Below are 59,679 nucleotides of genomic sequence, written 5' to 3'. Positions count from 1 at the left end.
AGCAGCACGTTAAACACGTGCTCATATATCCATGCATATTGATCTATTCCACCGTAGCTTAACAGCTAAGCAGCACGTTTGGCACGTGCTCCTTTATCCAGCCACAGCTGTCACGAAGCTTATCCCTTACCCGCGAATAGCGGAACGGCTCCAACCAAGATAGAGGCAAATAACGGCCTTCCCCTACGATACAGGGACTATCTTGGCAGTTGAGTCTATTGGGCCGGTTATCCCGGCCCAATAGACCAACCTTTGGCCCAGCGCTGGGGGCACTATATAAGCTCTCCTAGACAGGAGAGCCAGGTATTCTGAATCATTCTGCATTCTACTTTCTCTCTCTTCTCTTGTATCTCTCTTGTTCTCTTTGCTGACTTAGGCATCGGAGCACCTGCAGGTACAAACCCCCCCTTCGGTGTGGAAGCTTGCTCAACGGACCGGCCTCAACCTTTCTGATCATCAGGTTAGATCAGTGGCGCCGTCTGTGGGGACTGAGTTCCTCCCCTTCTTTTGTCTTCATTCAAGACTCTAAAGATCAAAACCGATTCCGTTTTTCAACAAACTTCATCATGGCTAGTTCATCGCAACAACTCAACACCGATACCGGCGACGAGAACGTGCTCAACGTTCCACCCTCTCCGCCGCCGCAGCATAACACCGTTCTGTCACCGGTGCGTGACGATACCACCGTACCACGCGGTCCAGAAACTGATCCCCGCGACGGACGGGAAACCTCACTCTCATCCGATGAAGAAGACGTCGAGGTCCTAACCGATCGTCGAATGGGCAAACGCCCGCAGTTCAAGCAAGAAACTCCGGCAAACAACGCTGGACAGCCCGCCATCTTGGCCAATTCCGAGATCACGGCCTTGATCGCTGCTCTGAAACAAACAACGGAGGCCATGCAGGCTCAAGGCCGTCGACTAGACGAACAAAGTGAAAGAATCACCGCGCTGGAAAGGAGTCGGCGCCGTAGAAAGACCAACTCTCCCCCGCGGAGACACCAGGCTACTCCTTCCCCTCCCCGTCCGGCGGCCGTCAAACATCGACGCCCCGACCTAGAGAGGGTCGAAGTTACTCCTCGGAAGAGGGATCGTACTCCTCCACATCGCGAGGGCAGACTCTCCCCGGGCAAGAAAGGGAAACACGAAGCTCCGCGCCGCCATTCACCTCAAGGGTTGGCGATGATGGCCAAGCATGGCGCGTCGGGCAGCTACCGTCCTCGCAAATCTCGCAGTCCAACGCCCATGCCTGGTGATTATTCTCCCCGGTCTTCCGAGGACCATTCTCCCAACGGGAGTGACGAGGGTGATCCCCGATGCCCCCTGTCCACAAACATTCTGAGGAAGCGTATTCCGAAGGGCTTCGAAAGACCTCCTACGCTCCCCGCGTACGATGGTTTGACCGACCCCGACGATCACATAGCTAATGTCAACGCTAACCTGGACTTCAGGAATATTAGCGGTGCCATCAGGTGCAGACTTTTCCCTACCACGCTGAGGAAGGGAGCGATGGCATGGTACCAAAGCCTGCCCCCTCAATCTATAGACTCGTGGAAGGACCTTACATACCAGTTCTGTAGACACTTCACTGCTTCCCGCAAGCACCCCAAAACTGTGCACGCCTTGGAGGCCATATACCAAGCCGAGGAAGAAACTCTCCGCAATTTCGTCGAGAGGTTCAATAAAGAGGCTGTGCAAGTCGAGACGACCGACGATATGAAGAAGTATCTGCTGCAGAGGGGCCTTCGCCCGGGCAGCGATTTTGCCAAGGCTGTTGGCATAGAAAAACCACCTACCTGGGACGACCTCCTCCTAAAAGCTCAAAAATACATTGAGTACGAGGAAGTCCAGGCAGCTGATGTCGCCCGCCTTGCCCGACCAGGAAGCAGCCACCCTGCCCGCGAGTCCTCCCATAGGAACGATGATAGGGGGCGACAGAGGAAACGACAGAGGCCACGGCGACAGGGGTGGCGAAAGGGGCAGAGACAGAAGAAGGGGCGAAAGACGAGAGTCTCGTGGCCCCCCAAGCGCATTCAGTACCTACACCCCCCTCATCAAATCTCGGGGAGAAATATTTGCTGCAGTTCACATCTCCGAGTTCAACAGAGCAGGTGTGAAGCAACCAAAGCCAACCCCTCTGAAGCCTGGCCAGGACAAAAATAGGTATTGCAGATACCACAAAAGTTATGGTCACAGGACCGACGACTGCATCCAGCTGAAGGATGCTAGTGAAATAATGATAAGGAGCGGACACCTGAGAGAGTTTGTCCAACGAAACAATGACCCTCGACCAGAGGCCGCGGAGACACGCGCGGTCGAGGAGGTACCTCAACAACCAGCCGGGCAGAACAACGCCAAACAGATAGCTATGAGCGTATCCCGGCCAGAAGATTTTGCTATCCCCAGCGGTTTTGGGAACACCTATACTGGTCCTACGCTTAGCACGTGGGACTATTTCACAGACTCATTCGTCATATCCGGTGGTAGTATGGACAAGCACACCGTCGGATCAATAAAAAGAAAATTCGAGGAGCTTATCAACACGTCCTCAAATATGAACGCAACACTGGACAAGGCGAAGGGGCGATCAATGCCTTTAGCCTTCTATCGCGAAGAGCTGCCCGGTGGGACAGCCAATTTCCAAATTCCCCTTCTCGTTCGGGCAGACATGGCTAACATGGACGTTCGTCGGGTCCTCATCGATCCGGGGAGCTCCTGCGACATTATGTACGCCAGTTTGTTCAGGACCTTGCAGCTGGACGAGACACACCTCACCCCGTACTTGGGCTCAGATCTCACAGGATTCAACGGGGCAACCACTAGGCCTTGGGGCTATGTCGACCTCATAGTCACTTTTGGCTCCGAGGAAACTGCCAAGTCGATCAGGGTCAAATTCTTGGTCGTAGACTGCCCCTGCCTCTACCAGTGCATCATCGGCAGGACGGCCATAGCAGACCTGATCGCTGTCCCCTCCACCGCCCACCTGAAGATGAAGTATTACACTCATAAGGGGCAGGTTGCTACTTTACACGGGGACATTGAAGCCGCGAGGAGGTGCTTTGACGCAGCATCCAAAGGCAACAATTTTATTGGCAAAGCTCCCGAGCCGAAGAAGCCAAAGCCTTCCTCGGAAACACCACCAAAGCCGTCCCCGGAAGCACCATCAAGTATGCCCGGACCTAATGTGAGCTCTGTTGATCTTGACAGCCGCACCTCCAAGAAAGAGCACAAGGAGGAGAAAAAGTTGAGGAAGGAGGAGAAGGAAGACGACGAGGCGAGCAAAGAGCATTATCGCCCCATTCCAGATGGAGACTTTGAGATAGTCCAGTTTGGCGAGGATCCAGAAAAAGGAGTCAAGATTGGGACGGGGCTCCCCGAGTTGGCGAGGAAGTAGCTGAAAGTCTGCCTTAGAGAAAATGCTGATTTGTTCGCATGGCACGCTGCCGACATGCCCGGGCTGGATCCAAACATCGCTTGTCATCAACTTACTGTCGACCCACTTGCTAGTGCCGTAGTGCAACGTAGGCGTAGGCAGTCTCTCGAAAAAGCGGAGGCTGCTGAAAAAGCTGTAAAAGACCTCCTAGAGGCAAATTTTATTTCTGAAGCCAGATATACTACATGGTTGTCAAACGTTGTACTAGTTAAAAAATCTAATGGAAAATGGAGAATGTGTGTTGACTATACCGATCTCAATAGGACCTGCCCTAAAGATTCTTATCCTTTACCTTGCATTGATAAACTAGTCGATAATTCTTCTGGATTTAAATTATTGTCTTTTATGGATGCATATTCAGGATACAATCAGATCCCAATGGTTGTGGCCGACAGGGGAAAAACAGCTTTCATGACCGAGTCGGGCAACTATTACTACAACGTAATGCCCTTCGGTCTAAAAAACGCTGGCGCTACATACCAGCGGATGATGAACAGAGTATTCCGGGGAGAAATAGGCGACATGCTCAAAGTCTACATGGACGACATGATCGTAAAATCCCATGAGGAAATCGACCATACCGCCCACTTACGCAAGGTCTTCGAGCAGGCCAGAAGACACAACATGCGATTCAACCCAGAAAAATGCACCTTCGGGGTACGGGCAGGAAAGTTCCTCGGTTTCTACCTAACAGAACGAGGAATCGAAGCCAACCCCGACAAATGTCGTGCCTTTACGGAGCTCCCAACTCCGAGCAACAAGAAATCTATACAAACCCTGAACGGAATGCTAACCTCATTGTCCCGCTTTGTAGCAAAATCTGCTCAACACGCATTACCGCTTTTCAAACTACTAAGGAAAGAAGCTGTGTTCGAATGGACGGACGAGTGCGAGCAGGCCCTCCAACATCTAAAGAAGGCCCTGTCCGAACCCCCAGTCCTCTCGCGCCCAGATGTCGAGGAAGTGTTATACATCTAGCTCTCCGTCGCATCTGAAGCCGTCAGCGCAACCCTTGTCCGTGAAACAACGGAAGGACAAAAACCAGTGTACTTTACAAGCAAGGCTCTCCAGGGGCCCGAACTCAGATATACACAAATCGAGAAGGTGGCCCTTGCCTTGATCAACGCAGCAAGAAGACTACGTCACTACTTCCTAGCACACACAATCGTAGTCCGAACCGACCAACCAATCAAGTCATTGCTTGGTCGGCCAGATATGGCGGGCAGGATGCTCAAATGGTCCCTCGAGCTTTCCGAATTCGACATTCGTTACGAAAGCAGAAAAGCACTAAAATCACAAGTCTTAGCAGACTTCGTGGCCGAAATGACAAGTCCATCCTCCACGACAAGCGAGGCAGACAAATGGACAATATTCGTCGACGGAGCATCAAGTGCCACGGGAGCAGGAGCAGGAATTATCCTGGAAAACGAGAACGGGATCATCATCGAGGTATCCCTAGCGCTATCCTTCCCGACATCGAACAACCAGGCAGAATACGAAGCCTTCCTAGCAGGACTACGGTTGGCCGAGGACATGGAGGCAAAAGAAATTAAAATCTTCACAGATTCACAACTTGTTGCCTCACATGTATTAGGAGAGTATCAAGCCAAAAATGATAACCTCTCCGAGTATTTAGCATTAGTGAAGGAAAAAATCACTAAGTTCGAGTCCGTGGAAGTGCAGCACGTTCCACGTGAGCATAACAAACGGGCAGACATCCTGTCCAAACTGGCAAGCACAAAAAAGAAAGGCAGAAACAAATCCGTCATTCAAGAAATACTCCCTCGACCAAGCATCGAGAAGACGACCAACGTCCTCGACATAAATGTCATTGGCGACAAAAATTGCTGGATGACCCCCGTCTACAACTTCCTCGCCAATGGAACCCTCCCCGACGATCAAAAAGAAGCTGCGATAATAAGACGTCGAGCATGCGCATATGTCATCCTCGACGGAAAATTATACAGACGAGGGTTCTCAATCCCACTCCTAAAATGCGTCGACGAGGAAACAGTCGACTACATCCTGCGCGAGGTACATGAGGGGATCAACGCCCAGCACCTGGGAGGAAGATCGCTGGCCAGGAAAGCTCTTCGAGCAGGATACTACTGGCCCACCATGCAGCAAGACGCTAAGGACCATGTGAAAAAATGCGACAAATGTCAACGACATGGGGACATGCACCTGGCTCCTCCCCACGAACTCAAATCTTTGTCGTCGCCATGGCCCTTCGCTTGGTGGGGCATGGACATACTTGGCCCCTTCACAAAGGGACTTCACCAAAATAAATTTCTAATAGTCGTCGTGGACTACTTCACCAAGTGGGTAGAGGCAGAACCCCTCTCCGACATAACGTCGTTCAGGATACTCCGTTTCTTCAAACGCGATGTACTCTGCCGATTTGGGATACCACAAGCCGTCGTCACGGACAACGGGACACAATTCACGGACAAAGGATTCCAAGACTTCCTCGCTGCCCTGGGGACCAAGCAACACTTCACTTCCGTGGAACATCCCCAAACTAACGGGCAAGCCGAGGCCGCCAACAGAGTAATCCTCCGCGGCCTACGACGAAGATTGGACCAAAACAAAAAGAAATGGGTCGAGGAGCTCGAAAGCGTCCTTTGGGCCTATCGCACAACACCACACTCCACAACCGGGGAGACTCCATTTAGAATGGTATATGGAACAGAAGCAGTCATCTCCGTGGAGGTGGGCGAGCCATCTCGCCGAACCGAGCAGCCGCTCGAAGAGGAAATGAACGACGAAGCTCTCCGTGAAGAGCTTGATCTCGTCGAAGAGATCCGCACGGGGGCATCCCTTCGGGAAGCCACCCTTAAACAAAAAATAGTTGCCCGACATGACGTCAAAGTCATCAAAAGAGAATTTGAAGTGGGCAGCCTCGTCTTAAGACGAAATGCTAAGGACTCCCAGGATGGTAAACTGGCGGCCAACTGGGAAGGATCATATCGCGTCATTGACAAAACAGAAAATGGCGCGTATTATCTCGAGGATCTTCGAGGAAAAAAACTTCCTCGACCTTGGAACGCCCAAAAATTAAAACAATATTATAGCTAAGTTATTGCCAAAATAAAAAACACTTCTAAAAGGCTGCTCGGATCCTCTAGCAACGAGCCCGACACCTCGACAACGGAAAGCACGCGGGCACACGTGCTCGATCCAATAATTGAAAAGGAACTCTAGCTCAGGAAGGGCAGAGCGTCTCCCCGACGAGGATGACCTTTGAGACAAGCTCCTCGTCTTCGTGCCAAGGCTTAACGCCCAGCTCGCGATGGGAAGTTCAAGCCGCGGGGGCGGGCACAACAACGTATCGGCGTCCGTATTAGCCTCAGCAACAACTCTAGGCGCTTAGACAGTTCCCTAAACTGTCTAAGTTAAATCCGAGGACGACCTCCTCGACGACACGCGCTCGAAAGAAAAAACTTGCAAATAAAGAAAAAGGTTTTGTCGAGCAGGCATACAACAATGTCGAGCAAATACACAAACACCAAAACCAAAAATTTGTTAAGTTAAAAACGAGCAAGCATAAAGACATGCGTATTACGAACAGGCATAACTTAGCAAAAACAAAGAGCAATAACTTAAACATACACACGAGGAGAACGAAATAAACGAGCAGGATTAACAAAACGGACACTGTTATAAAATACCGGGCATAAAAACCTACTTGTTCGGATATTACAAAACCGGGCACACAGGCCCCCAAATATTGTTCAAAATAAAAGAAAATTACAAGTTAACGGCGCGCAGGCCCAAATAAAAGAGTCGAGGAGGATCAGGCGCTCTCATCATGACCCTCTGGGTTATCCTCTGGTGCCTTGTCCTCCCCGACGGCTTCCTCCTCAGCGTCCTCCTCCTCCTCATTATCATCACCACCATCCTCATCATACTTCTCCTCCTCAAGCTCCATCTGCTTGTAATCTTCAGGAATAACAATCTGCCCATTCTCAACCCGTTTGAGCTTGTGAATGCCATCAGTTATCAATCCATGCTCGGCATTCACAACCTTGAGCTGGGCGATCGCATTCTTCCACCCATGAACCATGCTCGCCAACATCAGGCCCCCGAGCCTCTTGATTTCCCTCACCAGGTCTCCTCGAGTTGCAAACTTGAGAGTCTCCTCCTTCTCATCCTCAAGAGGGGCACACTTGGCTTGCAACATAGCCACTTCTTCCAACAGCTTACTCCTCTGCTCGGCACTGCTGACTTTCAGGTCCTCGAGCACCTTATTTGTCTTCTCCAGCTGCTCAGCGGTAAGTCGGGCCTCCTCCATATTCTTGAAATAATTTTCTTGCTTGCTCCTAAGGTCGAGCAGATCATTTTCCAGCAAAGCAATCTCAGCCTCCAGCTTCCTGTTTTTAGTGGCCAGCTTCTCAGCCTCGTGATTAGGCCCCCCCTCGTTCAAAACCAAGGCTGTCTCCGCCAGCCGGATGACTGCAGCAATGTCTTGGGTGAGCTGATTTTGTCGAGCAGCTGCGGAAACTCCCAGAACATAGTCCCTCTCCGAGACGGGCACCTGAGGAGGGTTGTTATTAAAAAAATCCTTGTTGCTCAAACAAGCAGGGAGAACAAATCCCCCATCACCCTCAGATAAGTCGACAATGGTCTTCATCGGCTCCTCCCTCTGCCTCTTTACCCGGCCAGACCCAGTCCCCGCTGAGCTCCCCACCGGTGAAGACTGGCTAATGCTCCCCGAAGCAGCTTGTTCAGCAATCAAAACATTAGGTTTGGATTTCCTCGCCTTTTTCTTTGATTTCTCTCCCTTATGCTCAGCAGCTATCCTCATCAGCTCGGAAGCAAGATCAGCCATTCTACCTGCAAAGTCAGAAACGTGGTCAGAAACACGGGGAGAAACTCAAACAAGTAAAATATGGGCAGGAATCAAAGTAAAATACCCAGCAAAGTATTCTCGGTTGCCGTTAGGTACTCGTCGGTTCGCAGTAAAAAATGCTCCGACGACCAAGACAGCGGAAAACGAAGGCCCCACTCCGTTACCGGCTCCCCTCCTTCGTCCAACTGAGGAGACCCATCCTCGAGGAGTACAGGCCTGTCCTTATACAAGGAGTTCAAAGCAAACTCCGTCACCGGCTTCACCACGTAGTATCTCTCCTTGAAACCCCGAGCAGACTCCACGAACATCTTAAATATTTTGCTCGACTGATGCTTCAAGGAAATCCAACCCTGCCGGTCCCCGACTTTCTGCCGTTGGATTTGGAAGATGTAGAAAAATAAGGTTCAAGTTAATAAGCGACCGCTTAGGATCGTCTTGAAAACAGGTAAAAGAGGAACTTGACCCTAACCGCGACCTGCCGGTAGAACCAAAATTATCAAGATATAGAGGAACTTGACCCTAACCGCGACCTGCCGGTAGAACCAAAGTTATCAAGATATAGAGGAACTTGACCCTAACTGCGACCTGCCGGTAGAACCAAAGTTATCAAAGAAAGTGCGACCCTAACCGCAACCTGCCGGTAGAACCAACACTATAAAGTTCTTATCTCAAGAACAAAGGAAAAGTTCTCACAAGAGAAACTCTCAAATTAGATTATATTCCAAGTTCTGCTTTGAGAAGTACATGATAGTCCTATTTATAGCATATCCTTACATAGTAGGATTTATTGTCCACTATCATTCATTCATTATAGACCTTAGAAAATTCCCACTAACTTGCTTATAAATTCCCACTAGCCTCTATAATGATTTAGTGCACCACTAGGAAGCATCTAAAGAGCCTAGTGAGCAATTAAAGGTCATCTAAAAACCCTCCTAATACCAAAAACGAAAATTACAATAAAAATAAAGAAAATTGGACTTAATTGTTTTCTATTTAGTCCAATATTATTAGACCATAAATCAGCCCAAAAATGTTTCTTATCATGTGAAATGGGCTTCAAGTTGGGCTCAAGTATCTCCATCCAAATATTTTTTTGTGCATTTTTTTATAAGTTTCCTTCCACATGTTTAGGGAACTCGTGATCGTATCATTCTCTCCCTCTTCAAGAGGATTTGTCCTCAAATCCAAACCTGCATAAATAACTAAAAGATTAGTAAAAAAAATTCTCTCTTTTGGATATTCCCTTTCTTTTTGCAAGTTGAATTTTTCTTCTTCAATCTTCTCAAAGTTGACATCTTTTTCAACCTCCTCATTTATTTTTCTCTCATAAATTTCCTTCGCTTCACATTCATTTTTCTTTTCTTCTTTTCTCTCAATATTTTCTTTCTCCTCCACTTCTATAACATCATTATATTTTCTCTCACAATTTTCCATCTTCTCTACTTCCTTTTCTTTACTTTTCTCAAAAGTAAGATTTCTATCTTCTTCACTAACTTCTCTTTGAGATAAAGACTCTAGAGTACAAGAAGTAAAATAAACAATATTAAAAGGAATGATGACATTTTCGGTAGCCACAAAAACGCTATCAATTTCTTTTTCGATAATCTCTTCTTTTGCTTTCTCACTCTTAGGAATGGTGACATTTTCGATAGCCACAAAAATGTTCTCAATTTCTTTTTCAATAATTTCTTCTCCCTTCACTTCACTTTCAAATTTCTCCTTGCTCTCTTGTTTTCTTTTCTCTCTACCAATCTCTTTATTTTGGAAGTTACCCCAAAATACATCAAAATTTGCAATATGTTTTTTTGTTTGTCCCTCACTTTTCATTCTTCTATCTTCTATCTCCTTTTCTCCGTCTCTTTTTTGATAATTTTTTCTATAATTCCTCTCTATGCGATCAAACTTTTCATGAAGCTTTTGAAATTCTTGAAATAATAATTTCTCCAAATGTTTCATGGAGACATGCTTTTCTTCCTCCATATTTTTTTTTCAACTCTTTTTTTTTAACAAGATAAAAAAATGATAGATCAAACCTGATTTCAAGAGCCGAAGCTCTGATACCAACTGATAAGCGACCGCTTAGGATCGTCTTGAAAACAGGTAAAAGAGGAACTTGACCCTAACCGCGACCTGCCGGTAGAACCAAAATTATCAAGATATAGAGGAACTTGACCCTAACCGCGACCTGCCGGTAGAACCAAAGTTATCAAGATATAGAGGAACTTGACCCTAACCGCGACCTGCCGGTAGAACCAAAGTTATCAAAGAAAGTGCGACCCTAACCGCGACCTGCCGGTAGAACCAACACTATAAAGTTCTTATCTCAAGAACAAAGGAAAAGTTCTCACAAGAGAAACTCTCAAATTAGATTATATTCCAAGTTCTGCTTTGAGAAGTACATGATAGTCCTATTTATAGCATATCCTTACATAGTAGGATTTATTGTCCACTATCATTCATTCATTATAGACCTTAGAAAATTCCCACTAACTTGCTTATAAATTCCCACTAGCCTCTATCATGACTTAGTGCACCACTAGGAAGCATCTAAAGAGCCTAGTGAGCAACTAAAGGTCATCTAAAAACCCCTCCTAATACCAAAAACGAAAATTACAATAAAAATAAAGAAAATTGGACTTAATTGTTTTCTATTTAGTCCAATATTATTAGACCATAAATCAGCCCAAAAATGTTTCTTATCATGTGAAATGGGCTTCAAGTTGGGCTCAAGTATCTCCATCCAAATATTTTTTTGTGCATTTTTTTATAAGTTTCCTTCCACGTGTTTAGGGAACTCGTGATCGTATCAATTTTGCTCGACTGATGCTTCAAGGAAATCCAACCCTGCCGGTCCCCGACTTTCTGCCGTTGGATTTGGAAGATGTAGAAAAATAAGGAAACGGTGGCTTCCACCTCCAGATACCGACAAAGGATCTGGTATGCCCGGATGAACGCCAACGAGTTTGGATGAAGCTGGGAGGGAGCCACCTTTAACTGACCAAAAATCTCGGCTTCGAGGTTGTTGAAGGGCAATCGATATCCCATCTCCTTGAACGCCATTTCGTACATGGTAAATCCACCTTCAGTGTACGGCGAACAAATCCTCTCCCCTTCAGCAGGCATATGGACCTCCCAGTTGATCGCGCCAGCCTCCCCGACGATAGTATAAAGCCGCGGATCGTTAGCAGTAATCGTCGAAGCAATGCCCCGAGGCTCGGGCGCAACCCAGGCCAGCTCTGGATCCGTTATGGTGTCGACCAACTTATGCTTGGAAGCCGCTTGGCTCCCCGTAATCTCCTCTGTGTCTGACATTTCGAACACCTGAAAAGCAGCGAAAATAAAGTGAATTCGACAGTTATCAAATCCACTCTTTCACCGCAATTCAAGTGAAAGGGCGTGAAATAGGGCGAGGACGCTGTCCCCGACCAAAAGCCCTTATCAAATTGGCAAAACAAATACAACAGATGAAACGAGGGGAACCATTCAACAAAGCCTAAAAACGGGGAGAAGGTCCCCGACACAAGCTCAAAACATTGCCCGACACTTAGAAGCAAATTCTAGTTTGCGTAATATCTAAAGTTAAAAACGGGGAGAAGGTCCCCGACACAGAGTTTTTACAAACCCATTTTCTCAACGAAAAAACGGGGAGAAGGTCCCCGACATTCATACAATTCATAAAGACACTTAACGTATTCGCGAAGGCGAAAACGGGGAGAAGTTCCCCGACATAAGGGTCAACTAACCTAGCTTTTTGCTACAATAAACGGGGAAAGGAAACAACATTCTCCTCCCCGACAAAAAACATAGAATTCCAGAAATCTATGAAATCTATGAATGTTGTTCATCATCTTCATGGTGTTCATCACCATTTTCCAGAAACGCATCAATATCCATCATTTTTCCAGAAAATTCAACATCATTCAAACAACACTCATGGTGTTCCTCGCAGAACCCAGAGTTTCAAACGCTAAAATGCACAAAACGCCATATAACAGTGATTTCACCTAAATCAAACACTAAATCTCACTAAAAACAGTGACACCAACTACGAGCACGAGAAAGGGATGGATAATCAAACAACCCAAAAAGCACATAAACACAGTGGAAATGGGTACAAAACAGACCCAAAACAACAAACAAAATGGGTATAACGCAGAATCTAGCATAAACACAAATGTATCTCGAAGCGAATGGGTAAGTAGAGAAATTACCTTGAGATTAAAAGAAACTGGGAGCTTTAAGCAAAGATGGGTGCAAAAACCTTGAGTTCGATAGCCTTGAACTTGGGAAAATAAGAATAGCAGTAGCAGCAACAAACGCAGGAAAATAGGAGAATGCAAAGAGGAAAAGTTACAAATGATCCCTCCATCTCCTATTTATAGATCTCCCAAGAGTCGCGCCTGCATCACAAGACGATGCACTCCACTCCATCACCGCCGTTGATCAATATCCAACGGTCCGGATTAAACCCATCAAACGACTCTGATGTAATCTCTCAGAAAACCAAAGGACGCGTTGATCCAACGGTCCACGTGCCTCCTCGAAAAACGACGCAATAAAGAGCCGTTTCCCTAGGCAATTATTACGTCTCTTCATAGCCCACACACGTGGCTTGAAAAGACGAAACGCTTGTCTTTTCAGGTCACTTCAAACTGACGATGCGTTCCTCGAGGAACTCATCGCTATCACCAACGTAATTATCTCCCCGACTTTGCGGACAAGCGCGAATTACGGGCAAGCAAAACAAACGTAAATAAACGTGCCCGCCAAAACAGACAGCATCAGCTAGATGCAACATACGCAATACTTCCTCGACAATTAGTCGAGGAATTAAAAAAAGCCAACGACTTTCAAAGGCAAATCCCTTCCCCGTAATTTCCTCCACGAACATCCTGGCACGCGTCACGAGCAAAAGGAAGCCTCCTCCTGGGATAATTCTCCCCGTCGTGCCAAGGAGGAATTTACGAGCAACATACAAATGCGCTCCTCGCGCAAACGAGCAACAATCATGATCAACGAATTATGAACTCCTCCTAGGATTGACGGGGAAAACAACTCCTCGACATGCGGGCCTAGACCTTAAGTCATTACTCCTATACCTAGGAGCAACGACTTGGGGGGCTCCTGTTCTGGACTGGGCCAAGAGCTGGCCCAATCCCTTCTTCCCGACATTTGGGGCACAGCCCACTAAGGGGAGACTTCCTCGACACGTCAACCAATGACGTGCCCTGCTCGACATAATGGGTAAGCAGCACGTTAAACACGTGCTCATATATCCATGCATATTGATCTATTCCACCGTAGCTTAACAGCTAAGCAGCACGTTTGGCACGTGCTCCTTTATCCAGCCACAGCTGTCACGGAGCTTATCCCTTACCCGCGAATAGCGGAACGGCTCCAACCAAGATAGAGGCAAATAACGGCCTTCCCCTACGATACAGGGACTATCTTGGCAGTTGAGTCTATTGGGCCGGTTATCCCGGCCCAATAGACCAACCTTTGGCCCAGCGCTGGGGGCACTATATAAGCTCTCCTAGACAGGAGAGCCAGGTATTCTGAATCATTCTGCATTCTACTTTCTCTCTCTTCTCTTGTATCTCTCTTGTTCTCTTTGCTGACTTAGGCATCGGAGCACCTGCAGGTACAAACCCCCCCTTCGGTGTGGAAGCTTGCTCAACGGACCGGCCTCAACCTTTCTGATCATCAGGTTAGATCAATTCTTATGTGATGCGTCTATAATTCTTTACAGATATATTGATGAGTATATAGTTGTTGGTTTTATTAGTTATTCAAATACATGACTATAGTCATATTTTGATTCATGAGAATGAGATAAAATCGACTGAGTGTGAATTAACTAATATTCAAAATTGATTTTTTTAATTTAAAATTAATAATATATTGATTTTTCATATTTTCTTTAATTAATATTCATAACACTGCATTTTTTTAATTAAAATTCTTAATTTCATATTATCAAAAAAATCTTAATTTTAGATTAATTAAGTTTGAAATAATTATCGAACGTTTGTTCTCTGACACTCAGCAAGTTTTTTGTTAAAGTTATACCATAATGCACAAACAAAACAATTATATTGATATGATTACCAGAGACATCACTATTTTAGTTGGTCAAGAGCAAAAAAAAAAAAAAAAACCTCAAGGCCTTATCTAAGGATTAATATTTAGATTATAAGCTAATGGTCCAAATTTGGTATACATTTTAATTTATAATAAGTTAAATTAAACATCTTCTTCCTCCTCAATTAAGGTGTGCCCATGAAGAGAGCTACCAGAGCTATTGAGTTAATGCATCTTATTTTTCAATTAAAGGATATGCAAAGTGAGTTTCTTTTACTTCAATCATGCATTTGTATTGCCAAACTTTTTGTCGGTATAAGGACGTGTCAACCAATTCACATTGAGGAAGCATCCATTTTGTTTGATGAAGAGTTGCGAGGGTCGGTTGAAGACATTGTGGTTGTCGATGTCCTTTCTTTGGGGACCTTCAATGGAGATTAACTTATTTACCTATTAATTTTTGGGGACCTTCAATTGAGTCATAGGGCTCAATCCTAGATGTTACAAGATCATATATTGATAGATAATTGGGTATGCGATATGAACTATGATTTTGGTAGTGTTTTGGATGGTCTTATTGAAACAATTCATGTTTTTTACATGAGCAGTTTCACAAAGTCCAAGACCTATTTTAAAATGTCTTACAAAAATAGTCACTAGAATTGAACTTATAATGTGTGCAAAAATTTTAGTCTTTAATTACCACCTTATTTACAATATTATGGATGCAAAGTTTCTATAACCATTAACGACAACTAATCTCAATTGAAAATCATTTGAACATATAAAATGAGATCTTCATTTCAATCAAATTTTTGATACAAATAGAACAAAAATTCCAACTTTTAATCATCTTTTTGGCTTTGTTTGGCAAAAATAACGGATAGCTGATAAACTAGCTTATAGTTTATAGATGATGAGTGATGACTGATGACTGATAAGCTAATTGAAGTGTTTGGTAAAATTAACGGTCCAACTGCCTGATAAATGTAAAATGACAATTTCTTCTTTTTATACTTTAATGAGATTTTATTATTGATTTAGAATGCCTTTTTTTTGTCATTTTAAGTACTAATTAAGGCTCTGTTTGGATTGATGGTACAAAACAGAATGGAGCGGAATGAAGTAAAGATATCATTCCATTGTTTGGATATATTTTATAACTATTCATTCCATTGGATACACTCTAATTTGGAGGGGAAAGAAAATTAGAAGATTGGATGAGACCAGATGAAATGGGTTTCATTGTATTACATTCCACTCCATTCATTTTTTGCAAATCCAAACAATAAAATTTAGTTAGTTACCCCTCCATTCTATTCCATTCCATCCTTTACCACCAATCTAAACATAGCATAAAAGTTAAAACAATACCTTCTTATAATAAAAAAAAGGGTGAGCACTCCGGTACACATCTTATGTGGATGTGTATCGGTACACCGTTGAGGTGTATAATTTTAATTAGTCCACGTGTAATGACAATTTAACATGTCATTTAAAGACTTATTTAAATAAAAGTTTGGTAAATTACTCTTTAAATTTACAAAAATTTCCAAATGGAGATTATTGTAATTTAGAAACCTTAAAAAGGAAAGTAAAATATCGTCCATCTCTCTCCTTCAATCTTGGATTCTCATTTATATAGGGTTTTAACTTTTAATATGTGTATTTTTTTCTTCTTCATCAATTTCTATTATTTTCTGTAATTATAGCACCCCTTGAATTCATTTTGATCCCTTTCTTTCAATTCCTCCTAAAGTTTATATTTTTATTTGATATCTGCAATTTCGTGGTTTTTCAATGTTTGGGCATTGGGTGTTTTTTTTTTAGGTTTATTAATTATTAAGAGTCATAGAAAATTGCCCTTATTTTTGTTTTTGCTAGTGGGGTTAAGGTGAAACACGAAACTAAAGATTTTTGGAACTGAAAATTAAAGAGAATATAAATCTCATGATAAATTTGAACTGGCTTAGTTTTAAGACAAAAATTTGAGAACAGAAACCATATATTTGTCATGATACCATGATTATATTTTGAATGGTCGTATTTCTGAAAATCAAAGTTGAAAGATGTTAATTTTTGTTTAGAAAAATAGTACTTTTGAAGAAAACTAAAGTTGAAAGGTGTTGTTAATTTTTGTTTAGAAAAATAGTATTTTTGAAGAAAATTAAAGTTGAAAGGTGTTGTTAATTTTTATTTAGAAGGGTAGTATTTCTGAAGAAAATCAAAGTTAAAAGATGCTGTTGATTTTTGTTTAGAATAGTTGTATTTCTCGAAAGAAAAAAATCAAAGTTAAAACATATTGTTGATTTAGTAATAGCTTATGCTCTCTTTTTTTTTATATATAAAATAAAACATTAATGTAATAAAATAACAAACAAATTTAATTAACAAAATGATCATTTGTCTTGTTGATAAGTTGTATGTTTTGTTCATTTATGCTCATGGGTTCTAATCCCCCATGGGCCAATCTTTATTTTACTTTTTTTTTAATAAATTTTTAATAACTTATTTTTGAGGTTATAAAAAATAACTTCTACAAATAAATAGTAGTTAAATCTAAAGAATCTCTCATGGTCCAAAATTTATTTTGATTCTTAATTTTAGCTTATAAAAAATATTTTATACAAATAAATAAACTTTTATATTAGAAAAGAGTTGTGCTATATGTCCCGAAATAAGCTTATTTAACAAGCTTCATAAGCTTTTTTTCATAAATACTTTGACAAGCTTATGAATAATACATAAAAACTTATTTATTTGCATAGGCTAAAAAACAAGTCAATCCAACAAGCCCTAAGTTTTTTCCTTATTAAATCATATTTAACCCTACTAACCCACTAATTTTTCAAAAATCCTAACTCAACTGCTAGCGCAGATGTTAAATCGTATTTCAATTAGATTGTTCAATATCACTTAATTGGAATGATAGATAGGAGATACTTAGAAATTCTAATTTTGATAATCTAATGGTTAAATCACAACTAACCGAACTATCAGTTACTTAAGAATTGCACTGGGCAAATTTCCCACCGACTAGTGGGCTACGACGCGCCCTAACCATTGGGCCAAGCCTGTCCAAAAGTTGGGAGGGCAACATGGGTCTCAGGGACGAAAAGCTCGTATTCTTAGGGAATGTACATTGACCACAGAAACCCTCGGGATACGAGGGGACATGGTGTTGGGATAACGCCTCTACCCGATAATAATCAGGCCACAAGGCAGCTGCACTGCCGGCTATCTCGGAACTCGCCACTCCCTCATTCCCGAGTCTTTTTTCGCTATGTCAGGTATCTATTGGGCCTATAAAAAGGGGCGATGGAACCACACTTTTTACACACATAATCTCATCTTCAAAAGCTTAGACATAGAGCAAATTATGGCTAAGTGTCACCATCACATTTTTTGTAGGAATAAGAATATTAATTCCTATGAAAGGACAATTAAATCTCAACTAATTATGCCGACCGTGATTTGTCAAGAAAATTAATCCTACGACTGTAACTAAGGAAAACAAATTTTCTTTCAAACAATTCAATACCACCTAATTGGAATGACACACATAGGATTCAAACTTTTGGCAATATAATGGTTCGATATCAACTAGTTGGATTACTTGTGGCTCAAAAAACCTAGTTATCAGGAAAAGATTATTAAGTCTCTACCAATTCTACCAAATCTAACATTTCAACGTAGTTAGATTAACTACGAATCAAGAAAACTTAGTCAATATGAAATGACTGTTAAGTCTCAACTAATTTTCTCAACTATGGCTAACGGAATCAATTCATCTCAGACAATTTATTCAAGTTGACCTAATTGAAATGATAAACACTTAAGAAGTTGAATTTCAACAATCTAACAGTCCAATTTCATATTGTTGGACTAACTATTACACTAGAAACCTAGTTATCATGAAAGGGTTGTCAAATCAAACCCAACTAGAATGAAAGGGAATAAGGAGACCAAACCCTAACTAATTATAGATCAAAACCTTAAACTTAAAACATCATATGCAAAACCTAACTAGTTATACATGTTTTCATCAAGAAATTCAATTTTTCTTAATCAAGTTGTTCAATATCACCTAATTAAACTAACAAATACTTATGAATTTACTTTTCAACAATCAAGCATCTCTTGATTGATATAAAAAGTCCATTTACAAAACTTTAGTGTTTTTTTAAACGAGATGAATTAAATATGAATTTTCTAAATAAAAAAAAAAAAGATAAAAGTAACGAATATTTTGACCTAAAAATCAAATTTTGAGCTCCTATATTTTTTGACAAAATTTTTATAATACTCTATTCATATTTTGCAAAATCATCATAAATACACATCTCGACTTCACAACATGATTAAAATTACATGCATAAATATTTTGTGGGAAAGAAAACATGACATTTTTTATGAGGATGAAATATTACGAATCACTAAAAATTAATAATATTACAATAAAATATATACACTTTTTTTTTGTACAAAAAAAATGTATTTTAATAATTATATGTATTAATGGTTAAACGGTAAATAAATATTAATATTATATACTAATAATATTAAAAAAATTGAAAGGTAAATGATATTGGAATATTAAAATCATACGTTTTTTTTCTTTAGAAAATACAAAAATCATATTATTTTATAGGATATTAAAATAATATTAATTTTTTTTTTGAATAAATATTAATTTTTTTGAATCTAGTTAAAAAAAAAGGTGAAAATTTAGGTTGAATGATTTGATTTGATGCATATTTTGATTTGTTGTAGAATATGATTGATGATTATATTTATGTGAAAGATACATTTGCAAATATTAAAAAATAGTGTTTAAAATAAAAATTTAATAAAGAAACAAAATTTGCATTAAATATTTTTCATTTGTTAACCACATCAACAATGTATCGGTACACATCCACATAATATGTCTACCGAATAATTTACCTTAGGCTTAAATGCACTTTTGGTCCCCCTATTTTCAAAAAAATGAAGTTTTGGTCCCCCTATTTTAAAAACCAACTTTTTAGTCCCCCTATTTTCATTTTTTTCAGTTTTGATCCCCCATCCTATTTTGGGGTTAATTTTGTTGATGTGGCCTTGTAACTAATGATGTGGCAACATTCATGTGGACAAATTTAATATCCATGTCATTATTATATATTTTTAAATTCAATAAAATTTTATTTATAAAATATTTTAATTGTTAGAATTATATATTCAACTGAAATAATAATTGTTAAATCTTATAAAATATGAAATTTGAAACCCTAATTATCAAACCTTCAACTACTAGAATTTTATTCACCGTCGGAGAGAATCCTTCCTTATGGATTTCACTAATCCTATGGTTTCCGTTCAAACTCAACAATTTTTGGATTTTTAAAAACGAAAAGAAATTATAGATGATTTTGTGTTTCAATAGAAATTATTCATACTCTTTAAACTATCTATGACTTTGGATGAGTTTGAATGAAAACCCAAAAATTGTTTTAAGTTTGAAGTTTAATTCTAGATTGGTTTTATATAAAGTTGGATGATGATGAAAGTTGAAGGTTCTTAAAACACAAAACTTGCTTTCAATATGCAATTGTTTGATATGAATCAAAGAGGATCATGTCCATGTTGTGATTGTTTGTTTTTTCTTAGGTTTAATAAATTAGAGGTGGATTTTTTATTTTAATGAACTTTTTTAGGTTTAATTAAATTATTTTATAAAATAAGTTTTATTGAATTAAAAACAAATAATGACATGGATATTAAATTTTTCCACGTGGACGTTGATATGCATTAGTGACAATGTCACATCAACAAAATTAGCCTTAAAATGGAATAGGGGATCAAAACTCAAAAAAAATTAAAATTGGGGGACTAAAAAGTTGGTTTTTAAAATAGGGGACCAAAATTTCATTTTTTTAAAAATAGGGGATCAAAAATTAATTTAAGCCTTTAGTTTATAAAATTCCTATTCTTACATGTGTTTTTAATTAGACTTGGCCTAGTAAAAGTTGTCTGAATTAATTAACACAGAACAAGAAAGAAAATAAAGTTCCACCGCTTCGCCGTATAACACTGTTATTGAACTTTTTTTTTCTCCATTCTTATCTCCTTACAACTTCTTCTTGAATCAAAACTTGATGATAAAAAATTAGCAACGGATTAAGACGTTTTTTGAATTTGGTTGGGGATTGAATTGAACTGGAGTGAGTGAATTGAATAGAATAGAATAGAATAGAATAGAGTAGAAGAGGAATGAGATGGAGATGTGGATTTTGAACTTCTCAATAGTATTGAAGAAAAATAAAGCAAACAAACTCCTGGTTGTCGGAAGGTGGCGGATTAACGACGGTGCCGGAACGGCGGCGATGAGGTCGGTAGGTCGAAGGCGGTTGCGTTCGTGTTTTGTGTGCGTCACTTTGTTTTGATTTTCTGGTGGTACGAAGGATTGCTGACGTAGCTTAAGAGTGGGACACGTGGCTAAATCCGGTGCACACGATTGGTCAGATGGATGAAATTGGCCCAAAGTTACCAAGAACCATCACTGTACTTTCTTCATCTCAAGTCTTAACATTTGATTTTAATTTCTATAATTTATTTTTTTTATCATTTTTCTGCAAAACTTTTGCAATTCACTGTTCTTTTATTAGTTACTTAATATAACAAATCTACAAAAATCCCAGTAATTCACAACATGATCAACTAACTAGAGGATAAATTTTGCAGCTTAATCAATAATATTATAAACTCTTGATTACCTCAAACAAAAACTCTTTTCATTATTTAATGATTAACTTCAACAATTTTTATACACAAGTGTAAACATAAATAAAATGTGAGGCAATGTGTTTTTCTTAATATTTAATGCATGTTAATGAAATTGAGGGACTATTTAACTATTTCAAAAAATTTGAAAACCCAATTGTTACACACGGAACAATTTACCGTAACACTATCTTTATAAGATCACTTGTGAATGCTCGCAAGTGATCTTATAAAAAATAGTGTAATGTGACATATATATTAAAGGGTTGGTTCCCTCTTTTTCATAAATCTGATTCAAATTAAACTGGTCATCATTTCCTTTTGAAAGGACTGTACTTAAAGTAAACGTGTAGTCCCTTTGAAGAACCGACCATTGAATGTGAAATGTGTACCAAAAAGTAGTGGTGGGGATGAAAGGAACTTGACTAGATGTTAGTGGGAAATTTCAAGGATGTTACATAGAATGTTGGTGGAAGATGGTAACAATGACCCTCAAAATGATTCAACTAACAATACTGCAACAATTATTTAAGGCCATTTGATTGTTAGTTGTTTCAATATACCAAGTGAGACTATTCTTTCCACTTAAATCTTAACGACTTACAATTATATCTAATTTTTCCTTTCAGTTTCACAGCAACACTGCAAAATACATCTTCATCAATGGCTAGTAGTAACAACCAAAGTGTCTCTTCATCTAGGAAGATGACATGGAAATATGATGTGTTTGTGAGCTTCAGAGGTGACACACGCAACAATTTCACTGATCACCTTTTTGGTGCTTTTCATAGAAAAGGCATTTTTGCCTTCAAGGATGATATAAAGCTCAAGAAAGGGGAAGATATATCATCTGACCTTCTAAAAGCCATTGAAGGATCTCAAATTTTGATTGTTATTTTCTCAAGAAACTATGCTTCTTCCACATGGTGTTTGCGGGAACTAGAAAAAATTGCTGAATGCAAAGTATTAGGACAACCTGTGCTACCTATTTTCTATGATGTGAGTCCATCTGAGGTACGAAAGCAAAGCGGAGATTTTGAAAAAGCCTTTATGGAGCATGAAGATAGGTTCAAAGGAAACTTAGAGGAAGTGCGAAGATGGAGGAGAGCTGTAACACAAGTAGCCAACCTCTCTGGTTATGATGTAAAGGATAAGTAAGTAATATTTTCTAGGCTTTAATCCACTTTTGATCCTCCTATTTTGAAAAATCTGAATTTTTGATCCCCTATTTTAAAAGCCAACTTTTTGATCCCTGTATTTTGAAAAATCTGAACTTTTGATCCCCTATTTTAAAAGCCAACTTTTTGATCCCCTATTTTGAAAAACTCAAAGTTTTGATCCCCCAATTTTAGATTTTTTGAATTTTAGTCCTCAAACTCAATTTGGTCAAATTTTTGATGATGTGTCAAACTTATTATTGACGTAGCAGTACCATGATGACAAAATGTTTCTATGTCTTTAATTTTTTTACATCAAATATTTTAAAAGTATTAAACAATGAATTAATTAATTAATAATAATTTAAAAAATCAGTAAAATTAACCTCTATACATATATATATATATATATATATATAATTAAAAAAATCAGTAAATTACCCAAAAAAAGTTAACGATTGAGAACAAAGTCAATGAACGATTGAGAGGGAGCGAACAAAGTCAATGTAAAGAGGTTTATTTTATTGTTTTATAATTATCATTAATTATTTTATTATTTTAATACTTTTAAAATATTTGATTTAAAAAAAATATTAATGACATGAAAATGTTTTGTCAACATGAAAACTGCCAAGTCATTAATGAGCTTGACACATCGGCAAAAGTCTTACCAAATTGAGTTGGGGGACTAAAATTCAGAAAAATCTAAAATAGGGGAATTAAAACTTCAAGTTTTTCAAAATAGGGATCAAAAAGTTGACTTTTAAAATAGGAGATCAAAAGTTCAGATTTTTCAAAATAGGGGGATCAAAAGTGCATTAAAGCCTATTTTCTAAATTTGTAACAAGCTGATCAACACTTTTTAAGTTTATTAACAAAACTTTACCTTGTTTCATTGAACTAATTCATTATATTTGATTTTTTTTTGTTATAATTTTTGGTTCTTGAATTATTTTATCAATTAAGCTTTGTGGTTTCTATTTGGGGTTGTCATGTGATGATTTGGAATTTCTATCTCCTGGTCATTTAGGCCACAATATGCAGAGATTGAAAAAATTATTAAAGTGGTAACAAGCTTATTGGGTCACAAATTTTCAACATTACCTGACGATATAGTTGGGATGCACTCACAAGTGGAAGAATTAGAAAACCTTATGAAGTTGGACTCCGATGATGATGTTCGAGTTGTAGGGATTTGTGGAATGAGTGGAATAGGGAAGACAACTCTTGGTAAAGCTTTGTATGGAAGAATCTCTAATCAATTTGAAGCTTGCTGCTATATTGATGATGTAAGTAAAACTTATGGAGGTGATGGCCCAGTAGGAGTGCAAAAGCAACTTCTTTGTCAAACTCTAGAAGAAGAAAATCTTCAGATATGCAATCATTATATGGCATCTAATTTGATTCGAACTAGGCTATGTGAAATAAAATCCCTTGTAATCCTTGATAATGTTGATCAAGTTGAACAACTGGATAAATTAGCCATGAAACGTGAGTGGCTAGGCACTGGGAGCAGACTTGTCGTAATTTCTAGAGATTGTCATATCTTGAGACAGCATGGAGTAGATGAAGTTTATCAAGTTGAACTCTTGGATCGTAGTAATGCCCTTCAATTGTTTTGTAGGAAAGCTTTCAAAAGTGATGATATCATGACCGGTTACACAGACTTGACAAATGATGTACTAAGATATGCCAATCGCCTTCCATTAGCAATTAAAGTGTTGGGCTCATTTTTGTATGGTCGAAATGTGTTAGGACTCAAACTCCAAATGATGACTCAGCTACCCAATCATTAGCTAATGATTATTCTGTGGGACCCAGAGAATGGTTAGTCTATTCTAGAAGAAGGAAAGCTGTCAAGAGTTAGTTACAAGTGAGGTGACGTGGGGAGAGAGAAGTACAAGGATAGAGTCATTCCTTCCACGATATAAGGAGCTAGATAGAGAGTTGAGAATTATCTTTTGATTATAGCTAAGTTGTTAGAATGGAAAGGCAAGTCTAACCTTGCTTTCACTGAGCTTAGCTCTGGTCAGATATTGTTAGGATCACAATCTCCTCATTATCTGTATTATTCTCCATCTTTTATTCATCAATAAAACTCTATTTCCTTGTTCTGTTTCATCATCATTTCACTATTTCCATTTATAATTTCTGGGTTCGTAACAATTTGGTCCGACCTACCGGATACGAATCGTGGATCAGTGAATGCCTAAGAATACATCGCAGATTCAATTGATTCGAGGAATGGATGAGAAGGTTGCTTCGTTGGAAGCAGAGATCAGTGGCATGAAGACGTCAATGGCGGCGATGGAACGTAACCAAGAGAAACTCATTGCTCTTTTTGAAAAGAGTTTGGGTAAGAAGGTTACCACAGAGGATGAACGAGTCGTTGACGAAGGAATCAAGAACGCCGGAGAAGCATCGGTGCACAGCAACACCCAATCGAGTAATAACCATCTCGAGGGAGAGGCGTTGGCTGAGTTTCGTCGTTCAGTAAAGAAGGTAGAGCTCCCTACTTTCGACGGTGAGGATCCGGCCGGTTGGATCTCACGCGCTGAAGTTTATTTCAGGGTCCAGAACACGCGATCGGAGGTGAAAGTGAATTTAGCACAACTGTGTATGGAGGGACCAACGATTCATTTTTTCAACTCATTAATCAATGAGAATGAGAATCTGAGTTGGGATCAATTGAAACAGGCCCTATTGGAGAGATATGGAGGTCATGGGGAGGGCGATGTGTATGAACAATTGACGGAGCTCCGACAGCGAGGAGATGTGGACGATTACATCAATGATTTTGAGTATCTCACTGCTCAAATACCTAGATTGCCTGATAAGCAATTTCTGGGTTACTTTTTACATGGATTGAAGGAGGAGATACGGGGGAAGGTGCGAAGTCTTTCGGTGATGGGTGATTTGTCGCGTTCGAAGGTGTTACAGGTGACGAGGGCAGTAGAAAGGGAGACGAAGAAAGACTATGGACCGGGTTTAAATAGATCTAATAAACCGGGTCACGGTTCAAACCGAACCGGAAGTTATGGGTCTCAGAGAGATAAGGCCGATTGGGTCTTTGTGAAATCTGGATCTGGTGATGGGTCCAAAGATAGTGGAAATGGGCTTAGGAAAGATAAGCCCAATCAGAATGACACAAGGAGAAATAATAACACAAGGGATCGGGGATACTCCTCATTATCTTATAATGAGATTATGGAGAGAAAGAAGAAGGGATTATGTTTTAGGTGTGGAGGAGCAAATCATCTGAAACATCAATGCCCTGAAAGACATCTTAAGGTATTGGTGGTGGATGATGATGAAGAAGGAGACACAGAAGGAAGGTTGTTGGCAGTAGAGGTGGAGGATGAAGAGGAAGTGACTCAAGGAGTGATGAGTATGATGAATCTGCATCAACTCGATCGCCATGGTCAGTCCAAACCCCAGGTAATTAAGCTAAAAGGCACCATTCATGAAGTTCCAGTAGTGATTTTAATTGACAGTGGAGCTTCACACAACTTTATCTCACAAGGGTTGGTGCGTAAAATGGGTTGGGATATTGAAGACAGTTGCCCTATGAGTATCAAATTGGGAGATGGATCTTGTTCCAACACCAAGGGTACCTGCAGAGGGTTAGAAATTAATGTGGAGGGTATGAAGGTGGAGGTGGATGTGCAGTTGCTTGAATTGGGATGTGTGGATGTTGTCTTGGGTATTGAATGGCTTCGTACGTTGGGAGACATGATTGTTAATTGGCAGAAACACACGATGAGTTTCTGGTATAACAAACAATGGGTGACCATGAGAGGTATTGAAGGTCATTTGAATCTGATGGATACACTATACAGTGTAATTTGCAAACCCAAGAGACATAGAGCGAACAGGAGGAAGGAGGAAGAGGAGAAGACAAGTTGTGGAGTCTTTCAAACCTTAAAGGTGGATCAATCTGAGGCCTTGGAACACTTGTTGAGTTTGTGTGCAGATGTTTTCCAAGACCCTGTGGGATTACCACCTAAGAGGAAGAAAGAACATGCTATTGTCTTGAAAGAGGGAGCTGAAGCTGTCAATGTCAGGCCATATAGATACCCTCATCACCACAAGGATGAGATTGAAAAGCAAGTCAAAGAAATGCTTTCTGCTGGAGTGATCCGTCCTAGCACTAGTGCATTTTCAAGTCCTGTGATTCTAGTTAAGAAGAAAGACAGTACTTGGAGAATGTGCATCGATTACAGGGCTTTGAACAAAGCTACAGTGCCTGACAAGTTTCCCATTCCTGTGATTGAGGAGCTATTAGATGAACTTCATGGAGCTTGCTACTTTTCCAAGCTAGACTTGAAATCTGGATATCACCAGGTGAGAGTCAAGGAGGAAGACATACACAAGACAGCATTTCGCACTCATGAAGGGCATTATGAGTTCCTTGTCATGCCGTTTGGGTTGATGAACGCTCCTTCTACCTTCCAGAGCTTAATGAATGAGGTATTCAGACATTTGCTAAGAAAATATGTTCTAGTTTTCTTTGATGACATACTAGTATATAGTAGAACTTGGTCTGATCATATTAAGCATTTAGAGGAAGTATTAAAAATTCTACAGTCGCAAGGGCTAGTAGCTAACAAGAAAAAGTGTAGTTTTGGTCAAATGTCTGTTGAATATTTGGGTCACCTAATTACTGGACAAGGGGTAGCTGTAGACCCTAGTAAAGTAATAAGTGTGACTAATTGGCCAGTCCCCAAGAATGTAAAAGGTGTGAGGGGCTTTCTAGGACTCACTGGTTACTACAGAAAGTTTATAAAGGACTATGGGAAAATAGCTAGACCCTTGACAGAGTTAACCAAGAAAGATGCTTTTATCTGGAGTGAGAAAGCACATGCTGCTTTTGATATGTTGAAAAAAGCTCTTACCACTGCTCCTGTACTTGCTTTGCCTGATTTCAATAAAAATTTCATTATTGAATGTGATGCCTCAGGGTGTGGTCTTGGTGCCATTCTTATGCAAGAAAGAAGACCTATTGCTTACTTTAGTAAGGCTTTAGGGGTCAGAAATTTAACTAAATCTGCATATGAAAAAGAATTGATGGCTGTGGTTTTGGCAATACAACACTGGAGACCCTATCTCATAGGAAGAAAATTCATAGTCTCTACTGACCAGAAAAGTTTGAAACAATTGCTGCAACAAAGGATGGTAACTGCTGAACAACAAAACTGGGCAGCTAAGTTACTTGGCTATGATTTTGAGATTATCTATAAGCCAGGGAAACTGAATAGAGGGGCAGATGCTCTCTCTAGAGTAGAAGAAAGTGGTGAATTGTGTCAAGTAATTACTAGTGTGCAATGGAATGATGAAGAGATAGTGAGAGCAGAAATTCAAGAAGATTCAAAACTGCAACAAATAATTAAGGATCTGCAGAAGGATGTGAACTCCAGACCTGGTTATGTGTACAGGCAGGGGGTGTTGTTGTATGAAGGGAGACTAGTGCTATCTGACAAATCCTCTTTAATTGATCAGTTATTGACAGAATTCCATGCTACTCCTCAGGGTGGTCATTCTGGTTTTTACAGGACATATAGAAGAATAGCTGCAAATGTGTACTGGATAGGGATGAAAAATACAATCCAGGAATTTGTACGAGCATGTGACATATGTCAACGACAGAAATACTTGACCAGCTCACCTGGAGGCTTACTACAACCTCTCCCAATACCAGATCGTGTTTGGGAAGATCTTTCCATGGATTTCATAACTGGATTACCAAAATCCAAGGGTTATGAGGCCATTCTGGTAGTAGTAGACAGACTTTCAAAGTATGTTCATTTTGTACCTTTGAAGCACCCTTATACAGCAAAGGTCATTGCAGAAACCTTTGTAAGGGAAGTAGTAAGGTTACATGGAATCCCTCTGTCCATAGTGAGTGACAGGGATCCCATTTTCATGAGCAATTTTTGGAAAGAGTTGTTTAAGTTACAGGGCACCCAGCTGAAGATGAGTACAGCCTATCATCCAGAGACTGATGGCCAAACTGAAGTGGTGAATCGTTGTTTAGAAACCTATTTGAGGTGTTTTGTCACTGATCAACCAAAAACATGGTCAAATTGGATCTCTTGGGCTGAATATTGGTTCAATACCAGTTATCACAATTCTTCTGGCAAGACTCCTTATGAAGTGTTATATGGCAGAGTTCCACCAGTCATTACACGCTGGGTAAAGGGTGAAACTAGGGTGGAAGCAGTACAGAAAGAGCTTGAAGACAGGGATGAGGCTCTTAGACAACTCAGAGAGCAGCTACAAAAAGCCCAAGATAGGATGGCACAGTTGGCAAATAAGAAAAGATGTGACAGAAAGTTTGAGGTAGGAGAGTGGGTTTTTGTTAAGCTTAGAGCTCACAGGCAACACTCTGTAGTCTGTAGGATCAATGCTAAGCTTGCTGCAAGATACTATGGTCCATATCCTGTCCTTGCACGTGTTGGAGCAGTGGCCTATAAGCTGAAATTGCCAGCTGGATCACGTGTACACCCAATTTTTCATGTGTCCTTATTGAAAAAGGCTGTGGGGACCTACCAAGATGAGGAGGAGCTTCCTGAATTGGAGGGTGAACAGGGTACATTGATTGAACCAGAAGATATTCTTGCAAGGAGATCTGTGCAAGTGCAGAATGAATGGGTTGATCAAGTTCTCATACATTGGAAAGGACAGAAATTAGAGGAAGCTACTTGGGAGGACACTGTCATGTTGAGAAGCCAATTTCCTCAATTCTGCCTTGAGGACAAGGGTGTGATTTCTGGAGGGAGTATTGTTAGGACTCAAACTCCAAATGATGACTCAGCTACCCAATCATTAGCTAATGATTATTCTGTGGGACCCAGAGAATGGTTAGTCTATTCTAGAAGAAGGAAAGCTGTCAAGAGTTAGTTACAAGTGAGGTGACGTGGGGAGAGAGAAGTACAAGGATAGAGTCATTCCTTCCACGATATAAGGAGCTAGATAGAGAGTTGAGAATTATCTTTTGATTATAGCTAAGTTGTTAGAATGGAAAGGCAAGTCTAACCTTGCTTTCACTGAGCTTAGCTCTGGTCAGATATTGTTAGGATCACAATCTCCTCATTATCTGTATTATTCTCCATCTTTTATTCATCAATAAAACTCTATTTCCTTGTTCTGTTTCATCATCATTTCACTATTTCCATTTATAATTTCTGGGTTCGTAACAAAATGTCTCTGAATGGAGAAGTGCATTGGAAAGATTAAGAGAGAAACCAATGGCAGGTATTACAGATGTACTCCGAATTAGTTTTGATGGGCTAGAGGATACAGAAAAGGATATATTTCTTGATATTGCTTGTTTTTTTAATCGAGAAATTGAGACATATGTGAAGAAACTGTTAGATATTCGTGGATTTCATCCTGAAATTGGTTTAGGAGTTCTCCATGATAAGTCATTCATTACTTGTGAGCGTGGGTTTATTTTTATGCATGGTTTATTCAAAGAACTTGGCAAGAGTATCGTTAGAGAAAAATCACCAAAAGAACCAAGAAAGTGGAATAGATTGTGGGACTACAAGGATGTCCACAAAGTTATGTCAGAAAACATGGTAAAATAGTTATTGAAATTAAATTATTGCTTGCAATTTTTCTATAATCTATTACAGTAATAACTTCAAAAGTATTTATCATTTTTAATGTCATCGCAATACTGTAGGAAACAAAAAACCTTGAAGCCATAGTTCTGCAGCCTGATGCTGATAACATTGATGAAATACAAGCAATGTCAACATTGAGGGCAGAAAGTTTAGCACAAATGAATCGCCTTAAATTGCTCATGCTGTGGAATTTGAATTTCTCAGGAAGTCTCAATTTTCTTTCAAGTGAATTGGGGTATCTATATTGGGATAAATATCCTTTCACTTGTTTGCCATCGAGTTTTGAGCCGGATAAACTTGTTGAACTGTTCCTGCCTCATAGCAACATCAGGCAACTATGGGAGGGCACAAAGGTACAATAAACACCGTATTTCCTATTTACTAGTGTTTTGTTAAAGAAACAAATTAAAGTTTAAATGTGATTATTAATCTGTTTCTTTTTACTGACGATTATCTGCAGCCTCTTCATAATTTGACACGTCTTGATCTCTCTCACTCGAAAAATCTTATTATGATGCCAAGTTTTTTGGAGATTCCAAATCTCGAGTTGCTAGATCTTGAAGGATGCATAAAACTTGTGCAGATTGATCCATCCATTGGCATCTTAAGAAGGCTTTCCGAATTAAATTTGAAAAATTGTACAAATCTTGTTAGTATTCCTAACAAAATTTTTGGTCTGAGTTCCCTTAAATATCTAAATATCTCAGGCTGCCCAAATTTTTCGTTAGAGGGACAAAGAAAAATAGAACATTTGGAGATGCTTGAAAACAACAAAATTACTACCGAATACCAACCAATATCCTTCATCTACAAAGTTTTAATGCCGCCCTTCCGATTTTTAAATTTCCAAAAAAGTAGAGATCCAATTGGTTTATTGTTACCTTTGGTGTCTCTTTTGTCATGTTTACAACATCTAGACCTAAGTTTCTGCAATCTTGTTCAAATCCCTAATACTATTCGGTGGTTACACTGCTTAGAAACACTAAATTTGAGGGGTAACAATTTTGTTACATTACCTAGCTTCAAAGAACTTTTTAAACTTAGAGAATTGAACTTGGAGCACTGTAAGCAGCTTAAATATTTACCTGAACTCCCATCAAAAACTGTCTTGCCAGCAAGAGAAACATATTATATTGTTGTATTAAATATTTTTGGTTGCCCCAGTTTAACTGACATAGAATGTTGTTATAGAATGGTTTTATCTTGGATTATACAACTCCTTCAGGTGCTTACTCCATTCTTTTTCCTTTTGGTTCTTTTATTATTTGATTTAACTAATACATAACTAATTATTTATATGGTACCAGGTGCACATGAAATCCGATCTCCCAATTAATCGGATTGAGATTGTCATTCCTAGAATTGAAATTCCAATGTGGTTTAATAAACAAAATGTGGGCAGTTCAATAAGCATGGAACCATTACCCAATATGGATGACCAGAATTTCATAGGCGTTGCTGTTGCTTGCTGCATAACACGTGTAGCACATGATGATCCAACTAGTTTAGGTTATGAAATGCCACCTAGGATTCGGTTTGATATTAAAGTTAAAGGAGGGTGGTGGTGTTGTTCCCATATTAACATACCTCAGGGAAAAGATCTCGTTACAGTTGATTTACAACACCTGTGTCTAATTTTTATCACTAGGGAATATCTTATTCGGTTTGATATTACTGAATTGGAAGTTGCTGTTCGCCATCCCTGTGATTCGCATGGTTTCCATTTGGAGGTAAAAAATTGTGGTTATCGTTGGATATTTCAGGAGGATCTGGAGAAATGAAACTCACAAATGTATTTAACATATGATTAGCCATGTTATAGAATTGGTTGATGAAAAATCCAGAAACTCAATAGAATCATTAATAAATATACTGCTTTTGTATTTTAAAGATGGAGAAATTCTCTTAAAGATGATAATGTGTTGATTGTTTGCCAGTTCTCTTTTTATGCTAGAAGCTAGAGTGGTTTGTGTCTAAAAATTGTGTTTATATATCATTTGTGTAATGTAAATTGTTACAGTGATAATGAACATGTTAAGTCGTTGATTGTCTGTGATGATTTACTATTGCTAAATGCCAAAGTCTCGGATATACATGTGTGAGTTTAAGAAGCAAATGATGTGAGTTTCAAATGTCATGTCCTATTTCTTAGGCATGCAATTTGTGGCAACAAAAAGTGGAATATAATTTCATCAAAGAAAGTATGACACTGATGTAATCATGAAATATATGGCCGGTTTGTTTTAGCTTTTTTTAAAAATGGATTTTATAATGTTTGTAAATTTTGGATTCTTCATCCAATTGCAAAAACTTATGTTTCGTAATTTTAGAATAAGTTCCAATTCTAATCTAACTTGAATACAAATTACGATAATGTATATTATTCCTCAAATCATTCGTTGAGAGGTATAAAGGATTTAAATCCTTTGCGTAAGAGAAAAAGTTTTTTATCGTGATATGAATCATGCAAGAGACCCCTTAAATATTAAGGGGTCTATAGTACGAATCGTACTTTTACCACTAAATTATACCAGCATGGTGCACCACCTGCGAATAATACTATAGCTAATACAATTAACACTCGTTAAGATTAATAGTTTATGTTTTTTCATTTAATACCGTTAATCTGGAATATTATCAAAGGAAAATGAATTCTAATTCTGCATATTATCAATCAGGCATGGACACCAGACATGACACTGATACGTAGACACCGCTAATAACTTAATAAAATGGAAGTAATTGAACATGTGTCGAAAACAGAACACTCGTGCTCAGAAGTGTTGGTGCCTATGATACATTTCTTCTAATTGGAAGTGTTTGTACTAATATCGGGTACATATTCGTACCTTAATTTATGTGCATACACGTACATTAGTTTTTTTAAAACATATCGTACCATACCCGTATCGAGTACCGGTACTGTACTCGCACCAATGCAACGTAGGTTGGTGCTGCAAAGAGTGCTAGAAATAAGAGAATCAATATTTCTAGAAATAAGTCTTCTACGGTGCACCACTTGCAAATAATACAATGGCTAATACAATTAACACTAGTTAAGATTAATAGTTTATATTTTTTTATTGAATAGCGTTAATCTGGATCGATTTCAATAACGTATTAAACGATTTTAAATTTTTATAAAATTTATCATAAATAAATGATCTATATATGAAATAAAGATACACTTTAATGATAAATTTTATAAAATTCATATTCTTACATGTGTTATCGACAAGTGATGTACCCATTTTAATTAGACTTGGCCTAGTAAAGTGAAAATTTAGGTCGAATGATTTGATTTGATGCATATTTTGATTTGTTGTAGAATATGATTGATGATTATATTTATGTGAATGATACATTTGTAAATATTAAAAAGTAGTGTTTAAAATAAAAATTTAATAAAGAAACAAAATTTGCATTAAATATTTTTCATTTATTAACCACATCAGCAATGTACCGGTACACATCCACATAATATGTGTACCGAACAATTTACCATAAAAAAGGCTGATACCTTCAACCAATGTTTTAAAAACCGGACCGGACCGGCCGGTCGGACCGGTCCGGCCGGGAACCGGAAGCTTCAACGGTTAGGTTTGTGTGCAGGACCGGTTCTGCTATAAACCCGGTGAAAACCGTTGCAACCCGGCCGGTTCGGTGGTTGAACCGCGAACCGAATAAAACCGCCTGCGAACCGAACCGGTTGGAGAATGTATCAATATTTCCAAAAAATACAAATTTTGTGGTAGATGGGAGTTGAACCCATGTCAATTGGATATATTAGCAACACTACCACCACTTGGCCAAATGAATTTATGTGATATTGTATAAAACTGAAATATATTTAATATTAATTAAGTTCCATGTCATGTATAAATACATTGATAATTTCTTTTCCTTGTTATTTTAAATTTCATTCATATTCACACACACATATATATAATATTCATATGTTGTTCTAATTTCTAAGAAAATATTGCGCAAAAAAAATTACTAAGATAATATATATTATTATATAAAAAAAGAAAATATATATTAAAAATTATAATATAATAGTTGGACCAAAAATATTATAATATATTTTTTTTTTACTAAAACTATAATACTTTATGGTAAACAACATTGAAATATTAAGTTTTTTGTATTTTTCTTTTAAATATATGAAATTTTATTGAAAAATGTTTGAAAGGAAATTTTTTTATTAAATTTTATTGTTATGAAAATTAAGTCATGAATACATTTAATTTTTTTTATATAAGTCAGGTCAACAGTCATGCGGTCTGACCAGTGACCCACTGGTCTGACCAGTGAACCAGTGACCCAGTGTCTTGACCGGGTCGATCACCGGTCCGGGTTTTAAAACTTTCAACTTTTATAACAATTTAACAAATATGGATAAATCAAAAGTAATATAAAAAAAGGTGAACATTCTAATACACGACTTAGGTGGATGATTATTGTAATAACCCAAAATCTTATTGTAGTTAATAATAATTATCATTGGCCTAAAGTTAAATTAAGTTACTAATTTAATTAAAACCCAGTTGTTGTAACATTCTAGCTAAATAGATATTAGTGGCAAGTGCTCTTTTTACTTTTTACTACCAATTAAAAAATTTAGTTACAAATTATTTATACTATAGTAATTATTTAACAAAAGAGAGGGTAATTTAGGTAATTGGGATGAACATGTTATAATGGATAAACATAACCCAAATCAGGATATTATTTCTTTTTCATTCAATTTCTCTCTATTTTCTCAGGAACTCTCCCGAACCCACACTCTCTCCATATCATGATTTCAAAATCTTTCCAATTCCTCTCTAACACTAAGTACATGTAATATATTCATGGAGAATAAGCTTCTTCCAATGAGTTAGAGAGTCCATTGAAAGGAATTAAAGGCTAAAGCTTCAAGATTTGGGTTAGTGAAAGGAAAGAGGGTTTGAAACCCACAAGATTTAAAGAGGTCCATCGCCATCTTCATCTTCATCTTCAAATAACTAAGGTGAATTCTTTTATTAGGCTTTAATTTTGGTAGAAACTAGAATTTTAAAGTAAACCTAAGTATGAGAAGTGGCATGTGTTGGAATGTTAAGAAATTCTACCCCAACTATTGATAAATTATGATTGGAGACTTCAATGTAGAAATTAGAGTATGTTAGATTCATATTCTGTTATGATTTAATTACAATCTAGCTGAGATTCTAGAATATTCAATATTGGAATGGTTTTGGGACTGTTTTGGAACTATTGGCACTCTTTTAAAACTAATAGACTTTATTGTAAGAATTAAAGTATGTTAGAATCATGTTTTATCATGATAGAATATGAACTAGTTAGAATCTCATGTTAATATTTCATTGGGGACTGTTATAACACATTAAAGAGTAGTTAGATTGTAGTAAAATAGTTTGAATGGACTGTTTAAACACTTTGGTAACTTTGCTACGAGTATAACAGCTCTTTTAGACGTTAATTGTCACTAACAGAGGTGATCATCCCTATGGTTTTGTCTCAACTTGTATTCTTATGAGCTTAGGTGATGTAGACATGAAATTATGCTAGTTTATACTCTTTTGTTTAGTATTATGTGTACTCATATTTTGAATTAATAGGAATTGCCAAGTAACTAACCATAGTTTGGTTTAGTGGTATTAATGATGCTTAGAGGCTTTATTTTAGCCGAGCATAGTTTCCTTTTAATTTATAGTTAAAGGAAAGATAAGAATGAACCGGTGTGGCTAGAAAAGAATGACATATTGTGAATATAAATACGTTGAGATCAATAATCTATCGATCTAGATAGTATTTCAATGAAGCATATGCATGTGAAATGAAATGACTCGGAACACGGTTGAAGTGATATACTTTATGTGAAGAAGATTGCTATTGTTTGGATTTATATGACACATTAGGAAATTGATTTCGATATGGTGCCACTTATACATTATTTACAAGTGTGTTAGGATTTTTCATGTTAAATATGATAAGTTAAATAAGAATAGATTCACATTGAGTAAAGTACCGGTAAATTATATTTTAATGTTTTATTAGAAATATAAAGGTACCGTTCGCCACCACGAAGAGATAAGGTGGTATAGCCGTTCGCCACTACGAAGAGATAAGGTGGTATCCGTTCGCCACAACGAAGAGATAATGTGGTTAGTACCGTTCACCACAACGAAGAGATAATGTGGTATATCCGTTCGCCACCACGAAGAGATAAGGTGGTATAGCCGTTCGCCACAACGAAGAGATAATGTGGTATATCCGTTCGCCACCACGAAGAGATAAGGTGGTATAGCCGTTCGCCACAACGAAGAGATAATGTGGTATATCCGTTCACCACTACGAAGAGATAAGGTGGTATCCGTTCGCCACAACGAAGAGATAATGTGGTTAGTACCGTTCACCACAACGAAGAGACAATGTGGTTTATGTCAACATAGTGGGAAAAGATAAGTGATATTAGATATGACAAGCTTATTATTAGTTTTAAGTGTAGGTGTGCGTGTAGAACTTCGTATATGATTAACAAGTGGTTCCTGTTAAAGATTTTATCAAATATTGTTTCCCTTGATGTTGTAAAATAGTATTTTTGGTATAAGTTTTCAAAGTACGACCGTTTTAGTGTGCATAATGAAATGAAATAGCTTTATATATTTTTGCTGATAGTTAACCAACACTTAGAGAACTACGTGGCTCTGATTCCCTAATTGTTTAGGGATACGTAGGACCAGGGACCCTCCCTGTCGAGCTATAATTTCAGTAACTGTATATTTTAAATAAGTGTCTTTGTTATAGTGTATAGATTATAGCTAGTGTATTAGGCTTGCACGGGCTGACGATATGATGAGTTAGTGTTAGCTTGTGCGCCGATCATGATCCGAGATTGGGTCGTGACAAAGTTGGTATCAGAGCCCGGTTTATAAATCCTATAGGGATAATAGCATATGCTATTTTAAAGCTGAATTTGTCAAGTTCTTTAGTGTGATTGTCTTGGCCTTTATGAGTACCTTAGAGTCATAAATACAAAACTTATAATTTTGAACTCTCATTGAGAATCATGTGACTGTGATATTTCATGGTTTATTTACTTTGAATAGAAGGATTGCAATTTTAAAAAGAATAATAATTGTTAAAATAATCCTAGTATTTGTCAACTTTGTTCTTACCACTCTTGTTGAGTTTTATGACATTATCCTCTTTAGTCACTTTATTTTAGCTATTAATTTGCTAACTTTGAATAGTTAGGATGGTGACTTAATTTTGACATGTTGATTGTTGGTTAGAACTTAGAACTTTATGTGTCTAAAGTTGATCATTGAAGAAATATTAGCACCGTCATAACCCTTTTGTATACTTTACTTGTAAAATTTTGAAATTTGCAAATTTTGAAGATATGAGGTTGATTATTTGTGACTTGTTTGCAATCTCTATCATTTGACTGTCATGAGATTGTTTCGGTAGTACAAGTTGTGAAAAATTTCTAAAATAATGGTATAATTTGACAGGCGCTGAATCTATTATTTTTCTGCGTCAAGAACTCTTGTTACATAGTTGCTAGCTTAAATTCCTATAAATGTTGATACTTTAGGTCTTGAACTGAACCTGTTAAATTCTCATGAACCATGGTTATTTTTTTGTGGTTGCAACACTCTTCTTAAATTGGTTCTTAACCTTGTTCAATGTTTGGAATTTCTCTGGATAAGATTGCATTATTCTCACTAATCACATACTTGTTAAGTAGGAATTGGGCTAAACGCAAAGTGGTTTAGGTCGTGATAATTATGGACTTATCGCATCTTTAGGAACATGATCAGTACTGTTTTTCTAAGGATAAGATCATGAAATCTGAATTGTTGTCCCTATGATGGTTTACTTGTAGATGTTTTGAAAATTAAAACGTAAAGCTCTTGTGTATTCATGTGTTAATCCATTTTAATTCTCTTAAGGATTTAAACACAAGGTTATTATTCTTCCTCATTCATGAGAACTCATTTGGCTTTTGTGTTTTAATCTCTTAAGTGTAACACAATGAACCTTTGTGGACTCTCTACATTCTAATATTAACACAGGGCTGCCCTTTTGAAACTTTGTTGTTGTATAGATTCAAGATTCTTGGTTTTGAATTACTCACTAATTCATGTGACGGTAGTGCCCCTGTGTTGGTTATTTTGGGACATAGTGTTTACAAATGCAAAAGACATAACTTGTTAAAGCTAAAACTAGTACATTCATCACTTTGTGTGTTTCTATTTATTTATGTTCATCCATGTTACCATATTTCCTTTTTGGATATTATTTAGAAACACTTATTATAGGGAATGATAGTCTCAAAACATATTGCTTTGTGCTTCAATAATATGTTGGTTGATAATAATGAGCATATCAAATCACGTAACGAAAGTAGATTCTCTTTCCATTTCATTTCAAAATGTCTATGATATCTTCCTAGCTATGTTTTTTTTATTTAAGGTTTGTTGTAATAATCGCTGTTAGTGGCAAACCTTATGAAAAAGAACAAAAGAGATTGATAAACATGAAGAGTTACTCTATATCGTGTATATAGATTAAAGTGACAGTTGTGAAGACTTAAAATGACAAGTAGAGCTATTAGTTGATCAGAGTACGCAGCGGAAGAAGATCAAATTGTTAAGTAATGCGAAATTTCGAGGACGAAATTTTTTAAGGGGGGTAGAATGTAATAACCCAAAATCTTATTGTAGTTAATAATAATTATCATTGGCCTAAAGTTAAATTAAGTTACTAATTTAATTAAAACCCAGTTGTTGTAACATTCTAGCTAAATAGATATTAGTGGCAAGTGCTCTTTTTACTTTTTACTACCAATTAAAAAATTTAGTTACAAATTATTTATACTATAGTAATTATTTAACAAAAGAGAGGGTAATTTAGGTAATTGGGATGAACATGTTATAATGGATAAACATAACCCAAATCAGGATATTATTTCTTTTTCATTCAATTTCTCTCTATTTTCTCAGGAACTCTCCCGAACCCACACTCTCTCCATATCATGATTTCAAAATCTTTCCAATTCCTCTCTAACACTAAGTACATGTAATATATTCATGGAGAATAAGCTTCTTCCAATGAGTTAGAGAGTCCATTGAAAGGAATTAAAGGCTAAAGCTTCAAGATTTGGGTTAGTGAAAGGAAAGAGGGTTTGAAACCCACAAGATTTAAAGAGGTCCATCGCCATCTTCATCTTCATCTTCAAATAACTAAGGTGAATTCTTTTATTAGGCTTTAATTTTGGTAGAAACTAGAATTTTAAAGTAAACCTAAGTATGAGAAGTGGCATGTGTTGGAATGTTAAGAAATTCTACCCCAACTATTGATAAATTATGATTGGAGACTTCAATGTAGAAATTAGAGTATGTTAGATTCATATTCTGTTATGATTTAATTACAATCTAGCTGAGATTCTAGAATATTCAATATTGGAATGGTTTTGGGACTGTTTTGGAACTATTGGCACTCTTTTAAAACTAATAGACTTTATTGTAAGAATTAAAGTATGTTAGAATCATGTTTTATCATGATAGAATATGAACTAGTTAGAATCTCATGTTAATATTTCATTGGGGACTGTTATAACACATTAAAGAGTAGTTAGATTGTAGTAAAATAGTTTGAATGGACTGTTTAAACACTTTGGTAACTTTGCTACGAGTATAACAGCTCTTTTAGACGTTAATTGTCACTAACAGAGGTGATCATCCCTATGGTTTTGTCTCAACTTGTATTCTTATGAGCTTAGGTGATGTAGACATGAAATTATGCTAGTTTATACTCTTTTGTTTAGTATTATGTGTACTCATATTTTGAATTAATAGGAATTGCCAAGTAACTAACCATAGTTTGGTTTAGTGGTATTAATGATGCTTAGAGGCTTTATTTTAGCCGAGCATAGTTTCCTTTTAATTTATAGTTAAAGGAAAGATAAGAATGAACCGGTGTGGCTAGAAAAGAATGACATATTGTGAATATAAATACGTTGAGATCAATAATCTATCGATCTAGATAGTATTTCAATGAAGCATATGCATGTGAAATGAAATGACTCGGAACACGGTTGAAGTGATATACTTTATGTGAAGAAGATTGCTATTGTTTGGATTTATAGGACACATTAGGAAATTGATTTCGATATGGTGCCACTTATACATTATTTACAAGTGTGTTAGGATTTTTCATGTTAAATATGATAAGTTAAATAAGAATAGATTCACATTGAGTAAAGTACCGGTAAATTATATTTTAATGTTTTATTAGAAATATAAAGGTACCGTTCGCCACCACGAAGAGATAAGGTGGTATAGCCGTTCGCCACTACGAAGAGATAAGGTGGTATCCGTTCGCCACAACGAAGAGATAATGTGGTTAGTACCGTTCACCACAACGAAGAGATAATGTGGTATATCCGTTCGCCACCACGAAGAGATAAGGTGGTATAGCCGTTCGCCACAACGAAGAGATAATGTGGTATATCCGTTCGCCACCACGAAGAGATAAGGTGGTATAGCCGTTCGCCACAACGAAGAGATAATGTGGTATATCCGTTCACCACTACGAAGAGATAAGGTGGTATCCGTTCGCCACAACGAAGAGATAATGTGGTTAGTACCGTTCACCACAACGAAGAGACAATGTGGTTTATGTCAACATAGTGGGAAAAGATAAGTGATATTAGATATGACAAGCTTATTATTAGTTTTAAGTGTAGGTGTGCGTGTAGAACTTCGTATATGATTAACAAGTGGTTCCTGTTAAAGATTTTATCAAATATTGTTTCCCTTGATGTTGTAAAATAGTATTTTTGGTATAAGTTTTCAAAGTACGACCGTTTTAGTGTGCATAATGAAATGAAATAGCTTTATATATTTTTGCTGATAGTTAACCAACACTTAGAGAACTACGTGGCTCTGATTCCCTAATTGTTTAGGGATACGTAGGACCAGGGACCCTCCCTGTCGAGCTATAATTTCAGTAACTGTATATTTTAAATAAGTGTCTTTGTTATAGTGTATAGATTATAGCTAGTGTATTAGGCTTGCACGGGCTGACGATATGATGAGTTAGTGTTAGCTTGTGCGCCGATCATGATCCGAGATTGGGTCGTGACAATTATGATTAGTGCATAAATAGTATTTAATATAGAAAAATAAATAAATACTATTTATAAACCAATCATAATCACTCACCTCAGCAAATATACCGGTACATATTCAGAAAAATTCATCCATAAAAAATGGTGATAATATAGCCTATTATATAGGGGTACGTACAAGGTGCAACAACGATTGGGGATAAAAAGAATATGGACAAAAGTACTATCTCCTAAGTTCTAACCCTAGCCGTCATCTTTTTTCTTCTTCTTAATTTATCAAAGAGGGGTGATTTCAGGTCAAATCTTGACCTAAAATCACTCCTCCAAATTGTTTTTTCTTTCTCGTTGTTAAATAAGTGTGATTTTTCACATATTTGTTTGATTTTGTGTTATTTGTTATCTCGTCCTTGTGCGGTGTATTCTGTTGTGCCGTCTTTGTGCGGTGTATTTTGTTTTCCCGTCTTTGTGCGGTGTTCATTTGTTTCAGGTTGAAGGATTAGATCCGATCAAGTACAAATCTATCCAATGTCGACTTTTGTGTCATCAACGCTGCAGATCTGGGGGCATGGACATTCCAGACACTTCAATATAGTCATATATGTAGGCTTATGTAATTTGCCGTTTTATGCTATTAACATGGATGCTGTGAGTTTGTTTGCAGGTTCATCCTTTTTGTTTTTAGCAAATTTGAATTTGTATTACATCGATGTACTCTATCAGTTTGAATGAATGAATGTCCTTTATTTTTAGTCAAAAAAAAAAAAGAATATGGACAAGCCAGCGTAAAAAAATACAGTAATAGGTATGTTTTAAATTGTAAATATAAATTTTAAAGGATAAATATGTATTTAAGATAAAATTATAAGAGTAAAATTGGAAGAAAAAATAATAAGTTATAAGCTAAAAGCTCATAAGCTACTTAAAATAGCGTATGAAAAATAAGTTATATGTCAGTAAAATAAACTATAATCTCGTGGTGAAAAGACTGTTATTAAACAGATCTTTTAACTTATAAGCTATAAGTGGTCTTGCTAAAACATACCCTTTAAGCGGTCAAAAATTTCTACTGATTGAATTAATTCATTGATGTTAAAAAAGGAGTTTAAGGATAGTGCACGGTCGCCGTAAAGCATAGTTTACACCAACATCCAATCATATTTCATTTAACTGTCATGTCAAATTTTATTATTTTTTAAAATATTTAATAGAAAATTATAAAAATTGTTATGCTTCCACGTTCCCTGATATGCAACCCCTACCACTCCAACTTTTTCCACTTCACACATGCCCCATCATCTTCCATTGCAATTAAGCACAACCTTTTTTCTTCCTAGCACCATTGAAGTCATACTTAAAAAAAAAAAACTTTTGTCAAAAAAGAAAAAGGGATAGATGTACAATAGAATAACAAATTTGGATAGAGGGACCAACCATCGTTAATGGCGTCGAATATTGAAAATAGTGAGAGAAAATTGAGATGGCAAAATTTTATTGGATGTCTGTGTAAATAATTTTTACACTGTTTGTCTATATTTTTTTTTCTCTTAAAAAAAGACTATTAGTTTAAACTTTAAACTGGCCCATTTTCAAAGAATTGGATTTGATTGTTATTTGGAGTTTGGAGACAGAGGAGCCGAAAAGCCGCGCGCGGTAACATGAAAATAAATTTTCATTTTCATTAAATTTTTGAAACAAAACCAAAATTTTCAAACCAAAAATAAAACATCCAAATCCTAAATATTTCGAAACAAAGCCAAATAGCGCCAAAGAACATTTTTCATTCCCCCAAAAAATTTCTGAAACCGCTAAAAAAATTTCCATTTCTCAAAATTTTCCATCCAAACTTTTTCCCCATATAAAACACTAAAACCATGTCCCTCTTCTTCATCCTTCATTCACAGTTCATAATCCTTCATCGTTTTGTTCTTGCACCATCTTCATCTTCAGAGCAATACCTCACTTCAACCGGAGATGGAGACTCGTGCTGCAAGGAAAAGGGCTAACTCAAACACTGAACCAATTGTTTTGAACAACAAAAAACAAAGGGTTGTTTTGGGTGAACTTCCCAATTTATTACCTGATCTTAATTGTTCTGAAAATTTATCCATTGACAAGGTTCAATCTTGGAAAAATCCCAAGGTCAAGAAATCATCAACAGCTGTTTATTTGTTTCCTAATTTTAATTTGGAGAAGCTTTTCGACGACAACAATTCAAAATTTGATGATGAACAAATTGGAGAGCCTTATGCATCTGATATATCCAACTATCTTCGTTCAATGGAGGTAATTTTTTTTATTTTTATTTTTTGTTAAATTTTTAATCTTTTTGCTCAAATTGATGTGTTAGTTCAATTACAATTGCTGGGTGTTAAGATTTTGATTTTAGTTATATATAAAAAAAATTACCTGGATTCTTTCTCAAATGGGTTTTTTTTTTTTTTTTTGTTATTTATGTTAAATTTGCAATCTTTTTGGTGAATCTGATGTGTTGATTGGATAACAATTTCTGGGTGTTTGAATTTATGATTTGATTGATTCTCAAATGCAGAAAAAGAGAAGACCTTTGGTTGGTTACATTGAGAAAGTTCAGAGAGGTGTTACTTCAAACATGAGAGGAATATTGGTTGATTGGTTAGTTGAGGTTGCTGATGAATACAAGCTTCTCCCAGAAACCCTTCATCTCTCGGTTTCATACATCGATAGGTTCTTATCGATGAACATTATCAACAGATCTAACCTTCAGTTGCTCGGTGTTTCATCTATGCTTATTGCATCGTAAGATCTCAACATTGAGTATTGATTTTTATAATTTTTATGTTAATTTGCTTATTGCTTATGAATTTACAATTTTATTACTTTTGATTTTGTAGAAAGTATGAAGAAATCTCCCCACCAAAGGCTGTAGATTTCCGCCAAATCACTGATAACACCTATCAGTTGAAACAGGTAAGTAAAAGTGTTATTCATGTCTTTGGTGTTTTATTGAATTTTATTATTGTTGCTTTGTTTATAATTTCAATTGGTGTTAATGTATAGGTTATTAAGATGGAAGCTGACATACTCAAGTCACTGAATTTTGAAATGGGCAATCCTCATGTTTACACATTTCTAAAGTAAGGTTTTTTTTTTCTAATTGTAAAATTTTCTTCAAGATCTAAATTGTTGTTTAAACGAAGTTAATTGTACTAATTTATGTTAAATTGTGCAATTACTGTGTTTCAGGGAGTTTATTGGATCTGCTACTGAAAACCAAAAGGTAGGTTAAATTGTTCATTAATACATGTTTATTGGTCATGGCAAAAGCTTTTACTATGTTTACTAATTTGCTGTTTTATAATTTCAAATGTAGGCTTCAAAACTGCAAATGGAATTTCTGTGTAACTATCTTGCTGAGCTAAGCTTGTTGGAATATGAATGTATAAGATTCTTGCCTTCTGTGGTGGCTGCATCGGTTATATTTCTCGCTAGATTTATCATCCGTCCTGATGTATATCCTTGGGTAAATATTTGATGTTATGTACTTTAATAAGATTATGTTTGTATTTCAATGCACTTAATAATGTTGAGAATCTATTGCAGACTTCATCATTGAGTGAAAGCTTGGGTTATAAATCCAATGAGCTCGAAGAATGTGTTCTCATTTTACATGACTTGTATTTGTCAAGAAGGGCTGCATCATTGAAAGCTGTTAGGGAGAAATACAAACAACATAAGGTGATTGATTGTTTTGCCCTTCTGTTTGTTGTATTGTACTTCTAGTTAAAGTCTTATTATGGCAGATTAAGTGACTTAAATTCTTTGTTTGTAACAGTTCAAATCTGTGGCAAACTTGCCTTCCCCACCGGAGGTACCAAATCATTACTTCGAAGAAGAGTGAAGCAATGAATGTAGACTACTTTTTGAGGTTGGACTATTATGATGGAAATTAGTTTCTTCAATAGAAGGATCATAAATTATACACTCTAGGGGATGATAGTTACAAATATTAGGGGTTAGGATGTGTTTTGTAATCAACTTAGTTAGCCTCAGCCAGTGGATCTCTCTCTGTACATATGGTGAAGGCCTTTTTTGATCAAGTTGTTCCTAGTTAATACAACCTATTTTCCTAGGATCAAGTGTAAACAAATACATACTCTAATATACAATTTGTGGTGAAGTCTATATGAAGATAAAGAATCAGCACAAATAGTGAGTGAATTATAGAAAGATTGTTCATTCGAACCACTAGCATCAACATTATGTAGTCTTTTGGTTTGGGAATCTATGTTTGTTGCAGTAACCTACATTTAATGAAATACCCTTCATGTCAATTAAGTTAATCTATTTGTGTTTTAGGATATTTTGAAACATCTATAAAATGGTCTGAACCACTCGTATTCTGGTAAAAGCTTAGCTAATCCAAATTGTGCATCAGGTAAATGTGGAATTTGGAGACAATAAAATTGAACAATTATCTGATAGACCCCTCACCAAAGCAATTTGTAAACAATTTGCCCACATCAGACACCACTCTTCAGATAACAGAAATCTGTCCCATCTACTCATAGGCACCCCATCACCACGACACAACTTTCACTTTATGACAATGTTGTCACTATTATGATCATATTGATTTTAGATTTAATGTGTTTTGCTATATGAAATGTGCTTGCATAGCTGTATGCTGTCAACATGTATGGATTGGTTTGATAATGCTCGAAACAAAATTTAGGCTTGATACCTTTAATTGAGTTAGTTATTATAGCAATAATGCAAGTGAAATGGGGCCAACGATACAGCATTTTGAGTAGCATAATATGAACAAAACTTGAATCTTTTCCCTTGACATTCTTAAGTTAGAATGGCCTTCATGTATAGGACTTATGACTATTTCTTGAATTGGTTATTTGATTTCTCTTGTTGCTTTCATATTATGCTTAGTGCTTATAAACTGAATGTTGTCTGAAATCACTTAAGTCTTGAGTTATTGATGTCATACAAAGCATGTAAGTTGCATTTTAGTAATTTTTGAAGTTGTATGTGTGAGACGTTTCAATAAATGAATATGTTATGCAGAGAGTGCCGTATATTTTACAAACTCTCAATTTATGTGTAGTGTATGCAACGAATAAAATGGAAAAGATGAATGAAACAGTAACAATGGAGGAAATATGGGTATATTAATAAATTGGCCATAAGTTTTCGGTAGGAAAACAATAGGAAGTACAAACAGAATTGGCAATTGAAAAAACAAAATCATACCTAAAGAGAATAATATCAATCAGCATGATTCTCTACATTCCAAAACTAGTGTATTAATATTACTATTCAGTTAGTTTTCATGTGGGACGTTTCTTGGGACATCACCGAACCACTCATGGCTTCAAATCTTTCATTGCTAGCATTTATAAGCTTTGAATGCAAAGTCCTTCGGCAGTATTCTTCTTATTGGTCTGGAAGGAGACTTAAACTTTAATGGAATCAAGACAAGAAGTAAAGAGTAAGGAGGGTTGGGAAAAATTGAAGAAGCTCATAATTCTCTTATTTCCTTGTTTAGTGACCAAATTAATTAATTACAAGGTGAGTTCCCTAAACTAGATTATCAATCATTTAGTCGAAGTAAAATTTAAGATTTATACTCAAATCACACATGATAAATAGAAATTTCTATAGTCATTCTCATGAGTAGTAGTTCGACTCTTAGATTAGAAAAAAAAAATCAATAGTTACCGGTTAGTAATAAAATGATAGAATTTTTGTTCTGTTACCGGTTATAATAATAAAATAAAAAATAGGGAATTATGTTTGAAGTTGTATTGTAGAAACGAGGTTGTTGAGAACCGAATTATTTTTCACTGAAATTGGCAGTTTGGGCACTGCCGTAAATATAGGGTTTTTACCCCAAACGTGAGGCATTTTGCCTCCACCGTAAGTTAGTAATTGTGAGTAGTTAATTTACGGATTTGGATCATCTCCAATTTTTCCTCATGTTTTTTCTTGATCTAAGGGTTGGTAAATTACAAAGAATAAAAAGGAGATAAAATCAATTCTTGAATTAAGAAAACATGAGGAAAAATTGAAGAGGGTCTGAATTCGTTAATATGCTTAGAGGCTATTTTTATTTAAAGTTTTTTCTTATGGGAGAAACATGTTGATTTAGAGTGTAATGTGAACAAATCACGAGGTTGTTACAATGACAACCTTTGATTTTTTCACTTTACACTTTACTCACTTTAGAGGATCAAAATTCTAAGTAATTATATTTTGATAAAATATAATTTTATGAAATTTTATGCGATTATTTAAATATAATAAGTCATTTAATAAATAATAGATACATATATAGATGTAATAAGATTTTTGTAAAACAATAATAGAGGTTAAAATTCATGAATACTTTGTATTTCAATGATATATAATATTCATTCTCATATGATGCGTATATAGTTGTTGGTCTTATTAGTTATTCAAATGCATAACTATAGTCATATTAAAGTCATGAGAATGAGATAAAATCAATAGTGTGTGAGTTAACTAATATTCAAAATTATTATTTTTTAATTTAAAACTAATAATATATTAATATTAATATTTTATTTAATTAATATTCATAATACTTAAATTTTAAATTTAAATTCTTAATTTCAAATTAAGTTCAAAAATAGATTATTGAAAGTTTAATCTCTAATTTGAATAATATCTGACCTTTTTCATTTTAAGTGATTGAACAATTTTCATGACTACATAATACACAGTAATTTTGTTGTTTTGTTGGTAAATTGGCAAAGAAAAAGAAAATAAAAAATAAGTGACTAGGATCTTGAGTGAAACACCCTTAAGACATTAGCAAGGAGAATGCTCTTCAAATCTTTAGAGGGGAATTCTAAATAACAAGCTTATCGCTGTTCTTGATCCTAACTTTGCAAAAAAAAAAAATTGCACTAAAGTTTCTTTCATGGAAATTTAAGAGAATTTTTATTTTGTTTTTTTGTTTAATTTTTGTAAATTTGCAACTTACATTTTTTATATTCACTTTAACACCCACAAGTTTCTTGTTCAAGTTCTGCCACAATGCATAAACGAAACAATTCTAATGATATGATCACGATTCATGAGAGACATCATTAATTTAGTTGGTCTAGAGAAAAAAAAATCTCAAGGCCGACTCTAACAATTAATGTTTGGATTATAAGTTAATGGTCCAATTTTTGGTATATATTTTACTTTATAATAAGTTAAACTATCTTCTTCCCCCCCTCAATTAAGGGTGTGGTCACGAAGATAGTTATCAAGGCTATTGAGTTATAATGCATCATCTTCTTCAATTAAGGGATCCGTAAGTGTGCTTCTTTCACTTTAATCATGCATGGGTATTGTCAACCTTTTTTTTTGTCTAAAGACGTGTCAACCAATTCATATGGAGAAGACATCCATTTTGTTTGATAAATAGTTGCGAGGGACGATTGAACACATTGCGGTTGTGGAGGTCCTTTCTTTAGGGACGTTCAATGAATGTTGGCTTCTTTATCTATCAAGTTGTGGGGATTAGGTTTGTAGTTGTACTATGTAGTAGAGGCCGCTTCATAGGCTTTTGTGACTTTTAGGACCCAATCTTGGGTATTAAAAGATCGTATGTTGAGAGATAGCGGAGTATGCAGTATGGACTATGATTTTGGTAGTGCTTTGGATGATCTTCATGAAAAGATTTATGGTTTTGGCTTAAGCAGTTTTACTACGAAGGACATAGTCCCCTTTAAAGCCTAACATGTTTTGGCGCATGTTCTGTTTGGTAAAATTGTTCAAGACATGAAAGTTAAGTTTGACATGAGCACAACACAGAAAGCAATTTTTCGGTGTTTGCAAGCAACACATGCTCAAAATTTTCTTCTTGCTATCCCTATTGATGAATTCAGTCAGCATAAAGTCATAAACGGAGTATCGTACTATCCTTAAATATCGCCTCATGTAATGTAAAATGTTTTTACACTACCACGTAGCAATTTAAATGATTTTAATGAAAATTTCTAATGTTAAATTTTGATACCATCCTTTAGCAATTTAAATATGTCCCGTTTTCTCATTAGAAAGTTTTTTTTTTTGTGTGTGTAAATTAGTATTGTGGTCATAAATTCCATTTTTAAAAAAGTAGAAATCACACTTAGTGTGCGTTTGGTTGTGCGGTGGCCAGAATTGATTCTAAGTGAATTGATTTTGTAAAATTGATTTTGGTTAGAAGTGAGTTGACTGTAAAGTGATTTATGTTTGGATATCTTTATTGTAGAATCAATTTATAAAATATGTTGTTTGGATAATTTGAATTAAAATTGCTTTTAAAGGGTAAATTACCAAAAGGTCCTAATTTTTACTGGACCACTCTATATGAAAATTCAGCCCAATAGTTTTTTGTGATTTTTCAAACAAAAACATCCAAACCCAATAGAAAAATCCAATGCAAATGTGTCCCTCTCTCTCAATGGCACCACGCCACCACCCACCTCAATTTTTCCAGAAATTTCCATAGTTTTATACCTCAAGTTTACATCTCAGATTCAAACCTTTCTTCTTCCTCCATCATCTCTCAATGTTCTTCTCCCATCACTCAAATATTTTTCTCCATGTTTCATAAACATACGCTTAATGTATGTGAGTTTGTTGAGTAAACCACAAAAATCGAGTTTTTACAATGTAGGACACTTTCAAATAGGTCATTGACTTTGTTAAATTTTATTCACATTAGTGATTCTTAAAGTAGTTTAGAGACTCAAGTGATAGCGATTGGACAAAGTTAAATAACAAATTAATAGTAAGTTATTAAAATATAGGAATATAATTGATAATAAATAGTTAACTGCAATACTAACTTGATAGACTAATAAAGTCAGACATTTTTTAGATATTCATAAAGTTAAAAATGTCTTATAAAGATAGTCCCTAAAATTGAACTTATAATTTCATAGTTGTGTGTACGAGAATTTTAGCTGATAATTTTTTTTTTTACAGTAATTTTAGCCAATAATTGCCACTTTACTTAAACATAAAATACAATTTTTCTTTTACATGTTATAATTTATATGTACAAAGTTTCTATCACCGTTAGTGATGATTAATCTCTATAAAAGAACTTGTGAATGTGAACACACAACATGACATTTCCCTTCCAATCAATTTTTTTCAAGTACATAGAACAAAAATCAAATTTTGATCAACTTTCCAATTTAAAATTATTTGATTGTTATTTGGACAGAGACAGAATCAGCGCCAAATCCATTAAATTTTTTTAAAAAAACCAAAATTTTCAAACCAAAATGAAAACAGCCAAATCCTAAATATTTCGAAACAAACCAAATAGCGCCAAAGGAACATTTTTCATTCCCCCATAAACATTTCTGAAACCGCTAATTTTTTTTCCCCTTTCTCAAAATTTTCCAACCAAAACCTTTTTCCTATAAAAACACCAAAACCATGTCCCACTTCTTCATCCTTCTTCTTCATTCACAGTTCTTAATCCTTCATCGTTCTCTTCTTGCACCATCTTCATCTTCAGAGCAATACTTTACTTCAACCGGAGATGGAGACTCGTGCTGCAAGGAAAAGGGCTAACTCAAACACTGAACCAATTGTTCTGAACAACAAAAAACAAAGGGTTGTTTTGGGTGAACTTCCCAATTTACCTGATCTTAATTGTTCTGAAGAAGTTCAATTTTCCAATGAAAAATTTCAATCTCGGAAGAGAGGTGTTTGTTTGTTTGAGAATTTCAAATTGGATAAGATGGTTTTCGGTAACAAAAATACAAGATTTGATGATGAACAGATTGGTGAACCTTATGCATCTGACATATCCAATTATCTTCGTTCAATGGAGGTAATTTTTCTATTTTTTTTTTTTGTTAAATTTTAATTCTTTTTGCTCATTTTGATGTGGTAGTAGTTCAATTACAATTTCTGGGCTTTTAAGATTTTGATTTTAGTTATACAAAATTTATTATTTTTATTTGGATTGTTTCTCAATATTATTTTTTTTGTTTGTTTGTTATTTATGTTAAATTTGCAATCTTTTGGGTGAAACTGATGTGCAGATTTGATTACAATTTCTGGGTGTTTGAATTTATGATTTGATTGTTTTTCGGGTGCAGAAAAAGAGAAGGCCAATGGTTGGTTATATGGAGAAAGTTCAAAGAGGTGTTACTTCAAACATGAGAGGAATATTGGTTGACTGGTTAGTTGAGGTTGCTGATGAATATAAGCTTCTCCCTGAAACCCTTCATCTCTCGGTTTCATACATCGACAGGTTCCTATCGATGAACATTATCAACAGATCTAACCTTCAGTTGCTTGGTGTTTCATCTATGCTCATAGCATCGTAAGATCTCAACAAATTGTTTTGATTTTTACTTTTTATATTTGTTATGTTAATTTGCTTATGAATTTACAATTTTATTACTTTTGAATTTGTAGAAAGTATGAAGAAATCTCCCCACCAAAAGCTGTAGATTTCCGCCAAATTACTGATAACACCTATCAGCTGAAACAGGTAAAAATCCTATTCAGGTATTTTGCTTTTGTTTGAATTAGTAGATTTCATCAGGTTAATAATGTCAAATGGTGTTAATGTATAGATTATTAAGATGGAAGCTGACATACTCAAGTCACTGAATTTTGAAATGGGCAATCCTCATGTTTACACATTTCTGAAGTAAGGATTTTTTTTTTTAATGTAAAATTTTCAAGATCCAAATTGTTATTAAATGAAGTTAATTGGACTAATTGTGTTAAAATGTGTAATTACTGTGTTTCAGGGAGTTTATTGGATTTGCAACTGAGAATCAAAAGGTAAGTTGAACAGTTCATTAATTGGTTATCACTGGTTATGTCGAAAGCTTTTATTGCGCCTACTAATTGGTTATTTTGTATTTTCAAATGTAGACTTCAAAACTTCAAATGGAATATCTGTGTAACTATCTTGCTGAGCTAAGCTTGTTGGAATATGAATGTATAAGATTCTTACCTTCTGTGGTGGCTGCATCGGTTATATTTCTCGCTAGATTTATCATCTGTCCTGAAGTATATCCTTGGGTAAATATTTGATCTTATGTACTCTAACAAGATTATGTCTTTATTTCAATGCACTTAATGTTGAGAATCTATTGCAGACTTCATCATTGAGTGATTGCTCGGGTTATAAATCGGATGAACTGGAAGAATGTGTTCAGATTTTACATGATTTGTATTTGTCAAGAAGGGCTGCATCATTGAAAGCTGTTAGGCAGAAATACAAACAACAGAAGGTGATGGATTGTTTTACCCTTTCTGTTTGTTGTATTGTATTGTACTAGTTAAGTCTTATTATGGCAGATTAAGTGACTTGAATTCTTTGTTTGTAACAGTTCAAATCTGTGGCAAACTTGCCTGTATGTCCAGAGGTACCAAACCATTATTTTGAAGAAGAGTGAAGTTGGTATGATAGTTCTAAATGTTAGGTAGGGGTTAAGTGTTGTTTTGTAATGAACTTAGTTAGTCTCAGCCATTGGATCTATGTACATATGGTTGAAGGCCCTTTTTGATCAAGTTGTTCTTAGGATCAACTGTAAACAAATACATAAAAGTGTAAGAGACATCATATATTTGCAACATACAATGTATTTTTGCTGTGATGAATTAAGAATATTAGACCTCAATTGAATTAAACCTCTCAATGCAACCTTAACTTCAATTGAATTAAACCTCTCAATGCAACCTTTAAATATAACTTATCTTGACAAGTTTGCTGCTCATATCATTGTTGTCATGAGAAACGACCGCCTCTAGAGCCACCATCAATACAAGAGTATTTGAAAGCTCCTTCAAACCAGCCACCATGTAAACGATTGGATACATATTATTTGTACAATCAGGAATGAATTGTGTATATGTGAAAATTGCCATGATACATTATTAACCAATAGTATAATGGCAAGAATGGGACTGTGTCATGCTATGTGTAGCTTTTGTGATAATGTTGAAGAGACTTGCTTACATGCTTTAAGGGACTGCACAGTTGTGAGAAACATGTGGTTGAGTGTGGTTCATTATGAGGCTCGTGGTCTTTTCTTTGGGGGAGATCTTGAGGACTGGTTGCACTATAATTTGACAGGTGATTTGTCTCGGATTAATGGTATACGGTGGGAGGATTTTTGGGCGATGGCTTGTCATTGTGTGGTCGTGGCGTAATAAAGAGTTGCATGTTGATGAGTATAGTTGGCCTGAAAAAGCAGTTGTGATTATTTGCAGCGTAGCAGCGAGTATTATAAAGCTTGTATGGAAAGCAAAACTGTCACTATGGATGGCTAGCAAAGGCGAGGAAGGGGTGGTATCATTAGGGACCATCGAAAAAGTTGGTGTGGTGGTTTTGCTAAATTTGTTGGTATTGAAAGTGCTCTTATAGCTGAGTTGTGGGGTGTGTTAGAAGGGTTGAAGCTTGCAGAGAGGAGGGGATTTCGGAAGATTGAAGTTAATGTTGAGTTAAGTTCAGTAGTGAAGATGATCATCAATGGTGTGAGTAGTAGCTCTATGGAATTTTCATTGATTAAAAGCATCAAAATATTTTTGTATGGAGATGGGAAGTTAAGATTTTCCATACGTATCGCGAAACAAACAAATGCACGCATGCATGCATTGGCAAGTATGAGTTGCACGCTAGATTGCAACATCGTCTTTTTTGAGACTTGTCCAAGTAATATTAGAGATTTTTTGCTGATGTTATGGGGCTTAGTACTCCCCGTTTGATTTCATTGTAATATTTTATTTTGGACTTAGGCTTGGTCCCTCTATGATATAAAAAAAATAAAAAATGAATTGTAACTGATTAGGAGTTAAAGACTTTGGCTTTTATATAACTTGTACTATGATTTCGTGTGAAACAATTTGTCAGGTTGCATGTTGGCATCTATGTATACTATATGGTGGAAGAAGAGAAATGATATATCAACACAAATTCGAGACACAAACTAAATAAATATGGAAAATGCTAAACAGTGCCCTCGGGGCACTGGTTAAGGATATCAAAATGGAAATTTTATCTTGGAAATTGTGAATTCAATACCTTAAAGATGTAAAAAGTTATTATCTCTCATCATTAATTTTATTCTTTTTTTTTTTTTTAGTATGCTTAACTAGTGCCCCGGGACACTGTTTAGCATGACCCAATAAATATACACCTTTTTATTTTTAAAATAATATAATATTTTTTATAGATTTGCGTACACACTTATTTTCTCTTGTATTTATACGTTATCAAATACGTGTTACCAAATTTGTGTTTAAATAACACAGGTTGTGGGTGGGAGAATGCCTCTTTTGCTTCAGGTCATTTTAAGTGTAATGTTGATTGGTTTAATTAATGAAATTAATGAAATCAATGTTTTACTGTAAACAAGCATAAATGAACTGATCTACTAGTATTTGTTACTAATTACTACTACCATATGGCTTATTTAAAATTGAGTACTACTATATGGATTGACATGATAAATGCTCAGTTAAACTCGTTTGTTTAATTAAATGAGTGAACTCAAACTTTAGATTGGGCTCGATCAATTGAATTAGTCGAATTTAAGTCTCATAGATTGATGTTAACATATGTGAATAGCAAAAGATAAATGATATTTGTACGATTGATTTAGGATAATTTTTAGGACACTCTCATGCTTTCATTGTGTTTTTTTTTTACTCTCTTTTCTTATTGTTTCTCTCTCAAACTAATTGGAAAAACAAGTTGTCACAATTTGGTCATACAAATATTATTACTCATAACGAGACTAATGCTACGGTGGATTACCTTTACAAGTGGTCCACCGTAGACAAGTGATCTACCGAAATTGAATTTTACAAAATTTATTATTGGATTGAAAGTTTATATCTTATAGATCATCCATAGATTTTTTTGAAAATCATTTGATATGTTATTGAGACTTATCAAGATTTACGTTATTTAATAAACCGTTAATCTTGATGTGTCTCAATAACATATCAAATGATTTTCAATTTTTCTAAATTTTTCTATGGATGATTTATATGATATAAACTTTCAATTCAACTATGGTTAAGGTCTAGCCCTTCTAGACCTATTTATATTACGATATAGTTCAAGTCATGTATCTTGAGTTTGGCTGAGGATGATTCGATTACAAGAAGATGTGTCAATTAGAGTCGGAATGGTCCAAGGAATTTTAGTTTTTGTATGCCTGCTCATATATAAATTGCATGATGGTCCACAAAACAAACCCTAAGCATGAGGCCTATTAACCGTGTGTTTGGTTCTGCGGCGGAGAGAATTGATTTTGGCAGAATTGATTCTGTAAAATTGATTCTGGCCAAAATTGATTTTAAGCTGAAGTGGTTTATGTTTGGATATATTCATGAAAAAGTGAGTTGAACAAAAAATTTGAGTGTAAAATCAATTCTAGAATCAGAAGCTACGATTTCTAGCTTCAAGTAGAATCACAAAGTCCATTCTAGGTGGTTTATGTTCTGGACTAGACTAATGCTAGTCCACCTAGACCCTCACAAAGTCCACATGGCTTGCCCAAACCACCTCCATGTCAGCATGGCACAACCTCTCCACCAAGATAGGGTAAAATTACTACTCTACCCACTATCTAAGGGTAATATCTTGGCAGTCCCTCTTAATGGGCCTTGGCTAGACCAGCCCACTAAGAGGACCTTTGGCCCAGAGCTGGGGGCTATAAATACTCTCCCTCTTGGGAGAGCAAGGTAGACACTATTCATTATTGCAATTACTCTCTCACTCTAACTTCTCTCTAGTATCTCTTTTGCTCTCTACCCTTACTGACTTAGGCATCGGAGCACCTGCAGGTACAACCCCCCCTCCGTGGATCATCTGCTCGGACTTGCTGCCTACCACCTGCTCAACGGACTTCCAGCTGGCCTTCTACCTGTTCTGATCAACAGTTAAGATCAGTGGCGCCGACTGTGGGGATCTGAGTTCTCCCCTTCTTTGTTTCGAGCAAGTAAACCAAAGAACAAAACCAATCAATCACTTTTTCATCATGGCCAGTGCATCTCATTTCAACAATGACGTTGAGGACGCTGCTCCTCCTTCTTCTCCCCGTCTGCCTCCTGTTCTCATCACTGACCTCCAGGCCCTCCCCGAGTCTGACCCTAGAGACGGGCAGGAAACTTCCTGGACTTCTGAGGACGGCGACCTGGTCGTCTTGACTGAGAAGCAGGCAGGGAAGCGCCCTCAGTCCGAGCAGGGCAGATCAGCAGAAACCGACTTGTCCACTGCTTCAGTTACCAATGCTGAACTAGCAGCACTCATAGCTGCCCTAAAGCAAACCACCGAAGCTCTCCAGGGCCAGAATCGCCGAATGGACGAGCAGAATATGAGACTTGATCGCTTGGAAAGGAACCAGCGATTCTCAAGGAATAACTCTCCCCCGAGGAGAGCTCCTACTTCTCCATCCCCTCCTCGTCAGGAAACTGTCAGACAACGACGACCTGCCCTTGAGAGGATCGAGCAACCTGGCAGGAAAAGAGACCATGTCTCCCCTCCCCGCGAGGGTATATCTTCTCCGAATGTGAAGAAAGGAAAAATTGTGGACCGAACACCTCCTCGTCGTCATTCTCCCCAGGGACTCAGCTTGATGACCAAACAAGGGCAGCCAGTAAGCCGCAGCCATCACACTGACCAATTCTCCAGGAGCCCAACTCCTGATCGTGAGGCCTCACCTCCCCTAAACTCACATGAGAGTGACGAGGATGATCCCCGCTGCCCTTTATCTCACGACATACTTCAAGCACCCGTTCCAAAGGGATGTGAACGACCACCTCCTCTCCCAGCTTACGATGGACTTACTGACCCAGATGAACACATCGCATCAGTCAATGCTACCCTGAACTTCTTGAGGGTCAGTGGAGCAATTAGATGCAGAATATTTCCAACTACTCTGAGAAAGGGAGCTATGGCTTGGTACCACAGCCTAGCTCCTCGCTCCATAACCTCATGGATGGATCTGTCCGACCAATTCCGTAGGCACTTCACTGCCTCCCGCAAGCAACCAAAGACCGAAGCAGTCCTGGACGCCATCTTCCAAGCTGATAATGAATCTCTCCGCAGTTTCATAGAGAGGTTCAACAAAGAAGCCGTCCAGGTAGAAACAACTGATGATATGAAGAAATACCTGCTCCAAAGGGGCCTTAGGCCAAATTCTGACTTTGCAAAAGCCGTTGGCATCGAAAAACCGCGCACCTTTGGCGACCTCCTTCTCAAATCTCAACCCTACATCCAGTATGAAGAGCAACAAGCTGCAGATGCTGCCCGATATGGGCGAGCAGGAAACAGTCAGCCTGCTCCTCATTCAAATGCTGAACAGTCCAGCCGGGGAGGAGGAAGACGAAGAGGCGAAAGGCCAAGAGAGCCCCGTGGACCTCCCAGCACATTCAGCAACTATACTCCCCTTAATAAAAATCGGGAAGAAATTTGGAAAGAGTGCAACTCAGCTGAGTTCACTAAAGCAGGAATTAAATTTCCAAGACAACAACCCACAAAGCCTGGCCAAGACAAGAGCAGGTACTGCAAGTACCACAAAGGTTACGGCCATCTGACTGACGATTGCATACAACTAAAAGACGCCATTGAAATTCTGATTAGAAATGGGCAAATCAAACAATACGTGAAGAGGGGCAATGCTCCCCGGGCAGAAGCTGCTGAGACCGGCAACACTGAAGAAGCTGCACCAGAAAGATCCGGGCACAAACCAGTTGCCCTTGCCATCTCCAGAACTGAAGACTTCTTTGTCCCTGACTACTTGGACGACACCTATGTTGCCCCCACGCTGAGCAAATGGGACGCACTTGCCCACGCTATGGTTATCTCTGGTGGAGGTTTTGACAAACAGACTGTGGGGTCCATCAAGAGAAAATTTGAAGAATTGATAGATGGCTCCTCCAACCTGAGCGCAACTCTAGATAAACCGAAAGGGCAATCAAAGCCCTTAGCCTTCTACATGGAAGAGCTGCCCGGTGGAACTGCAAACTCCCAGATACCCCTGCTCATCAGAGTAGACATGGCAAACATGGACGTCCGCAGGGTACTGGTCGACCAAGGAAGCTCCTGTGATATCATGTATTCCCAACTTTTCAAGACTCTGCAACTAGATGAAACCTACCTCACTCCTTATTTTGGATCTGATCTCTCCGGATTTAATGGAGCAACAACTAAGCCATGGGGCTATGTAGACCTGCTAGTCACCGTTGGCTCTGAAGAAACTGCAAAAACTATCAAAGTGAAATTCCTGGTAGTAGACTGCCCTTCTCTCTCTACCAGTGCATCCTGGGCCGAACAGCTATTGCTGACTTAATGGCTGTCCCTTCAACCGCCCACCTCAAAATGAAGTACTATACTCATAAAGGCCAAGTTGCGACACTGCATGGAGACATTGAAGCTGTAAGGAGAGTCTTCAATGCATCCTCCAAAGGAAATGAGTATATCGGGCAACTCCCCGAGTCAAAGAAGTCCAAGGCAACAACTTCCCTGCCCTTGCCAGAAATCAGCTCCATTGACCTCGACAGCCGCTTTTCCAAACAGGAAAACAAAGATGAGAAGAAGCTCCGCAAGGAGAAGAAGGAAGACGACGAGGCAAGCCAAGAGCACCGTCGTCCAGTTCCAGACGGCGAGTTCGAGCTGATGCCCTTCGGAGAAGACCCGAGCAGGGCAGTGAAGATTGGGACCGGGCTCCCCGAGCTTGCTAGGAAGCAACTTGAAGCCTGCTTGAAGGAAAATGCTGATCTATTCGCCTGGCACGCCTCCGAGATGCCCGGCTTGGACCCCAACATAGCATGTCACCAACTGACTATTGATCCCACTGCACTTCCCATTGTACAACGTAGGCGTAGGCAGTCTCCTGAGAAATCGGAGGCTGCAGAAAAATGTGTAAAAGACCTCCTAGAGGCAAATTTTATTTCGGAGGCCAGGTATACAACCTGGCTGTCCAACGTTGTACTCGTCAAAAAATCTAATGGAAAGTGGAGGATGTGTTGCGACTATACCGATCTTAACAGGGCTTGCCCTAAAGACTCTTATCCCTTACCTTGCATTGATAGACTGGTTGATAATTCTTCTGGCTTTAAATTATTGTCTTTTATGGATGCTTATTCAGGTTATAACCAAATTCCAATGGCAGTAGCAGATAGAGAAAAAACAGCTTTCATGACCGAGTCGGGCAACTATTACTACAACGTAATGCCCTTCGGTCTCAAAAATGCAGGAGCTACATACCAGCGAATGATGAACAAAGTCTTCCGAGGACAAATAGGAGACATGCTCGAGGTATACATGGATGACATGATCGTAAAATCCCCCGAGGAACTCGACCATGTCGTGCACCTTCGAAAGGTGTTCGAGCAGGCCAGGAAATACAACATGAGATTCAACCCAGAGAAGTGCACCTTCAGGGTCCGAGCAGGTAAATTCCTGGGATTTTACCTAACCGAGCGAGGAATTGAAGCCAACCCTGACAAGTGCAGAGCTTTTGCCGAGCTCCCTACTCCGAGCGATAAGAAGTCCATACAAACTCTTAATGGAATGCTAACATCGCTTTCCAGATTTGTATCCAAATCAGCACAACACGCACTCCCCTTTTT

The 59,679-nt window shown here is 37.2% G+C and overlaps 3 protein-coding genes and 1 long non-coding RNA gene across 4 annotated transcripts; all 4 read left to right on the top strand.

Annotated features, from left to right (window-relative positions):
* Nucleotides 1-21,667: 21,667 nt before the first annotated feature.
* LOC123918188 (disease resistance protein RUN1-like) lies at nt 21,668-31,809 on the top strand. Its single transcript, XM_045970163.1, has 6 exons — nt 21,668-22,284; nt 23,318-24,041; nt 29,496-29,867; nt 29,975-30,268; nt 30,376-31,140; nt 31,223-31,809. The coding sequence occupies exons 1-6, from the start codon at nt 21,794-21,796 to the stop codon at nt 31,694-31,696; spliced, it is 3,120 nt and encodes a 1,039-aa protein (XP_045826119.1). The 5' UTR covers nt 21,668-21,793; the 3' UTR covers nt 31,697-31,809.
* A 2,575-nt stretch (nt 31,810-34,384) lies between these two features.
* LOC123918187 lies at nt 34,385-40,958 on the top strand. The gene is made up of 2 exons (XR_006812715.1): nt 34,385-34,929; nt 38,933-40,958. It is a non-coding gene; the product is annotated as an uncharacterized LOC123918187 (long non-coding RNA).
* A 1,936-nt stretch (nt 40,959-42,894) lies between these two features.
* On the top strand, nt 42,895-45,371 carry LOC123918186 (putative cyclin-A3-1). The gene is made up of 8 exons (XM_045970162.1): nt 42,895-43,344; nt 43,610-43,836; nt 43,932-44,007; nt 44,098-44,174; nt 44,284-44,317; nt 44,411-44,560; nt 44,641-44,775; nt 44,873-45,371. The coding sequence occupies exons 1-8, from the start codon at nt 43,033-43,035 to the stop codon at nt 44,936-44,938; spliced, it is 1,077 nt and encodes a 358-aa protein (XP_045826118.1). The 5' UTR covers nt 42,895-43,032; the 3' UTR covers nt 44,939-45,371.
* A 5,146-nt stretch (nt 45,372-50,517) lies between these two features.
* LOC123918185 (putative cyclin-A3-1) lies at nt 50,518-52,721 on the top strand. The gene is made up of 8 exons (XM_045970160.1): nt 50,518-50,902; nt 51,174-51,400; nt 51,496-51,571; nt 51,657-51,733; nt 51,837-51,870; nt 51,964-52,113; nt 52,191-52,325; nt 52,425-52,721. The coding sequence occupies exons 1-8, from the start codon at nt 50,609-50,611 to the stop codon at nt 52,488-52,490; spliced, it is 1,059 nt and encodes a 352-aa protein (XP_045826116.1). The 5' UTR covers nt 50,518-50,608; the 3' UTR covers nt 52,491-52,721.
* Nucleotides 52,722-59,679: the final 6,958 nt, after the last annotated feature.

This window comes from Trifolium pratense, linkage group LG3, assembly GCF_020283565.1.
Source record: "Trifolium pratense cultivar HEN17-A07 linkage group LG3, ARS_RC_1.1, whole genome shotgun sequence".
NCBI classification, from domain to species: Eukaryota; Viridiplantae; Streptophyta; class Magnoliopsida; order Fabales; family Fabaceae; genus Trifolium; species Trifolium pratense.
This window is presented reverse-complemented; position numbering and strand designations above follow the sequence as displayed.

What these genes read in the sequence shown, in the direction of transcription:
- LOC123918186 (XM_045970162.1), top strand. Translation starts at nt 43,033, where the DNA reads ATGGAGACTCGTGCTGCAAGGAAAAGGGCTAACTCAAACACTGAACCA. An exon ending in ACTATCTTCGTTCAATGGAG is followed by an intron (nt 43,345 to 43,609) that starts GTAATTTTTTTT and finishes TCTCAAATGCAG; the next exon opens with AAAAAGAGAAGACCTTTGGT. An exon ending in CATGTTTACACATTTCTAAA is followed by an intron (nt 44,175 to 44,283) that starts GTAAGGTTTTTT and finishes ACTGTGTTTCAG; the next exon opens with GGAGTTTATTGGATCTGCTA.
- LOC123918185 (XM_045970160.1), top strand. Translation starts at nt 50,609, where the DNA reads ATGGAGACTCGTGCTGCAAGGAAAAGGGCTAACTCAAACACTGAACCA. An exon ending in TCATCTATGCTCATAGCATC is followed by an intron (nt 51,401 to 51,495) that starts GTAAGATCTCAA and finishes TTGAATTTGTAG; the next exon opens with AAAGTATGAAGAAATCTCCC. An exon ending in GTCCTGAAGTATATCCTTGG is followed by an intron (nt 52,114 to 52,190) that starts GTAAATATTTGA and finishes AATCTATTGCAG; the next exon opens with ACTTCATCATTGAGTGATTG.
- LOC123918188 (XM_045970163.1), top strand. Translation starts at nt 21,794, where the DNA reads ATGGCTAGTAGTAACAACCAAAGTGTCTCTTCATCTAGGAAGATGACA. An exon ending in TGTATGGTCGAAATGTGTTA is followed by an intron (nt 24,042 to 29,495) that starts GGACTCAAACTC and finishes CAAAATGTCTCT; the next exon opens with GAATGGAGAAGTGCATTGGA. An exon ending in GGATTATACAACTCCTTCAG is followed by an intron (nt 31,141 to 31,222) that starts GTGCTTACTCCA and finishes ATATGGTACCAG; the next exon opens with GTGCACATGAAATCCGATCT.